Source organism: Sceloporus undulatus, chromosome 5 (genome assembly GCF_019175285.1).
Source record: "Sceloporus undulatus isolate JIND9_A2432 ecotype Alabama chromosome 5, SceUnd_v1.1, whole genome shotgun sequence".
NCBI classification, from domain to species: Eukaryota; Metazoa; Chordata; class Lepidosauria; order Squamata; family Phrynosomatidae; genus Sceloporus; species Sceloporus undulatus.
The window spans coordinates 163,366,876-163,438,964 of NC_056526.1; the positions used below are offsets into that span (position 1 = coordinate 163,366,876).

At 40.0% G+C, this 72,089-nt stretch overlaps 1 protein-coding gene across 1 annotated transcript; it reads left to right on the plus strand.

The window, feature by feature from the left end:
- Nucleotides 1-10,486: 10,486 nt before the first annotated feature.
- ARSJ (arylsulfatase family member J) lies at nt 10,487-51,404 on the plus strand. The gene is made up of 2 exons (XM_042466615.1): nt 10,487-10,876; nt 48,594-51,404. Exons 1-2 carry the CDS (start codon nt 10,569-10,571, stop codon nt 49,987-49,989), a joined length of 1,704 nt encoding a protein of 567 aa, XP_042322549.1. The 5' UTR covers nt 10,487-10,568; the 3' UTR covers nt 49,990-51,404.
- The last annotated feature ends 20,685 nt before the right edge of the window (nt 51,405-72,089 follow it).

A 72,089-nucleotide genomic window follows, 5' to 3' on the forward strand; every position in this document is an offset into this window, starting at 1 on the left:
ATCATATCCACTGGTCCATTAGGTCTTTGATAGGTCCAGTATATCTAAGCTCTATTTATAAAGTGTCAAACATGCCAGTTCCCCCATCTGTGCCTGTAATGGTAATTATACTTAATCTCATGAAAATACAGATCTCCTGAAGTAAAGTAAGAGAGAGAGAGAGAGAGAGAGAGAGAGAAAAGATTTCCTTCCCTGTTAATCAAGTTTATTATGTGTCATGCTGGGTTTATTTCATAAATTATTCTTTAGCTTGTATGATGGCTCTAATTTTTAAATTATTCCATCATAACTATGGCTATTTCCCCGGCTATCAAGAGTAGAGCATTGCCATATCAACACATCTGTGTAGTTTTCTGTTTTAAAATCTATTTGGGAGCATGATAATCAAACACAATGAGATATGATAGTCTACCTGTCCCTTAAGACCTTTGACAGTGACCTCCATGGAATGTATCCAAGGCTATGAAGTCAAAGAAACCACCAAAATAAGGTAGGGCAGGAAAAGTTCCAAGTATGATCTCTCATCACTGTTTCCATAATCACAACAGCAAATGATATATTGCTCCTTGTGAAAAGTAAGGATAAACCCATCATTTTAAACCCCATAAATCTCAAACTCTCCTTCATTTGGATTGCAGAAGTAATTCTATGGATTTTGGAAATTTTTTTTCACATGCAAATATGAATGCATACATCTTTCTAGTGCAGAATTACTAAGACATGAAATTAGATCCCCAGCCTGAAATGGGAATCAGCCACAAATGGGAATATTTATGTTTGGATACAGCTGGAAGCATATACAAACACACCATTGTTTTAAGTGTCACTTGTACATTTTAACAGAATACAAATGGTGTGTAAACTCTCATTGTACTCATTGAGTGCAATGGTCTGTAATGTAACACAATTTTCATGGATGAAGACTAAACATTCCAGTTCACGTGTGAACAACCCAAGGACTGTGAATGGCCCCCAGATTCCTAATGTGCAGGCTGTGTGCCCAGCTAAAACCACTGCTGAATGATGATAAAGATCAATGGGAGGAAGAGGAGACTAAAGCTGTTTCCACATTACTAACAGAAGTACTAAAGCAACAATATCAATAAAGAGTACTGGGGTGGAGAGGAAGTTTTCGTGTCTCCTTTTTTTAGTGACCCCAAAACAACCTCTCACTCCACCTCAGTAATCTTCCATAGGACCTATAGGGGTAAGATAAAGATAAAGCCCCTCAATCCTATTTATGAATGTACTGTTTTCATAGCTGGTTAGATATGTACTTGCAGATATGTGTATAATATGTGTATGTATCTTAGCTGTATAAGTCTAACACCAGATGCCACTTTCAGGGCCAAAAAAGATTATGCATCCTTGTTGTAGATGCTACAGTGGCTTGGATAACATGACTCTCTAGTCTCGTTGGCACATAATTGCCCATTTTTTTAAACAAATATTCTTTAAAAGAACAGCAAGGAAAACAATGTCTCTTCTTCTTCCACTTATTTCCTTAGCATATTCAGTATTATGTCCTATCTGGAGGAGGCCTCCTCAAATCATGGAGAAAATGGGAGCCCAGAAAACAAGAGCCAGAGGAAACTGGTAACCCTGCCTTGGAACGAGAGAAGTATGGTAACTCTGCTCTGAAAGCTGAGTCCACATGTTGACCTAGAAGAGTGGAAGTTGGAAACTGAGCTACTTCATTATTAGCAATATTGCAGATCAAAATAACAGCAACAAAAGTGCAGGCAAGGCATTTCCTGCCTTAAAAGGGAAACACTGATATAATGATGCCAACTGTGTTGAGGTACAGTTAGGTATACACATCCAAGGTCATTTCTATGCTGAAAAACAACTGCTCCGCTACCTGCATTTGGTGTTATGGCATTCCTTGGTCTCTAATTTTCTGACATTCAGCTTGTTCTTTGGATTCTTCTCATCAGTAATTCCCTGACTGGCATTTGACCCTATTTGGACTGCTATTCATGCTTAGACCTGGACTGCTGTGACTATGCTTCTGCTCCTATACACCCCTTCTGTATGACCCTGGAGTGTCTTTTTTCCCTCTTGAATCAGAGGTGCACTCCCCTGGGTACTTACCACCCTGATATAGGGCATTCATTTACACAGTTTTCTAGTCAAAATCCCTTAAGTGTTACATGGTTGTGTATATTCTTGGTAGTACTTGCTCCATATATTAATTTCTAAACATATTTTACTATTTGTTCTTGTTTTAAGGGTGCTTTAGAATACCAGGCCACAAGCAATGGAAAATGCTCATACATGTAAGCATAGTTTTTCCCCCTATTTATTATATTTACATTGCCCAGAGAGCTCCAATTATTGGGAAGTCTAAAAAATGCAATCAATCAGTCAATCAAGCCATAAAGCAGAAACACAAGCTACCATTTACTTGGCCTAAAAATATTTATTGACAATTTTGCACTCATGCAGTATGTAAAAGTCTTACAAAAATGAGTCACATTTTTGAGAAGCTGATTGAGAATTTTACAGATGGCATCACTTAATGGCTTTCACTTATGAATAGCCAAAGTGATAGTGAGTATGGTAATGCTTGTGTTTAGTTTGCAAATATTTGCCACAATATTTGTTAAAGTAATAAATTTTGCTTTATTTTTATGCTAAGGTTTGACATAAATTTTCCATCTTTCTTCCCCCTATGAGAAATATTCCAGCACATAAGCCAAATAGTTTTCATGTGTGTTTTGGAAACTTCCCAGCCCATTATCCATAATGGGGTTTTCTTGTATTTGCCCACAAAATAACTACAAGCAGCAACAATAGTCAAAATAAAGGTTTATGAGCACATTAAATTCTTGTTAGAGGGGTTGTTTCTTTGGGAGGGGGGTTGGCTGTCATGATACATTATTAGCACCTTCTATAAAGACTGTAGCGATTAACATCTATTATAACCATGAAAATCTTTGTAGTTAAAGCCAGATAATGGAAAGAGAGCCAATAATTTTTGGAATGTGTAATTTGTCAATTAATGGTTAATAAACATCACATCTTATCTAAATATGATAATAAATAAGAGGCAAATGCATAATTTATCCTAACAAAATAGTTGTAAAGCATAAGTAGCTGCCTTATATATTTGATCTCTATCAATTTATCTATTAGACCAAGTATTATCTATTCAGATCAGTAATGGCTCTCTATAGCTTTATACCCAAGGCCTTCACATCCCTTGTACATGATACTTTTAATCAGAGATGCTAGATATATGCACCTTCTGTATGTAAAGCCCAACGAAACACTAGCCCATGTTGTGTTGTATATCCCCTGAAAACAAATACAACAAGAAGATGAGGTAATAATGCTTTATAAGTGTAGTGATTATGGATATTTTAGCTTTGGCATCATCATAATCCATTTTCCAAAGCAGCCATCTTAGTCTGTTGTTAAAAAAAAGGGGGGGGGGAATGCAGATTAGTCATACTTAGAGTGAATCCATGGAAACCACAACTAAGTGCCATTGATTATAATGGGTCTCCTCTAATTATGGCAAAGTCTGGAACCAACCCAGATTCTTGTGGCACCTTGGACAAACAAATTTATTATGACATAAGCTTTTGAGTGGACTATAATCCACAAAAGTTTATGCTATAATAAATTTATTTGTCTTTTAAGGCACCATAGCATAGCACTTTCCTCTGAAATAATTCCTGTAAAATAGACACAGCAACTTCCAACTTTCGCCCCTCAAAAGACAGACCAGAATTATTATCATTATAATAGAGTATGAGTGACAGTCTGAAGCTGAAAGACAGTGGCTTGCCTAGGGCCAGTCAATGGAGTTCATGGCTGACCTCACATTTGAACCAGAGACTTTCATCTCATAATTCATGTTCTGAACCTTTATACTTTATGTTGGAACTTGTCCGCCTCAGTAAAGCAATTTGGATAAAAGTTGTATCAGTCATGTAGAATAAGTTCACTTAGTTTGTTCAAGCCCATTTTATTACATTAAGGAAGGGTGGTTCAATAAGAAAAAAAAATAAATCACTGTATATGTACATTCAAAGGAAACCTAAGAAACAAAATTGCTAATATTTTTAAGTTGCATTTTCCAGGCATATTCTTCAATGGCACCAGAATGGGTGGCAGCAAATCCAAGCCAGTTTGTGGTTGAAAAGAAATCATGTGCATTCAAATTTTCCAAGTTCTGTGGCAATATTAGAAATACTGAAAACAATCTTTTTGCAAAGTAAGAAACCTCTACAAAGGGATGCTAAAATGGTCTGTCAAGAGACATGGCACCATCACTATGTACTAGAGAAAAATGAAAATAAACTGCAAACTTAGGGCTTGGAATAGAAATATGGTGGACTAAATTAGGAAAAACAATTTTTAAAAAAAAATACAGACATATGTGCAGCACAAACCTATGCATGCTTACTTGAAAGTAACACATATGAGTGGATCCAAGATTTGTCCACTGGCTGCCTATTGGTTTCCGGGCCCAGTACAAGGTGTTGGTTATTACCTTTAAAGCCCTAAATGGCTTGGGTCCAAGCTATCTCAGAGACCGCCTCTTCCCATACAATCCTCCCCGCGCCCTCTGGTCCTCTGGGAGGAACTTGTTGCAGCCTCAAAAATCGAGGCTTGCAGCAACCTCCCAGAGGGCTTTTTCTGCTGTCGCCCCCAGGCTCTGGAACAACCTGCCGGACGAGATCCATCAATTAACATCTTTGGACAGCTTCAAAAACGCTGTCAAGGCGGATCTCTTCAGGCAGGCCTTCCCAGACTAAAATATCCTGGCCTCAGGATCTCCCCCCTCCTCAGGATTGTCTCCAAAGCCCCCTTTTCTTTTCTTTAGAACTGAAGTTGCAGTGGTTTATCAGTTGATATTATTTTGTTTAATTTATTGTTGTTCTAACTAGTTATTGTGGTTTTAATTTAGATATGCAGTTTAATAACTTTTTAAGGAGGGAGGGAAATATATTGTTTTTATGCTGTATGTTATTTTAATGTTGTAAACCGCCCGGATTTGGTTCGCCACAGGGCGGTATATAAATATATTATTATTATTATTATTATTATTATTATTATTATTATTATTATTATTATTCCATGGACAGAAAGATTCCATCCGCAGAAGGCACCTTTGCTGAATTTACAGGGAACACTCCTTCTCTTCTCTTCCCCTCCCCCATTCCCACAACCCACCCTAGTCACCATAGTCTCCCAAGAAAAAGTAATAGTGATTCAGTTGTTGATAATGTCAGCAAGATTTAACAGATCCAGAGTTATTCCAGTCCAAGAGGTGATATACTAGACCCCAATAAGCAGTCAAGAAGGAAATCGAAATGGAAAATCCAAATGGCTTTTACTTTCTCCTTCATTTGTAACTGTAATACCATTTTTTCTTTAGAACTCTCCACATGGGCCAAAAAGCCCATATTCTTCCTGGCCTCCAAAATCCCAGGAGCATGATTGCACTGGATACTGTCAGACCAGACACAAATCCGGTGGATCTGTCCTGATCCTGGGGTAAATGCCCATAATGCAGTTCAAGTTGCCCCCGATTTGCCACACAGTTTCTCAGAAACTCCATGGCAAACCCTTGCTGTTTAAATGGTCCCAGAAGGAAACATATAAGGGCATCTGGCCAACGCAAGTATGCCCTGTGTAGTTCAACATAAAATGTCATAGAGAAAATCAAATCCAACTTCTCTAGGCAGGGAAATATTGTGAGGAATAAGGCTAGAACCCTTAAAGAAGTTCCTAGGGAAGGGGATTATCATTTGTTGTTATTCACCATCAAGTGGGCTACTATTTATAGTGGCCCACCCTAGAAATAAAAGACCTCCATGAGCCCTGGTAATCAACAAATTGTTGGTTCTCCTCTGTGTCCTGCAGGTGTACAGCAAGCAAAACAAACAAAAACCAGGCCCAAACAGAAGTGCCAACATTCAGCACTGTCTGAGGTGCTTGACCTCAACAGCACCTCACAGCAGAGTGCAGAAGCACAACCCAGTATGCATTACTTGCCAATAAAGCACTGACCAACCTGAAATAAGGCACTTCTTCCAAAGTCCTTGGAGGCTTTTATCTTCCTGTTGCAAAATATATACAAAGTATTTACAAAAGAAGCACAAACTCTCCAACACACCAACTCCTCCCTTCAACCCACACCTGTCCTGCATTCCAAAGCCCTTATATATGGTGGTGATGCCATTAGGGTTGGCACCTGGTGTTTCTTAACATTTACATTCAGAAATTATTTTACCACTTCTTCAGGGACATTTTACCAACACAAATCTGGTCTGGTCTTTATTGCATCAATCCATTTGTAATGCTGTCTTCTCCCTTTCCTGGTACCATCCACTTAAATGAATAGACCCACTGACATATATAGAACTTGTTATTCATTACTTACATGAGTTTCAGACATTTTCATAGATTCTTTCATAGATTCTTCTTGTTGTGTGCCTTCAAGTTATTTCTGACTTACAGTGACTCTAAAGTTTGTTCAGAGAGGGTTTGCCTTTGAGGCTGAGGCTTTCATTTGAAGCTGAGGCTACATCTGCACTGCAGAACTAATGCAGTGCTTTAACTGCTATGACTAAATGCTATAATATTCTGGGATTTGCAGTTTTGTAAGATATTTAGCCTCTATCAGAGAGCTATGGGGCCACGATGAGCTACAAATCCCAGAATTCTATAGCATTGAGCCATGCCAATTAAAGTGGTGCCCAAATGCATTATTTCTGTAGTGCAAATGCATCCTGAAAGTGTGACTTGCCCAAGGTTACCCAGTGGGTTTCCATAGCTGAGTGGGAATTCAAACCTTTGTCTCACAGAGATTCTATTCAACTAGAACTAAAATTGGGTTTATTCCAGGAGAATCCATTGCTTCCTTCTAAACTGAAGAAGGGAAGAGGCACTAGGGACCACAGTGCAAACATACAATAGCTAATGAAGCAAGCAAATGAATTCCAGGGGGAGAATTGCCATATGCTTTATAAACGACAGCAAAACATTTGACTGTGTAGAGAACAAAAAGGAATGGGTGGCTCTAAAGGTTATGGGAGCGCCACTACGTGTGACTCAGGACAAGAAGCTACCATAAGGACAGAATCTGGAGAAACAGATTGATTCCCAGTTGGCAAAGAGGTCAGGCAAGGATGCATTCAATCACCATACTTGTTCAACATATATGCAGAAAACATCATAAGAAAAGTAAGTTTAGACTCAGAAGAAGCAGGAGTGAAAACAGAAACATCAACAGTTTTAGATATGCGGATGATACCATATTACTAGCAAAAAAATCACAGAAGATGAAAATGCAAAGGTAGGCTTCATGCTGAATATAAAGAAAACAAAAATAATTATCACGAAAGAAATATATAAATTTAACCTAGACAATAAAGAAATTGAAATAGTTAAAGAGTTCCTGTACCTATGATCAAACATTGATCAGAATAGTTTTTTGTGTTTGTTTTTTTTCAGGCTATGTGGCCATGTTCTAGAAGAGTTTATTCCTGACATTTCACCAGCATCTATGGCTGGTATCTGAATATGCCAACCACAGATACTGGTGAAACATCAGGAATAAACTCTTTTAGGACCCACAAAAAAAAATATGGATGCTGGCCATGAAAGCCTTTGACTTCACATTGATCAGAATGTTGACCGCAGCCAAGAAATAAGAAGACTGGGGATGGAAAGGGCAGCTATGAAAGAACTAGATAAGATCCTAAGGAGTAAAGATATACAACTGAGCACTAAAATCAGAATTGTCCAAGCCATAGTATTCCCCATCACCCTGTATGAATGTGAGAGCTAGACAGTGAAAAAAGCAGATAGGAAAAAAATAAACTCATTTGAGATCTAGTGCTGGGGAAGAGTGCTGAGGATACCATGGCTGGCCAAAAAGACAAACGGGTCCCTAAATAGATCAAAACAGAATTCCCCATGGAAGCCAAGATGACAAAAGTGAGACTATCATACTTTGGCCACATCATGAGATGGCATGATTCACTCAAAAAGACATTAATGCTAGGAAAGATGGGTGGCAACAGAAAGAGATGAAGGCTGCACACCAGATGGCTAGATTCAATGAGGGAGGTCATGGGCCTAAATCTACAGGACTGGAGCAGAGCAATGGAGGACAGGGGATGTCTTGGAGACGTCTCATCCACAGGGTCACCATGAATCAGGGCCAATTCCGAGGGCAGTTTACAACAACAAATTGTTATGTTCACGATGAGCAGAATTGGAATGTGATTGGCTAAAAATTATGTTTTTTAAATCATATATAATTTATTTTTATTTTGTATGTTTTGTTGTTGTTGTTGTTGCATGCCTTCAAGTAATTTCTTACTTATGGTGACTCCTAGGTGACCCAATCACAGGGTTTTCTTGGCAGGTTTCTTTAGAGGGGGTTTGCCATTGCTGAGCTGGGACTTGAACCCTGGTCTCCAGAGTCATAGTCCAATGTTCAAACAAACCACTATATCATTCTTTATTGTGTTTATTGTTTGCATATATCATTGTGTGTGAGAGTTTTAATGCCATTTCAAGACTCTTTTTTTCTTTCGTTCTGCATTCATCTGGCTCATTTGCCAGACCTGCCTCCCCCCAGCATTTCCCATAGCATGTTCCCATAATGAAGCAGAGAATGACTTTTTTTTTGTTTCACACAGTTTTAAATGTTCCTATACTATCCTGCTGTTTTGTGGTTCCATCACCGCTGGTTTAGATGGTGAACTACAAGCATTTATTCCATCACACATTGAGTTTCTGACATTCTCATGAAAGTGTGGCCACGTCTATGCTTCAGTTCTCAGAGCCTGATCAGAATGCAGATGCAGCTTCTCTCTCCCTTCTCCAGCAAGCTATACAGCACTTGCAAAGTTTTCCTCTTCCATGTGGTATCCTTTTAGAGAGGCTTTATTGAGTCTGGAACTGGCAGAATTCTAGTGCAGCAGAAGACAGTGCTGAGGGATTATTGCTCTGACTGTTGGCACTAAAGCTTGGAATAACAGAGGCTCTATTTTCTACTGTTTAGTATCTGGAGGAAACTGATAGATGAGGTTGCCTAGACATGTAAATGTATCAACAATAGAAAAATGACACCTATTTCAAATGTAGGTGAGGCAAGCAATTGTTGGAACCAGTGTTGGGATCAGTAATGGACTGGATGAGGGACAATAAAGTGAGATCCAATCTAGGTTAGATGGAAGTATTGCTGAGGCTTGTGTGGAATTTTGTTTTAGTCTGGTTTTTCAAACCAGAACTTGCTGATGTTGGGAGAAAGTGAAACTGACACATTCTTGATCCCCAATAGTATTATTCCCAGTATTCTTATGTTCAGTGTCTGATCATCTGCATGGTGTTCAAGCAGTTTCAGAAAGAGGTGGCATTCCCCCCACGCTGGCTCTAGTGAAAGTTTCTCTGACAAGCTTTCACAACAGCCTCCCTTTCCTGGACGTCTCTCAGAGCTGCCTATGAAGAAAGGAGGGGGGCAAGGTTTCAGTCTTCACATTCTCAGGAGCACTGGTCACTTGGCAAGTTGTGCCCAGAGGGGGCTTCCTTGGACACTGAGATACACCAAAGAGAAACACGACCCACTGGCCCATAGGCCTCCTAGAATCACAGTGTTGGAAAAGTCCTCAGGGGCCATCCAGTCTAAACCCATTGTGCCATGGAGGAAGACACTATCAAAGCACAGGACATACTAAAACAAAGGATAGTCCTTGCTCAGAGGGAAACCATACTTGCCCATAGGGGAACATGGGAAACATCTCCAAGGTTTCCCTATGGGCAAATATTATCCAATGCTTCTCTATGGGCAAGGACTGTCGTTTGTTTTAGGATGTCTTTCAAAGCACCTCAAGAGAGGACCCTCCAGCCTCTGTGTGAAAACCGAGGAGGGAGAGTGTTCCTTTGGCGAAGAGTCAGGGAAGTTCCTCCCAATGTTGAGGTGGACTCTCTTTCTCTGGAGCTTGCAGCCATTGCTTGCTCCATCCTCAATGGGTCCTCCCTCCCATCCAAGGTTCACCTTCTGAACCAGGGCTGTCCCTTGCCTTCCTGGTCCCTGCTCTTCCCGCCTGAAGGTCCCGAGGGCGCGGGGTTTTCTGTGGCTCCTTCTGGGCTGGCCAGGCAGGGCTGGGAGCAAAGAGGGAGGCGAGGGGAGAGGGAAGGAGGGCGTCCTCCTCCTCTTTCTCCTCTTTCCCCTCCTGGCTCCTGGCTTCCTTCCCGCCCTTCAGGAGCGACGGGACCTTTCTGTTTGGATAGAGAGGACTGAGGGGCCCCTGGCTCTCCTCCACCTTCAGCGCCTTCTTGCCTTGGAGGGGCTGAGGAGGATGGGGGGGAGAGGAGGGCGCCCTCGGTTTTCCCGGGGAGAGGCGGGATAGACATCCAAGTCTTCTTCTTCTTCTTCTTGCTATTCTTATGAAGGGCGCCCCTCAGCCTGGTCGTCATGGGCCCCGAGGGGAGGAACAGAAGCAGAGCCCGCCTAGTTCCCTAACCCTCCTCTCCCCCAGAAGGGAGGGACTTGGCCGCCTGGGGCTTGCCCTCGGACCCGGCTCTGCCGAGGGAAAATGCGAGCCGGGGCTTTGCTGGCCGGCTTCTTCTCCGTGCTCAGCCTCCTCAGCTCCGGCTCAGAGGCCCCTGGGCTCCCAGAAGGAGAAGGGCCTGAGCCCCCGCCGGACCCCTCGCAGCAGCAGCAGCAGCAGCCCCACCTGGTCTTCATCCTGGCGGACGACCAGGGCTTCCGGGACGTGGGCTACCATGGCTCCGAGATCCGGACGCCCACCTTGGACCGGCTGGCGGCCGAAGGCGTCAAGCTGGAGAACTACTACGTCCAGCCCATGTGCACCCCGTCCAGGAGCCAGTTCATCACCGGGAGGTAAGGGCTGGGGCTGGGGCTGGCTCGGGGCGAGCAGGCTGGTCCTCCTTCTCCAGGAAAGGCCACCCTTCCGCCTCCTTCTGTCCAGGAGGAAGGTCACGGTGGCCCTTTGGAGCCAGGGCGACCAGGGCAGGTCCTACATTTCAAGCTGCTCTCCAGGAGGAACTTCACACTGTCCTCCATTCTGAGCCAGAGTGACCAGGAGTCCTCCTTTTCCAGGACAGACCGTCCATTCTCACCTCCTTCTGTCCAGGAGGACTGTCATGATGGCCCTTTGGAGCCAGAGAGACCAGGACAGGTCCTACATTTCAAGCTTCTCTCCAGGAGGGATTCCACAATGTCTTCTATTTTGGGAGACCAGCTGCCCTTTTTTTCCAAGACAGGTCCTCCATTTCAGCCTTCTGTCCAGAAAGAATTCCAGACTGTCCTCCATTTTGAGCCAGGGTGACCAGACGTCCTCCTTTCCCCAGAACATGTCCTCCATTTCCACCTTCTGTCCAGGGGGGATTTCCAGAGGTCCTCCCCTTCTGAACCTGACTTTGAAGCTCAAGTAGACTAAGACCTACTTGTTTAGACAGGCTTTTAAAACAGAAAGGTTTTAAGGCGTGCGATGAAGTGCTGTGATATATTGTTTTCATGTATTTTTAAGCATTTTAATCTTTTTGAAGCACTTGATTTTTAGCACTGACTTTGTTTGAATTATTGAAGTAATCTGTTCTATTTTAAAATACTGTTTTTGTATGTTTTTAACTGTATGGTGTTTTGTAAAGTTGTCGTAAGCCGCCCTGAGTCCCAGCCCTGGGAGAAGGGCGGATAATAATAATAATAATAATGAATTTGCATTCATATGAGTATTTTTAACTTTTATTTTGTCAGGTCCCATATAAGGTGATCATTTTATGAGGTTTTTATTTGGCAAGATTTGTTCTGGGGAGCTTTGCCATTATGAAGTCGAAGGCTTTCATGGCCGACACCTATAGTCTTTTGCGGGTTTTTTGGGCTATGTGGCCATGTTCTAGATGACTTTATTCCTGATGTTTCACCTGCATCTGTGGCTGGCAAAACATCAGGAATAAACTTTTCTAGAACATGGCCACATAGCCTGAAAAACCCACAAAAGACTATATAGCTTTGCCACTGTCTTTTCCAGAGGCTGAGAGCATGTGACTTGCCCAATGGGTTTCATGGCTGAGCTGGGAATCGAACCTTGGTCTCCAGTGTTATAGTCCAATACTCAAACAACTATGATTCTCACACCACATAAAATTCAAATATACCACCAGTCTTTTAATCCTCTGCTCATAGGCATGGAAAGAGCCTTGTGGTCTCCAAAACCTCTAATGGGGTTCATGTACAATCATGTGAAAAAGTAAGGCCCATTGAGTTCAGTGGGACATGTCTTCTCCATAAACTGAGTATAAAATTGCCCCTTTATTATCAGAGAAGGTTTTGTAGCTGGAGATTCTGTGTTTTCTGGCCTTTGAAGTACTTTAGGGACAAACACACACAATAATGGTGTGCAAAGGGATCTTGTAGCACCTTTGAGACTGACTGAACAAAAGAAACTGGTAACATGAGATTTGGTAGACTTGAATCTATTTGAATCAGAGGAAGTAGAGTCAAGTCTACCAAACCTCATGCTTACCAATGTCTTTCTTTCATTTAGTCTCAAGGGTACTACAAGATCCCTTTGCATACTGATTTTCCAGACTAACAGGGCTATATCTTTGAATTCCACCACTTCTTTATTTGTGTGTATAAAACAGGCAGAACATATGTATAACTTCAGAGAGTGAACATCACTTGAAATGATTGCCCTTAACCAAAATTTAAAGATGTTAGTGACTTAATAATAATAAAATCAAAACTATTTTGCTAAATCCATTGTTTGTTAAGTGAAAATTTGGCACTAAATTGTTCACTTTGTAATATTAGTTTAGCAGCTGATTTACAGGGGTATCCTTAAAGGTTATTTGTCACTCCATTCACATAAAAGCTGCCAAAAAGTGGGCATCTTCCTAGGTCTGAGTTGTTAACATAACTTGAGAAGAAAGGGAAATCTGAATCTTTGCACCAGAAGGTTCTCATTTGCAAAGTCAAGCAGAAACAGCAAGTGAATGAATGAAAGTTCAAGTTGTTCCATTTGCTTGTCTTGCTTAGCTCCCATCTTTTCTTGTAAGTCATGAGAAAATCACTCTGCCTCCAGTTGGCCAATCCTTAACACCTCAGTTGGGGGAAAACCCTGCAACTGATGGGGGGGGGATCCTGCAGTCCAAAGGGAGTGCTGGTTGCAGTAGAATTTCATTTGGAATAGCTGTGTGATCTTATAATTCAGGTGCTACTCTTGTAATAACAGGTACCATGTTGTAAGGCTGGATCTATCCTTGGATAGATGTGGATTCTGTCAGGCAGCCAAAATTCTACTATTTCATATGGTCTTTAGTTTTTAAAACTTTTTTTTGTAATTGTTCGAAATCTGTTTTATAAAAAAACAACATTTTTTTGTTGTAAAAATCTTTTTTATTGTGCTTTACTCTGATGGACTGAAAAGCAATTAACAGATATTTAATTATAAAGAAATAAATACACAACACCTCATGTCATATTAAACACATTTACAAGTGTATTTTTAGATGGCTGTGTTCTGGGGTCAAAAATGAATGCATTCACTGAAAACACTTTCAAACTTTTTTATATTTTGTAACACAGTGCACTGGAGAACAGCCAGATATTATGTTCCACTTATGTATTCTGACTGTAACATAGCTTCTGAAAGTAACTGTCTAAAATTGTACTCCAGTTTATCCAAACTAATGATTTTCAAGTCAGATTAGCTTCATATCTCTTAGAAAAAAGTTGGTGGACTGAGTATGTCCTTTCCTTACACAGAGTCAGAAATGTATGTCACCAAAATAGCTAAAATTATACACTTTATAGCAGCTGTATCAAATATATAGAGTCTGGTTTGTAACTGTGATAATCCATTCTGAACATGATGTACAAAAGATCTTTATTTTTCCAATTTTCCAGTTTACAATTTTACTTTGCGTGGTTTTGACCTTTGAGCTTTCAGATTAAATCCAGTATAAGGGCCGCAGAACCACTGTGTCTTCTTCAGCCATTTACAGTGGCATTCAATGTTGGGGCAACTATCTACAGAAGACACACCTCTCAAAATTATTTGACTGTTTGGGTTTCCTAAAGAACAGGCATGAAGCCCTTTATTCCTCCTACTCATTTTCTAGGTATGTAGGCTCTTAGGGTTTCAAGACTTCTGTTTCTCCCTCACATGTTATTTTTCATGTAGCTCTCATTATTCTAAATACATTCCAGAAATGGGGTGAAAAACCATGGTCTTACATGTTTTGTTGTTGTGTGCCATCAACTCATTTCTGACTTCTGGCAACCGTAAGGAAACCTATCATAGGATTTTCTTGGCAAAATTTGTTCAGAGGAGGTTTGCCTTCCTCTGAGGCTGAAAAGGTGTGACTTGCCCAAGGTCACCCATTGTGTTTCCATGGCCAAGTGGGGATCTGAAACCTAGTCTCAGTGATGGTGAACCTATGGCATGTGTGCCAGAGGTGGCACTCAGAGCCCTCTCTGTGGGCACATGTGCCATCATCCCAGCACAGAGTTTGCCAGAGTTTGTTACTAGAAAGCCAGAGGGACATGGCACTTTGCAATAGATAAGTGGGTTTTGGGTTGCAATTTGGGCCCTCGGCCTCGAAAAGGTTCACCATCACTGCTCCAGAGCCCAATGTTCAAACCAATATATCATATTGGCTCTGCTATGTTTACAATATAATTAAAATGTGACATGTAAGGGATGTCCCTACCCCCACCTCATATTGTGGTCCATTTGCAAACAAGTTGTCTACAGTAATATGTTATGCACAAATGAAATTGCCCACCTTGTGGCTACTTCAGTAATTGTTATATGATTGAATCTTTACTTTTATATTTGCACACAGGCATGTACTGAGGCACTTGCTTCTGGTATTAAAATATTTGAAAAGGTATAGTGAAAGAGAATGACATCTCTGTATGTATGGTACAAATTACCAGGTATCTGATGAATTATGTAAATTAGCATGATGCATGAATGTGAAAACCCACTTTCACTTATATTAGTATCAGCAAGCTTGTTTTAATAAAATGAAAACTGATTTAACTTGGTTGGAAGAGCTGGAAACATAGTGAGAGACAGTTATGGAGTCACCAGAAAATGCTCTGCAGACCAGACCTATAGTTTACAGATGTCTGGTAGGCAGGGTCTTCAGGGCTATGTGACAATATTTCATTCAGCTGGCCATGAGAAATGTTTTTGTCTAGGTGATGATCTTTCCCTATTAATTGTGGAGAAACTGGAACTTCATCGTGGCTCAGGAGAGAACTGAAATCTGAAGAAATGTAGATTGCCAATCTTGATTGCTAGCTATAAAGCTCATATTGTTTAAATTAGGCAAGGAGAGAATTAAAACAAATCAATTGGGTGAGGAGGAGTGCATGTGCTTATTAAAGCAGGCTGTTCAGACAATGAGTCTAAAAATCCAGTTGCTGTGTTTTTGGAAACCATTATAGGAAAAATGAGATTTCCCTTCCTTTTGGTCTGATTTTCTTTAAAGTGTGCTAGACTGGCATGATTGAAACTTCATTTGCTTTGCCATTTTACTTTTAGAGCAAGACACAATCCACAACACATAGAGCACACTTTCATGCACAGGAGTGTGTTCCTGTTTTAGAGTTATGGAAAATAAAGTATGAATTGTGTTCAAGGTATTTTTTTTTATTATTATTATAAATACATATAACAAAACAAACTAAGACATACACATAAAACATATTACAACACAATAAAGGAACATATCAGCTTTCATCCATCCGTTAGTCATATCTTAGATCTTACATCAAAGTTTACATCATGTATTTTACACTTCCATAGTGATCTCCACCATTCTTGTTTATCTCGTATAAATTTGTTTCCTCTTCTCTAATTTTCAATTGTTGTACCAGTTCCTCTAATAACAAAGTGTATTTCAACATCAATATGATATATCGAAAAAGAAAAAAAGAAAGTCTGCGCTCTGCAGGTTCCTCCTATTCAGAATAGTTATTATACCAAACTTTCAGTCTATTTTACCCTTAAATTGTGTTCAAGGTATTTTTATAGTTATGAGTAGCATCTTTAATTTTGCTTTGAAGAGACATAGTTTAAAGTGCTGCAGTATTATAATATGTTTTCGGATGGGGAGGAGAGATGCTAATATTAACTCAAAGCCAATGAATGCCACAAAAGCTAGGGCAGTCCTGGACAGAACACGTTACAATTGACCTATGAAATTACGGAGATATGTAAGACATAAATAAGGTGTAAATTCTTTCCCCTCTTCTAAGAAGAGGACAGAAGTCTTTCTCATTGCCTTTATGTCCTGTTGAACTATTTGTATTCTTGGTGAACGAATGGATCTAAAAATATGTTAAAACTTCAAGAGAATCAGTGGCAGGAATTCTTTTTCCCTAAGCTTCAAATACAGGACTTCAGCACAAACAGATCTGCCCGCTTTCATTTTCCAGAGATTATTAGAAAAGCTGACTCCTGTGAGCCCAGGACAAAGAAATAGGAATGATAATGTTGAAGATGAAAGGCAGTCTTTCAGGTCTTCTTGGACATTGTCCTTTGAGGTTGTTAATTGCCATCAAGTCACTTCAGTGTATGGAGTAGAACTGTACAAGAGATCACCAAGCCGTTTGTTGTTAAATGTGATCAAGTCAATTTCAACTTATGGCAACCCTATGAATGAGAGACCACTAAGTCACCCTGCCATCAAAAGCCCTACTCAGGTCTTGCACACTCAAGACCATGGCTTCTTTGATTGAGTCTGTCAATTGTAATGCGGTCTTCTTTTCCTACTACTTTATAAAGCATTATTGTCTTTCCTAAAGAGTCATGTTTTCTCATGATATGCCCAAAATACAATATTCTCAGTTTAGTGTTTTTGGCTTCTAGGAATTATTCAGGGTTGATTTGCTCTTGAACCCATTTATTTATCTTTTTGGCAGTCCATAGTATCTATAGAACTCTTCCCTTGTACCATATTTCAAATTAGTTTAGTTCCTTCCTATCAGCTGTCTTCACTGTCCAGCTTTCACAACCACACCTAGATATAGAAATATATGGCATAGACGGTCCTGACTTTAGGTATTTAGTGATCTGCCTTTACACTTGAAGATCTTGTCTAGTTCTTTCATAGGCTGCCCTTCCAAGTCCTAGTCTTCTTCTGATTTTTTTAAAAATACAGACTTCATTTTGTCCATGGAAGATATCAGTTAGCCACCTATTCCTTATGATTTAGGTTCCCTCCTACCTACCCTTCACAAGGTGGAACTGTTGAGAAGTAGTGTGGTAAATGTCTGCCAGATCTCAAAAGTAATTTTCTGACACCTCGGGATCATTGATTTTTGTGCCCATTGCCTACAACTGTTTCTTTCTTTCCTGGAAACTTGCAGTGGACCAGCAACCAATGACTCTCAGACTGGTACCGGCCCATAGACCATCAGTGTGAGTAGCACCAGTTTAGAGAGTCCACATATTAATGATAGTGTTGAAGATCTGAATATGAATTTCTCCAGCTCATGATGCTGGCCCGCCTGCCTTATCAATTACCATTTGCCCAGCAACGTCTTTGGCTCTGAGTATAGACAAGAATTCTGAGCACCATTTTGTCTGGGATTTCAAGCCATCAATTTGCTTTATTGGTGTGCTTTTATGGTCACTCTCCATAAATTCACTGGAGCAAAACAAAACAGTAGTTTAAAAGAACCCATTTTTCACTCCCTAGCATCATGATCATATGAGTTTTAGTATGCATTTCGGTTTTATGCGAGAAGGAGAAAGAGTTTCTGCCTGTCAACTTCCTTCATAACATGCATAATTTTGGAGACATTTGCCCTGTCTTCCATGTCTCAGCTTGGGTTTTTAAAGGTAAACAGCCCCAAACAATAGAACCTTTCCTTGCAGGTGAGTTATTCCAATGTCTTGGTCATCTTGGCAGCCTGGATATTTTCCAGGTATATGATGCCCCTTTCAAAGTGACTGATCAATACTGTAAATAGTATTTCACATGTAGTCACACCATGAAGGCAAAACAGTATTGGCTAGACAAGTGTTTAATCTTTTGAATTAAAAAGAAAACATATACCACCTTGAAGTCAGGCATAAGTGATTCATCAGATGAATCTGGGTGCAAGATACTGCATTCTTGACTGTAAGGGACTTGCTTTATGGGGTATTTACCCAGAAGGCAACACAGGGATGTCTGTTCTCTGCTTGAACACATCTAATAAGGGAAAACTCACCCCATCCTCTGGGTAATTAGTTCCATACACATTATATCAAAATAATATTTTGTTATATCATTCTGCCAAATTCTGCTGTGCTATAATAGATCTAATGTTGCCCTCTGTAGTAGCAAGGCACAAATATTTCCCTTTTTCTATGAATCCTTGAGGAATTTGTGGCTCTCATATTGCTGGTATACACAGGCTATATAAATTTTCAGTGTTTAGTCAAAGGGAAAGAAGCATTTTTAGTAGAGCTTCAAAAAACTGAAATTTTGAGTTATATTGATATTGTTACCCAAAATGCCAGAGTCCCAGAGGGTACCCACAACCAATATTTAATAGAGGGGATTTTATTAGCTGAAGTGATGCTGCTGGGAGGACTTTGGGCAACTAAAAGCAGTGCTCAAGCCTGTGTATAATGGTTCCAAGAAACAGAATTTCAAATTGCAAGGTCCAAATATAGGTTTATTTATAACAGCAAAAGGGGAAATCAACTTTCATCCAAAAACACACACACACTCACACACATGTGTAAGAACTAGCAATATAAAAGGAAGCAGCAGATAGTGACTTTTAGGATTGCAATAAGTGTGTTACTGTACCTGATTCCATAAGCAGAGGATCCAATTGGGAGAGGAAGTTTTTCTGTGAAGTTAAATCGCTCTGCAGCTACTGGCAAATGCTGAGGAATCAGGCAAGATACGGACAGAGTGTCTGTCTGAGCTCAAAATAAGACCAAATTGGTAGCGCCCGAGAAGGTATACTTATAGGCCAAAATATATCCAAGACAGTTTTCGGATTAAAGTAAAGTTCCCAGGAGGGAAGAATAGAACTGGAAGTCTTTAAATGGCTGGACAATCACAGTGACTGTCTCTGGACAAAGGAGTCTCACCCCCAGAGGAAAGTAATCTTAGACGTCTGTGTAAGCTCAAAGCCTATCATCCACCATCACTCCTATCAGTGAAGGGATTATGTAGACTCTGATCGTAATTGATCTATCCTGACCAAGTGCCCTGGCATCCCTTATGCTGAACCAGTAGGTTCTCCAAATATGATCATGGAAGTCCTTACGACATGGAGAGCTTTCTACACTGAAGTAACCTCTCGGCTACCTTCATAAAACATTTCTGTAATATCAAACTGATATGAAAAAGAGGGGATGTGGAAGAAGGCTATGCTCTTCTAATTTGCTCGTCTTCTTAATTTTACATGGGATTTATTCCATTTTGTATTGAGCTCTTACTGAATAGATTATTTCATTATAATTGTTAAAATAGGAGAGTTAGACTTACTTAGCATTCTCAAGGAACTGATTGCTGATTTATTTGAAAAGTGCTTTTCTTTAATTTGAATGAAATTAAGCTCATATTTTTATTGGGTCATAGTTTTCCATTGTATTTTTAGTTTATTTATTTATTTATTTATTTATTTTGTTATTCATTCATAGTGGCTTGAGCATTGGACTACAATTCTGGAAACCAGCTGTAAAACTCACAGGGTGACCTTAGGCAAGCCACACTCTCAGCCTCATAGGAAGACAATAGCAAACTCCCTCTGAAGAAACTTGCCAGGAAAACCCCATGATAGGTTCTCCTTAGGGTCAACAGAATATGAAAATGACTTGAATTCACACAACACTATAAATTGAACCTCTTTATAGCATGATGTTCAGGTTTTCCTTATTTCTGCTAATCTTCTTTCAAACTACAAATGAAACAAACATTGTTTTACAGGTGGTCCTTTGTGCAGTTTTTGCCACAGCCCTTCATTTAAAATAGCAGATAATAGTTAGCAGTCTTGGAACAAATGGACAAGTAATCTTAAATACAAGATGGAAATATTCAAAGTGAATTTTAGACCTGAAAGAAAGTTAGTCAAATATAGCAAATGTGGAACAGAATGAAAGATGTAATTCACAGTAAACACAATGAGAGTAATTGGAGCATTCAGTTGTGGTGTTAGTGTTGCACTGCAAGAGAAGGTGTTAACAATTTTAACCATTTTAAAGAAAAGGAACAAAAGTTATCAGTTCTTATTTAAAGACGTTTGCAAATTAAACAGAAGAGGACAAAATATGCTTTGATCACTACTTAATGGATCAGATCCAGATTTAGCCATACTTGGGTAGATGTGTTGACATGCACAATGTACATTCAGAAAATTACTCATGATTGGCCTAAGCCTCTTTGATTTCAATGTACAGTATCTGCTCAAAGTATGACTAAATATGGATCCAACCCAGTGCATTTAATAATGTGTGCTAAAGTTGCAGTTGTTTGCACTACATTTACTGTGGAAGATATGACTGTGAATGTAATATGGGAATATGTTAAACAAGATTCCTTAATTGTGAAGAGAAAAAAGTAGGTGCTAGACAAATATATCATTTTTAAATGGTGCATAACATTAGATTTTATTGGGAAGATAATATTCAATATATTATTTGGCAGTACTGGCTTTCTTCTTCTTGATGAATCTTTATGTCATTTGGCAGGAGTTTGGGCCCCACTGGGCCTACATAAAATATATATCAACAGCCTGTGGTGCTTATTCCAAGTTTGCATTCATGTGACACTGTGTTTTAAAACATCACTACTATTCTACTTTAATTGAAACACTGGATCTGATTTCTTGTAAAACAGTTGTTCCAATAGTCTTTTTGGATCAATGGCCTATCAAGCTCAGTGATCCTGTGCTGAATAGTGAACAATGAAGATTTTCAGGGAAGCCAATAACAACATGATACTATTAGAGTTCTCACGACCTCTCCAGTTTGCCTCATAGTTTTCACTGATACATACTCAGAACAGTAAAATAGGTTCCTGCTGGTTTCTGAGTTGTCTGAAATATAGTATAAGCAGGAATATAGTGCTTCAATAGTACTATTTAAGTAGTCAAAATAACAGAATCACGTCAGGAAATTAATCATAAAATCATAGAGTTGGAAGAGACCGCAAGGGCCATCCAGTCCAACCCCCTGCCATGCAGGAAATCCAAATCAAAGCATCCCCCGCAGATGGCCATCTAGCCTCTACTTAAAGACCTCCAAGGAAGGAGACTCCACTACACTCCGAGGGAGTGTGCTCCACTGTCGAACAGCCCTTACTGTCAGGAAGTTCTTCCTAATGTTGAGGTGGAATCTCTTTTCCTGTAGCTTGCATCTATTTAAACAGGGCTATCATATCACCTCTTAACCTTCTCTTCTCCAGGCTAAACATCCCCAGCTCCCTGAGTCATTCTTCATAGGGCAAGGTTTCCAGACCTTTCACCATTTTAGTCGCCCTCCTCTGGACACGCTCCAGTTTTGGAGCGTATTACAAATTCCATATGTAACAGTGAAAGAACTCTTCGTTAGACATTATAATTTAAAACTCAATAAGCAATACAGTATACAGTATTAACGTACTGTAATGAATGTTGAAAAAAACATATTATGATCAAGCATGTTTCAAGTTCAATTCATGTGAACTTTGCAGAAACATAGCACTGGATTCTGGCCATATTATTTCCAAAGATTTTCTTGCTAAAAACACTGATGCAGCATTATTCTGATAAGTAATGGCTAAAACTTTCTACTCTCATTTTTAACAATGAGAAAAACACAGAATAGACTTGGCATCTCCTGAAATGATCACTTTGTCAATGATAGTGGGATACTGTAGATGATAGATGTTCTTTTCATTTGACCAATCTCCATCTTAATTTGCCAATTCATCTCCTTACCTATACTTAAAATAAATACACCTACCCAACATGGAGATCCAAGTCATATCCTTCTGCAGAGGAAAGAATATGCTAGCTATTAATATATACCAATGTGATAGATATGGAATTGCACATTTTCCCTCAATCCACCTTCTTTTTTAATTCCAGAACCATCTCATCCAATATTACTTATCTGCACTGCTATGGTTCCTAAGGGCTTACTTTTGCATGGATGAAAGAAACAGGGTAAAAAATGAATTCCTGACACTTAGTGATTCTGCATGCTTACTCTCCAGATCTAACCTATTATTCACTAACAGTTAGGCAGAGTTCATTCAAATGCATTTCCCCTCTGTACATACACAAATAACAAAAGAAAATAATTCCAAACAATTATCTTCTTTGTATTTCACTTACTTTGTATATTGAAAACATACATCTTCAGCAGTCACATGGCTGCATTTAACCTTTAAATTTATGTTTCAGCATAGTTATTGTAAACTTCCAAAGAACAAGTCCTTGAGACCAAACTCATAGTTCTTCCCATGGGATTGATGTCTTCTGTGGTCCTCTTGAACAGCTTCTGTAATCCTTAAAAACAGATCAGCTCTATTTTTCTCAGAAGGAGCCCCGACGTCCCTTCTGAGAAGCCTGGTGTATCTACACTGCAGAATTAAAGGAGTTTATATTTATAGTTTGGTGAGGTACTATAGCTCTCTGACAGACAAGACTGAATACCTCACTGGACTACTAAGCCCTGGAATCTGTAGGACAGAGTCATGACAGTTAAAATGGTGTCAAATTGCTTTAATTCTGTTGTGTGCTTACTCTCCTAGTACTGGATCCTTCTGAAGGGAAAAACTCAGCATGCCCTGTGTGTTTTAACTGAAGAGTGAAGGGGAAGACCAAGTGATACACCCTCTATTAGGAGCACAAAAATAATAATTTTTATAGTTTACAGTCAGTCCCCCATATCCACAGATTGTGTATCTACATATTCAACCAACTATGGTTTGAAAATATCCACACACAACCCCCCCCCCCCCCCGCAAAAGCCAAGCTTCATTTTATTATTTTAAATAAGGGACACCATTTTACTGCACTATTGTATGTAATGGGACTTGAGCATCCATGGTTTTTGATATCCCTGGGAAGGCCTGAAAAAACCTCAGCGGACACCTCAGCAAATACCAAGGGCCCACTACATTCCTTTTACCCAGCTCTTCATAATGCTTAAATAATGTCATGTGTTATACATGCACAGTTTGAGGTATCTGGAGATCATGAGCTAGAGATGGAGTCATGCACCCATGATATGGAACAATTTATGGAGCCTTTTTGCTGCACCAAAAAGAAGGATTTTCCCTCTTAGATTTAGAATTCCATGTCCAATGTTTTCTCCAAGTTTTTCTCATTTCATTTTCCTTTTTATCAGTTCCTGGCCATTGCATAACATTGAATGAAATAGCATTTTGGATGGCCTTCACTAACACTCCTCAGGATTTACTTACTTTATATTGGCTCACACAAGCACTGAAGAACAATCTACTTCCCTAGTTAATGTGGGAGTCATTTAGATCATTATAATTCCTAATTTTGCTAGGAATGTCTTGAGATCATGGTAGACTGTTCAAGATGCTTATGTAAAATTGGCTATATTTTTGTGCTGGGAGAGATGCAGGGGTGGAGAAAAAAAAAGGACTATAGAATCGAAGAATTTTTGGACATGGCTTCCCCTGTTCCTCATAGTTTTTCAGGGAGTATGAAAAGTGCCAGAACATGCAATGTTTTTTCCTGCTGTTATTCATGTGTACTCTCAACTGGCATACTTTGGGTCCCCCCCCCCCACACACACACACAGCTTTCCCAGTGCCAGTCGTTAATGTAGTTGTATTTTGAGAATTTACTGGGTTAAAAATATTTTCTTATTCAAAAAAATCTGCTTTCACCATCTTGTGAATAATTTTTGCTAACTGAAAAACAAAACAAAACAAATAAACCATTTTTATCCACCTGGACAACTTAAAAAAGCAAGAACAGTGAAATAAATTTCAATTATATTCAATTAAGACATTGTAAATGTAGAGGGAAAGTTTACTTCTGAACACAGCCATAGTACTTGGAGGACAGAGAAATTATATTGGATGACAGAGAAATTCCTGTGCTAATTATATAATGCATCACTGTTTTCTAAGTATCTGTATGTGGAAGTAAAGGAAAACACGTAACCAAATTGTTGGTAAATAAATAGAGAGGTGATATGCAAGCAGGTGTCAGGATTTTAATTTCTTAAAACATATTTTAAGACATAATTTTTGTGGAAGTCAATAGATTCTTCTGTAATAGAAAGGTACTCCTAAGGAGGTTAATTTGACTCATCATGTAGTCATTTCTACTGATTTGCAAAAGCCACATGATGTAGTAAGTTTTTTTAAAAAACAACCATATCTGGATCTGATCATTGCCCTACATATACTGCTATTATTTTCATGGAAGAAAAAAAGGAATATAAATGTAATGATTTGAATAAAACAGGAGGTGTGATCTTTGTGAAGCAGTCAGCACCATCCAATAACTTTATTTAGGAATGACAAACATCTTTCAGGAATATGCAACTTTCTTTATTAGAAATGAGTGTCTTATACATTTACTTGGTGTTTTTTCCTTTCATACTTTTCAGTTGTTTTTAAAAGTGATAGAAGGAAGTAAGATCTTCATGAAATCTTGAAAAAGGCAATTACTCTGAAACACCTGGAAAATGTTCAGCAGTATCTAATCAAATAAATATAGACAGCGGGGAATATAAAAATTAATCTGTTTTATGGGGCTGGAATGCCAGATGATGTTACACAATTGGGGTCACCTTTTCTTCAGATCAGTCCATGCTTGGCTGATTTACTACAAGTCCTGGAATTCAGTTCTTTGGTTACTGCAAGCTTGTCTTTGCCATAACCATATAACCCAGTACCCTTTGCTCTGCAACCTGATATAACATGAGAATGAGGTGTTTTTCGGAAAGCAGATGTTTGATTCGCATGTGAAGTATTCTAGATTCAAATCTATCTATAAACAATGAGTAGATTTGTTGGACTCGGCTTGTTAGACATGGCCAGAGTTCCATTAAGCAGGGTGGAACATGTCAGTTTTACAGCAAGGGAGCCATTTAAGCATACCATTGAACTCATTTGTGTTACAGTCTCTGCACTTGTGTGTTTTCCACTTTTTAAAAAATGTAGAGTATGGAAGAGAAACAAGTGTGTGTTGGGAAATGAGCCAATGATACTGTGCCTTTAGGGCAAAGTCTATTTGGACGGTAGTATTTATATTATTTCCATTAACATTTCACTTTCCCAAAGGCCCAGAGCAGGCAATAGAATGTGTAAAAAGGGGTAGGGGGGCTATTCTAATACTGTATATGAAAAGCGGGGGGAGGGTGTTTCTTTTTTAAAAAATAAGAAGAATTCCTTGCTTAGTAGTAATACTGGAGGAAATTGAGTCATTAAAAGAAATGTCGGAGAGGTGAGCAGTGTTTTCCATGTGTGATCTCTTGAAGTGTATGCAGCAAACTCTACTTGTTCATCCATGCTATTATTTTTACCTCCCAGTGGAATGTAAATATTAAGAGGTGATCATATCTCCTGAAATACTGTCACAGACACAGCACTATCTTCTTATTATTGAGGTTGTAAGAAGAGTTCTGATCTAACTTAAGGTCTATCTGGCCCAAAATCCTAACCCCCTGCCAACTAACCAATCAGAACACAGTAGAAGTCCACAGTAGAAGGACATGGGGACAAATTCATCTCCATCTGATCTTCCCCAGCAATTGGTACATTTCAGCCCCGGTATCTGTGGGAGCAGTAACTGCGGTTTTAACTTAGCAACAACTCTTTTTTTAAAAAAGGACTCCCTAGGTATCTGGAGGTCCTTCAATTTGACTATATGGTCAACTTCCACCAGAAAGATAGGGTTCATCATTATTCATGATTTTTTCTATCCATGGTAAATCTAGACATGGTATTCCCCTCAGATGCAGGGGGGCGTACTGTATTCTGATGTTTGCCGGCTCTGAACCTGAAGGCAACATAAAGTCATCCTACAGTCTTTTCAGAATTATAGCACTGTTATTTCACTTTCACTCCCACGGTTCTTTCCTATGGAGTCCTGGAATTTGCAGTTTAAAGATGGGTACTTAGAAGTCTCTGCTGGAGAGCTCTAGTGCCTCACCAAAGGATTCCTTATAATGCAGTGGAAACAATTAAAATAGAATCAAAGAGGTGAAGCAGATGGCTGGACAGAGCAGCCTCAGGCCACGATTGGGCTGCAACCATGACAACCGCATGGCTCACTCCCAAACCAGGCTGCCTCCACAGGTCCCAAGCCATGCCAGCCAGAAGTTGGTAGAAATCGACTTCTTTTTGCAGAGGCAGCAGGCTCCTTTTTGCAGCATCAGAGTGGTTTCTAGGCACTTTGGGGGCCTGTGTCATCTAAACACTATGCCCCCAAAGTGGCCAAAAGCTGCTTCTTTTGACCTGTGTGTTTTGGGCCATAGTGGTAAAACTTTGTAGTGTGAAGAGGCTCCTCGCTAATAATTAACAAACTATGGCTAACTATCATACCCAACTAGAGTAGGCCAGTGATTCAGTTATGAATAGGGAATTAACACTTATTTAAATCCCATTTATTCAATGATCTGGTTGAGACTAGCAATTGGATTTACGGTAGATTTGAGGCTGCAGATCTTTACCCATTTACCTGAATAAGACAAAGTGAACTCAATGAGGACTGCTTTTTTCAGTAGATATGTATGAGACTGCATTGTAATGTGATCCTGTTTTGCTTAGGAACCATTTGAATTAGTAGCATAATATTCATACCTGTGTATGGCTGTTTCAGAGGGGAAAATACAATTATTATCAAAATACAAAGCTGTCTATGACCCCTGATACAGCTTCAGCCAGGGAACAGTGGCCTTAAAATATTTTGCACATGCCTCGCGCTGTTTGCTTATCAACTGTTAATACTAGGCATAAAAGTATGTAGGTCGTGTTGAGCCAAACTAAAATAATTTCCTTATATAAACTGTTTTTACTACCAAATTAATCTTTTAGGCACTTCCTGCTTATGAAATCCAGCTTTTAACAGTCTCCTCACATTACTGAAAAGCCACAATGGGGCCTAATATGCTCACATTTACACCAAGCATATAGGTAGTATACAGTTCACAAACTGATTTCTGAAGAATAGTTCTAAGTTTCAGAATAGTCCTATACATTCCAGGGGCCTTATAATATTTCACAACTAGTGGAATATCTTATACCTTTAAAGAACCCATATATGGAAACAGTTTGAGCTGTAATTGGAGCAACAACAACAACAAAAAAATAACATGGGTGATGTTGAAAATATTTTCCAGTGGTGATTCAGTTTTATCCTGAGTTATCATACACAGTCCCAGCTGAATATGCCATATCCCAGCAGTCTATGTGCCTTGCTCACAGTCCAAACATTTATTTATTTTCTGCTTTTTTTAGCTTTGAGATGCAAAATGGCTAATAAAAAGTAAAACAGATTCAGATAAAAACTCACATTGTTTAAAAAATCTATAAAAGATAAATATAATTAAACCATAATTAAAAGCAATATAAAGGAAAATAAACATCAAATATTAGCATGTTGCTGAAATCCCTTTCCCCATGATGAGTGAGTTCCTCACAGACTGTAGAGGTTTCTTAGTCAAATCATTCTCTCAACTTTAGGCTGAAACACTTAAATTGCAAAGACCTTACTGTGACAGTCTGCTTCAGCATAAAAAGATATAAGGGAATAATGTATTCACTAGAGGGGTGCAGGGCATGTGGATCACACCAGGTCTCACTCCAGAAGAGGGGTGACACCCAGTTAGGCCCTCCTGACTTGTGGTGGCACAGGCCTGTTGATGAGGAGATATCCACTGCAGAAGCAAAGGATAGGGCCAAGCACACCTTTTTGGCTGCCACCACTCCCAGCAGCCCCTACACACTTGGTGACACCAGGGCTGGGAATGCCACTACATGTATTACCACTGTTTAATTGAGAAAAAGAAAATTCTGACATAAGCTTTTGTGGGTTCCATCTAAAGTAGGCATGGACATTTATCACACTGTAAATAATGCAAATTATCCCAAGTGGGATACAGTCCCTATTGTGGTTAAACACAGGTATTGCATGTGAAATTACTGCTGTTGCTGCCGGGCAACTATAACCTGGGTCCCAGCCATGCTCAGCCAGCTGCTTTGCAACAATGGGAGATGTTCGTTTTTGCAAAGCAGCCAGCGGAGTACAGCTGGGACTTGGGTTGCAGACACCCGGCAGTAGTGGCAGCAATTTCACCCAGCAGCAAACTCACACTTAACCCTAAAAGTGACTGTATCCTGTCATTATTTACAGGATTTAAATAAGTGTTAATTCCCTATTCTCCTGAGAATAAACTCCTGAGATTCAGAAAAGCCTTGGCTAGAAATTTCTTCTTATAGGGATGAAACAGATGGCTTGGAGCCACCCCATTTAGGCTGGATTGGGACTGTGGCAAACAGATGTGTAGCCCCAATCCAGCCAGCTTTCACCCCAAATAGTAGCAGAAGAAATCTACTCCTATTTACGATGGAAAAAAAGCCTTGCCCTTGCCTCTGGAGTTGGCTTTTCAAGGGCTCCAGGGCATGTGGCATCTGAAGACCACACCTCCAAGTCACCTGAAAACCGCCCGGCATGTAATTGTTGGCGCAACTTCTGGGTAACCTGGGGACATGGCAAGTGTAAATGCCACACACCCAAGCCAACTTGAAGCTGGCTGAAGGTGCTGGTCTGTTTCAGCCCATAGTTAAATTAACAGTGGCGTGTTACAGATGAGCCCATGAGGCGCCGTCATTACGCGTGAGGGGCGGCGCTTCCTGACGCACCTTGCCCCTCACACGTAACGAGTGTGTCAAAATGGCAGCGCCCTATACAGATGGGTGCCGCCATTTTGACATTGCGGATGCATAGCGTCCGGATGCATAGCATTGCGCCTTGTGGCACCACTTCCAGGGCACAGAAAGAAGCCCCATTTTGGCGCTTCTTTCTTGCTGCACCCGGGAACCGTGCGGTTTGGCTGCTGCGGTTCCCGGATGCAGCAACCAGCAGCGGCATGAGACTTCCCATTTTGGGTGGTCTGTAACACGCCAGTGTTTTGAATATTTTAAATTTTGTAAGGCTTACAGGGTTGTTGCATGAATTACATCAGAGTACTACATGTGAATCCCCTGTATACTAATGTTAATGGTCCTTTTTCTTCATACAATAAAAGTAAATATGAGGTGACTAAATTAACAGACACATGTTGTAGAACAGAGAAAGGTAGGTCCCCAGAATTGCCCAGTTTGTACATTTTTTAAAACGTGTCCATATTTATAGATGATCACATTTTAAATTTTATATTACATACTACTATTAATGTTTTACAATGAGTTTAAATTGTCTCACTTCAGAGCATAATTCAGCTACAGTGGTGCCTCGGGTTACGAAATTAATTCGTTCCGCCATTCCTTTCGTAACCCGAAAATTTCGTAACCCGAAACACTTTTTCGTTAGCACTGGAAAGCCTATAGCTGCACTTTGCAGCATTTGAATTTCGCGCCGAAATGAATTTCGTAACCCGAAAAATATTTCGTAACCCGAAACAGTTTTTGCCAATCCAACTTTTTCGTATCCCGGAAATTTCGTAACCCGATCATTTCGTATCCCGAGGCACCACTGTACTGGTATATGAACTGGAGAAGGGAAATTCATAAGAATGTCTGCTATTTTTATATATCATCATGATGCAGGGGAAGGCAGAAGTGGTGCTGGGCACTCCCGTACCCTTGCAATCTTATTCTGACTGACCCTATAAGTCATAGCAATAAACTGACACCGTGTGTGCCATTTTTGATGATTCAGAGCCAGTGTTGGAGTCCACGTACTCCATCAGAAGGCTTTTAAAGAATGGGCTAGGAGAGGGTGCTATATTGTTCTAAACAGAACTGTTTTTTATGTTTTTATGTATATTTGTAAATTATCTTAATATTGTGAATAGTTTAGGTCTGCTTTAATCTTCACCTATTAAAAAAAATCTGTATTTTACGGGTGCAGCTTCACACCACTTTAAGTGTTGTAGCTCCATCATATGGAATCCTGGGATTCATAGTTTTACAAAGTCTTTAGCTTTCTCTGGCAAAGAATGTCAGTGTCTCACAAAATTATAAACCCCAGGATTCTCTAAGGTGAAGCCATGTCAGTTAAAGTGGTATCAAATTGCATTATTTCAACCATGCAGATCCACCTGAAACTGTTGTTATTCGCTGTCAAGTCAATTTTTGACATATGGCAACACTATGAATGAAAGATTTCTATTAGCCCTCGTCATCAACTAACCCACTCACATCTTGCAAGCTCTAGGCCATGGCTTCCTTAATTGAATCATTCTACCTTTAATGTGGCCCATTGCCTTCCACTTTACCAAGCATTATAATCTTTTCCAGTGAGTCATGTCATCTCAAGAAAGTTCAACCGCCTTAGTAGTCATCTTTGCTTGTACTGAGTTCATGCTTAATTTTCTCTTAGGCTTATTTATTTGTCTTTTTGGAGGTCCACAGTATCTATAAAGCTTTTCTCCAGCACCACATTTTGAATGAACTTATTTCCTTCCTGTTGGCTTTCTTTACTATCCAGTTTTCACAATCATACATCAAAATTAGAAATATTATCAGAGAATCCTATGATGAGGTATGTTTTGTTTTGCTTTGAGTCAGAATTTTTGGGGAAAGGCTATAAATAAAAATCATCATCATGACCTGTGTCTTTCTCTGTCCTAAGGTATATTTGGCATGCCTTGATCTTGAATGATCACTTAGGACTAATAGCATCTGAGGATGTAGACTCAAGTCTACAAAAGCTTATGTTACCAACTTTTCTCTTTCAGTTAGGGCCTGAACAGACAGGCCAAAATAAAGCTGCTTCAGGTCCCTTTGGAAGTATGCTGTCCTTAGGATGGAGCATGGTTTTGGCATGGCTTCTGGCCTCTTAGGGTGCATGCATAATTTAAACAGCATACCTCCAAAGTGACCCAAAGCGGCTTTATTTTGGCTTGCATGTTCAGGCTCTTAGGCTCGTTACAAACCGCCCAAAAGGGGCGGTTTTGGGCCGCTGCCGGTTGCAGCGCGGAGGAGCCGCAGCAGCCAAACTGCACGACTCCTCTGCGCTGCAAAAAAGGAGTGCAGAAATCGCACTCCTTCCGGCAACCCGGAAGAGCCGCCGCAAGTGCCAAAGCACGCACTCGCGACGGCTCTTCCAGGTTTAGATGTCCGGACGCTGTGCGTCCGTTACATCAAGATGGCCGCGCCTGTCTGTATAAGGCGTCGCCATCTTGCCGTATGGAATACGCGCGAGGGGCAAGGCGCATCTGGAAGCGCCGCCCCTCGTGTGTATTCCTGGCGCAACGACGGCGCCGCTTAGGCCCATCTGTAAGGCGCCTTAGTCTCAAATGTGCTATAAGATCTCTTTGCAGACTAGGACGGGTTACAGACCACCCATTTGGGGCGGGCTGTACCTGCCCCTTTCCCCTGTGTATCGGGGCCTCAGCTGCCAGAACGGCAGCTGCTGAGGCCCCGATCCGCCGCTTTTCAGGACACCCCGCAGCGGCAGGGAGAAGGAGAAAGGGGCTGCTTGGCCTCTTTCTCCCTTGCTTCGCTGGGTGCAGCTGTCTGAAGGCTGCGCCCAGCGCTGCAAAGCAGCGCCGCAAACCAGAAAGCTCCTTCCTGGTTCGCGGAAAGGGCGCACTAAGCGCCCTGGCAGGACCAACGACATCACATCCACGCCGCCCCCGTATAGAGGCGGCGCAGTCGTGACGTCGTCATGGCGGCCCCCATGTGGAAGGGGAGCCGCCATTTTGTACGGACCGCACCTTCCTAACCCTAGTACGAACTGACTCCGTACTTTCATGGCGGTGTGTAACCCACCCAGGTTTACTTCAGGTAGGAATGAAAACTGCTAGACCTGGCTTATGGATATGAATCAACACAACTGGCTGCATTTTTCAACTCTCTTTGGAAGTCATGGCTGCAATAATGAGCACCTGCATTTGAACTGCTACCACTATACAGTTATATGTGAAGAATTATATTATACAATATTACACAATATTATATTGTTTTATGTTTGGTATATTTTATATTGTATACTGTTTGATGTATTCATGTTGTAACCTGCTTTGATCTTTGGAAAAGCAGGCTAGAAATAAACATTATTATTATTATTATTATTATTATTATTATTATTATTATTATTATTAATAATAATTAGTGGTCAAGGAGCCCTAAATAAGCCATAACTGGAGCACCACATTTCCTAACCAGCCATCCTAATTTTCATCAAAATTCCATAAGAATACAATGGTTTAATTATCCATAAGATGCTGGAGGTAGTATAGTGCCTTTGATGGCTAGATTGACTACCTAAATTCCCTTGTGCTGTGCACCTTCAGTCACACACACACACACACACACACACACACACACACACACACATATATATATATATACACACTCCGTGAGAGAGAGAGAGATTCTGGGAATTAGTTTCCCAATCTAGTCTCGTTTGTTACCACAACAGTGTGGAAATTATTTTTCTGTGGCTTTGTCCCATGCTTTCTTGACAGCATTTGGAAACTGGGAACTATGGGGAGGGGTTGACTGATTATCACCTAATTGGTCCTATATGATTCTGAGTTAGTTCCAGATGCTATCCAAGCAGCATGGAAGTTTACTATGGAGATGCAACTCCTGCAATGTCTCAAAGGAGCAACCAAAGCCAGAAGAAAAATTCCCTGTCTTGGAAACGGATACTCAGGTCATAAATTAGTACTTAGAGATGAAATGGGAGCCAAAAGGAAGGGCTTTTCACCTCAGCATTGTGTAAAAAGTCATACTGGCATTCACTTTATCTCTAGAGTATTTGCCCTACCTGCACCATTTTCTTCAGTGGAGGCTTCAGGAGCTAGGTTTTTAGAAAGTCACATCAGTTTATGAAGCAACTGGAAGAAATTTCCATAATTGGAAAGAGTTTGACTTTGAATTTCTGAGACATCTTGTAAGCACATTCCTCAAAAGCTAAATAAAAGGAAGCATTTTGTCTGACAACAAGGAAAGAGTATATATGTACGTATGCATGGTATTACTACTCTAAAGAACTGAGCTCTCTCAGGTGGCACCCTTATTCACCATGCTAAAACCATGCTAAAACCATCTTTTCTAGAGCTATAGTTCAAATAGGGTAGGCATCCTATCCTGCTCTGTGGTACCTACCTAATTAGATTGTAACAAAAGCAGTTTTTATCCAGTGTATGCTCTTTAAAGTCATGACATGCTTTTTAAAGTCTGTCCAGCATTTCTGTGACTGAATTTCATGAAGGTACATAATCTGAAATGTTCATTCTGTTGATCACTTTTGAGTACTCAGTAAGAGACTCCAAGTAAAACTTCAAAGAGGAAATTTGGGAAGCAGAGAAGAACATAAGAAGCTTTCCTGTAATAAGTTTATTAAAACATTGATTCTTTAAGAGTAAAGACTGTGAAATCTTTATGTTACAGATGCCTCTCATATACATGAACAATCCTTAGGAAACAGGTTAATGAAGGCCAAGGAGACTGATGTTTGTACTACGTGTTGTTCTGTTTTTTAAGTGGTTTGGTTTTTCATTATAGAATTGGCCAATTCCCAAACAAGCTTGTCCAAAATACAGTATAGCTAACATTTCCTCTTGCTGATCAAATTGGACTTTTCATCCTCTGCTTTGCAGAAGTGCTTTAGCCCTGCATGTTTGCCTGTTAACTATCTGCTCTCTAAATGACTGTTCTGGTTATGTGTCAAGGGGAAACCCACGCTGGAGTCTCATTAGAAGTTCCTGCTTCATGACAATAAGAGTGTTGGCATTGGTCTCCAACTTGGACTTTTTTCTGACTCCATCCTTGCCTTCACCATTGAAACCATGTTGTTGTTGTTGTTGTTGTTGTTTGTTATTTGCCCTTCTTTTACACTCAGACTGTCTTCAACAGAATATCTGGAGTTGTTTATTTTTGTTTGTTTTTTAAGGTTTAATCATTCACGTACAAAATATAAGTTCTTTCATATATAAACATAAATCCATCCAATATTCATAACATACATTCCCATACATAAAATTCTTCTCTTCTTTCCCAATCTTCTCCTCTCTTCTTTCTCCTCTTTTTTCTTCCTTTTCCCTTCTTCTTTCTTCTTCTTTCTTCCTCTCAGAATACCTGGAGTTTTAATCTTGGAATGTAAAGTTTATGGAAGATTATTATATAGGAACTGTTGGATGAGCCTAAGGACTAGTTTGATTTGCTTTGGGTATTTTTCTTGACACTGCCCCCGGATTTGGAGCTGTCCTGTCAAATACAGCCTAGACCCTGACAATCCTGAGGGATATCTCAGCTGGCTAATCTAAACTATAAGCCTTTGTCAGTGGACACAATGCAATTTCTGTTTTTAATGCAGCTGTATCTTAAGAATATGCAGTGTAGAACTTGATGCTCTACTGTGTGAGCCAATGGGCTAGATTTCTTATTGCTGATACTTGCTTTTTGTGGGATTATTCTTTGTTGACTCTAGAAGATCCAGTGAGTCTGCAATAACAGAAATGACACAACTCTGGAAAGAGGAAGCCTACATTCATTCTGTCAACCAGAGAAATGTAATTCACAAAATATTTATGTACTGCTGTATAAACAAAGGAGGAAAATGGAAGCTTATGTGACTTAGATGAAAACTGAAACATCAGCATGAAACAGCCTGTCTCTTAAATGCCACAACCAAATCCAGCCTGCATTTTTCAAAGACAGACACATCTGGGTCTTCTTTCTTTTGTGTTTTCTCGTTAAACTTGTTTCAGAATATACTGCCTTTCTACACTTATTAGCAGTTATACCCCCTTTCCTGATGAACTGCTCCCCATTCCCTACAATGAACAATGAACATAATTTGAACTAGCAGTTCCTGTCTTCTTTCATCCAATGTGGTACATAAATAGTAATTATCAGTTTTGTAGTGAAGAAAGGTCAGAGAGATAACTAAAGATAATCTACCGTATTGTTGTGTGCCTTCAAGTTGTTTCCAACCTATGGTGGCCCTGTCACAGGGTTTTGGGGCTGAGAGTGTGTGACTCTCCCAAGGTCACTCCATGAATTTTCATGGTCTAATGGGAAAACGAAGTCTGGTCTCCAGAGTCATAGTCCAATGCTCAACCACTACATCCTACTGGCTCTCAATCTCTGAACTTTTAGCAAAAACTGAAACAATAAAATTTTAAAGAGTCATGGAAAACAAAGAATGATGTTTAAGTTCATACCTGGTTTACAGTGAGCCCTAATCAGGTTCTTGTATTCTCACTTCTTAATTAATTTTATCACAATTTACACTCAGTCCCGATAAATCTATGGAGGGCTTAGAGTGTGTATAAAAATATTCTTTTCTCAACAGGTAGAGGCAAACTACAATGTGTTTCTGGGGCAGCAGGGGGGAGTACAACAAAAAAGTATGCTTTATCGAGAGATATCTGGAAAAATCCAGTCAGTGAAAAAAAGAAGGTTGATTGAAGGCCAAATCTAATATCAGTTGAATTCAATATGGTTGGGTTATCTGGGGGGTTTATTACACTGGTGTTTCCCTTGGATGTTTGTGGGATCCCCAGATGCTGGTTCCTGAAATTCTGTCTTTTTCCCTCCCTTTATGGAAAGCTTTAAAAAATCCAAAGGCAAAAACACTTGGAGATCATCTGCCAAAAGATAATGTTGACTAAGATGTTTTCTGTAAACTGCCAATATGATTTATATTTTCAGCTAGACTGAGTAGATAGTTGGAATGATAATCTGTACAAATTGTGACTGACCTGAGGTTGGTTAATGTGTCTGGATTTTTAGTCTTCAATGCCAGCTCATCTTTTTCCTCCTTTCTTTAAGTCTGAAGTTCAAAACTGGTAAAATATGAAACTAAATGTTTGGAATGCAAGGCAAAGAACCCTAAAGGACTTTCAAAATCCTTTTGGTCTTTTTCCTTAGAATCCATATTTGTACCTTTTCTTATTCTTTATAGCCTTTTTTTTTTGGGGGGGGGGGGGAACAGACAAAAGTACTAATTAACTGATACAGTTTGAAATATGTATCATTGAACCAATATGGAAGTGTAAAGGTAGGTAATTAATTTGTGTTTCTGTGTACCTTCAAGTTGTTTCCAATTTATGGCAACCCTAAGAAAAACCTGCCATGGCATACTCTTGGCAAAATTTGTTCAGAAAGGCTTGGTTTGACATTGCCTTCTTCTGAGGCTGAGAACTTGTCTACATGGGCCCCATCCTCACCACAACCCATCTGGACAACAGAGGGCCAAAGCCTAAGTTCAAGTGCAAACTGTTTTCACGATGTAAGGCCAATTCCACATCGAATCCTCCCTATCCCTTCCTTAATACAGTTTTTAAAAACCTGCCTTTTGCACCAGATTTTGTAGGGAAATCTGGAGCTCTCTATGTGACACCAGGTTGCTGTCTACACATGCATCCCACTGTGCTGCCAGGTGCCACCACCACAGATCTGAGTCACTCCCTCTAAGGTCACAAGGCACCCAGCTATGTTGATATACTGAGCCCTTGCAAAGACTGATTTGCTTCTAACTGCACAATGTGGTTGCATAATTTTGAATGAATCTGCTACTGAAATAGTATGCAAGTGGAATCAAGTCTTGTTTGAAACTGGACATCTCCTTTTGTTGCATTGAGGTGTTTGTTCTGGTTTTCTTCTTAAATCCTCATCTTCATGTAGGGACTGTTCCTGGAAGCAAACCTAAGTTCTGTTAAAAGATTATGAACTAATTTCTGACACACAGCCAATGATGGGCACCTGCTATTGCAATAGCACAACAGAAAGGCATGTTCCTTTATTGTCTTGCCAAGAATGTAGTTGACATTTAGAACTGGGGAAAAAAGAGGGCTGGGTGGACACTGTAATAACATGCCATTGTTATTTTGTGATAATTTTCTCAGCTTGGTTTGAAAGCACACAGAGAGGGTTCTGCATTTGCAGAATACTACAACATATCAAAAGAGGGCTAAGATTAAAAGACACATTGGAACCCTATCTCACTGCTTTTGGATGTTAACTATCTTCTACGGTAAGGCAGCTAGGAGCTTTGTCTGTGGTAGAAGGCAGTAGAAAAAGAAGAAGACCACATTACAGATGGATAGACTCAAAGAAATTATTGCCCTGAGTCTTCTTTGGGGGCAAAACAGATGGTCCCTTTATGCCGGCTTGGGGGCAGTGTCAGAGCGCGGTGTTTAGATGCCACATGCTCTGATGCCGCACTTAAGCTGGCTTCACAGAACCCTCCCAACCACATGATGTGCAGCTTTGCAGCACTCCAGCTGTGTGGCATTTATACACCACACTCCATAGGAGCAGCACAAATCCGCCGTGGCAGTGGAAAAGCCAGTTTTTTGCCAGTTCAAAAAGGAATGGCATTTTGCCACCTCTTTGTGGGCTGGCAAAAAGCTGAATTGAGGCCATGGCATACGGTGTCTGTTTCGGCCCCTGGAAGTCTCTCATTCATAGGGTTGCCATAAGTCGAAATTGACAGTGGCAGTTAACAAAAAACAAATGCCACATCACACCAGTGTTACCAGCCATTGGCTCTCGAGGGTCATGAACGGATGCCTTTCAGATCTCATTATCTGTTATTTTCTAACAATTAGAAGTGCCCAGAATTTAAGATAGTTAATGACTGGCTTCATGCAAGGCTTGTGCTCTACCACTATGCAGTAGTTACATAGTTGCATACAGAGAACTGTGTTCAAAGGCATAAACATAGACTATGTAAGCCTAACTATATGTAGAATGCACTATGTTGTCTTCAAAGTGTTTAAATATGTCTTAATTAAGCTACAGATTCCACCCTTGAGATACTTTAGCAAAACATTCACACACACGCATGTAATTACATTTATTTTGTCTGTATAAATTATGAGGCAATTGGCTTTTTTGTTATTTCAGCCAGAATGCCTCCAGAGAATTTCTGAATTAATTTAAATTACTAACTAGCCCAATTTCCTAGGCTTATGATAAAAACAACAACCCCCTAATAGCTAATGATATCAAATATGCTAAAAATACAGATTTAAAATGTACAACTTAATATTTTCCCATGCCAGCAATAGAAACCATGCTAAATGAAGACTTAAATAGCTTGTGGAAAATTCTTGTGCTCATACTTTACTGGATTAGAAAAAGTGATCTCCCAAGGGTAGGGAGAATCTTGCAAAGGCCTTGACAGATATATGGGGTGAAGAATAATATCTGGTCATGATTTGGCTTTAGTAATTACAATGCATCCGCATCATACGCTGAAAGCCGTGCCAGATAAAGCCTCAGCGCGTCCCAGAAGGGGTAATATATAATAAATATATTAGCAATAGATCAATAATAAAAATTGCTAGCTTCCTGCAGGAAGGGATTCATATTCAGTTTATTTATAATAAATAAATATTAATGATATTGTGTGTGTATATATATATATATATATATATATATATATATATTAATTATAATAATAAATATTTTATGGCTTAAGTGGTTAAGATGCTGACTCTGTTCATTGCAAGTTCTGCAGGTTGGCAGTTTGAGTCCTGTGTGCCACATGATGGGGTGAGCTCTCATCACTAATCCTAGCTTCTGCCAACCTAGCAATTTGAAAGCATGCGTTCTGTGCAGTCATGCTGACCACATGATCACAGAGTAGTCTCTGACAATGCTGGCTGTTTGACTTAGTAACGAAGATGAGCATCGCCCCCTAAAGTCAGACATGACTTGACAACCTTGTCAGTGGGCAACACCTTTACCTTACCTTTTAATATATTTATATATCCCAACAGTCCTTCATAAGCTTCTTTCCCTTTCTACATAGGAAAGAAATCCCAAAATGTCTAACTTTAATGAAAGTATTCTGTCACATTAATTTCCTCCTCTTTCTCTCTTTCTTTCACCTCACCCACGCCTGTCAAGTTTTGTCTTGAACAAACTTTGCAAAACTGAAATTCATACTTAACAGCACTGGTGGTCCAAATGGGGAGGAGGCCATCCTTTCATAATGGGAGCGTCAAGGGGCATTGAGTGGGGTTTTCTGCCCTCGTGCAACATCTTTAGCCATTACACCTCTCTGATTCTAATAAATAACTGGTGATTACAGAGCTGAAAAATTATTGGATATAAAGAACTATTCTGGTGTTTGTAGCAGTATCATAGGGCCTGAACAGACAGGCCAAAATAAAGCTGTTTCAGGTCACTTTGGAGGTATGCTGTTTAAATGCTGCATGTGTCCCAAGAGGCTGGAAGCTGCACCAAAGCCACTCTCCAGTCCTAAGGATTGGAGTGCAGCTTTGGCGCAGCTTCCAGCCTCAAGATGTGTGTGTCATTTAAACAGCATACCTTCAAAGTGACCCGAAGCAGCTTTATTTTGTCCTGCCTGTTCTGGCCCATAGTGTCACTTCCATACTGAGTGCACAAGAGAACTCCTTACACGGGTGTTCGTTGGAATAATAACATGGAAATATTTTGCTTAAAAACATATCTGTCCCAGTGGCATTTCTGGTGGTGCAGATGGTGATAATTAAGGAGACAGACATTCCCTTAAATTTCTGTAGACATGCCAGCCTTCTTTTATAAGGCTTTCTATTCATCCAATTACAGTAGAAGCACTTCATAATGAAGCACTTTCTTTCTCAGGTTGCAATTGTTCATGTTTGACTAAAAAGAAGTTTTTCTTTTATTCCCCATTCTCAGATTTCAAGGGAAATGTGTATCTGCGTGGCAAGAGTTAGGTTCCATCCAACTTTCTCTTTTTGTGTATGTATGTGTGTGTCCCATCTGTATGTATTTAAAATACGTTAAGAAACTGGATTATGCAATCAGATTTTTTTCTTCCAGGATGTGAATGAACAAAATTAATGGTAAAGCTGAGAACATTAGCTACAGTTTCACAACTATACTAAATATATAGCAAGTAAAACAATAGCCATACACACATGCTTTCCAGCTGTTGCACTGTGGTTGTTCTTCATGTAGTCACAATGACAGCAGAAGAAACATGCTCTGCATTGCCAATGTGTAGTTGATGCCTGCCTGTATACTGTCACATATTTATGAGTGTGATTCCTGATATTTCCCAGCAAAACATTAAAATGAATTGTGCAGCTCTTGCCTCAGCAAAGCTTCATGTTTACATTGGAAGATCCTTCATTTGTTGCAACTCCTGGATGGATAAAAATAGGGGGAGTTTCAAAACTATTTATGAGCAATGTACCGCCTGAAAGTGCTTTGAAAATCTGAAGGCATTTTTTGTTGGTGGTGATTGTTAGTTGATCATTACTGATTAAATACTTAATTCTCATCTGTCACTTTTCTTCATGGTTGATTGCTCATGTTGATTATTTATGACTGATGATACAAACTGAAGTCTTCTTTATCCCCCCTCCATGACAATGCACATCTACATAAATAATATTGGTCTGTTGGATCTACAGATCCCCTGAAATCTATCATGAATAAATAAAAATTATACTTGATTGTAATTTTTTCAGTTCAACAGGGGAAAAACAATTTATTGGGATTAGTTCCACACACGTGTGGAAAAAAATGGGATCTTTATTATTTTGGCCTAAGCCCACTTACTCCCAACAGAGTTAATACAGTGAGCCATGAACTTACTTTAGTGTCAATAATATGTGATAAACATGTGATCTTTAAGATGTGGACTAAAATTCCAACTTCCTCACCATTGGCCATGTTAGCTGAGGCTGCTGAGACTTGTACTCTAACACATCTGGATGGCCACATGATTTCATCCCTGATTTAATGTATTGGCTCTAGCTGGGAATAGTAGTCGGATATAAGTCCAATACTGAGCATAGCAATCAAATGGGCTGCTAGAAGCAGGAAGGCCACTGTTTCGAACCGCCTAAAGATGTAGCTTTCTGTCATCCTGTGCCAGTCTTAAGCCAGTTAATAAAACCTTATGCTGGGTATCTGGGGGGGGGGGGGAATACAGATATACACACACTTTCACTCTCTCTCTCTCAATCTCTCTCTCTCTCTCTCTCTCTCTCTCACACACACACACACACACACACCACCCCGAGAGAGAGAGAGGCTGGAACTAATGGTAGCTGTTATTTGTTGTTGTGGAAGGTTAAATTCCATTGGGACATGCTGCCCTTACACCCCGCTGCTCCTGCTCAGTTTCCCACATAGGGTTTTATCCGCGTAGGATCGGGCACACTGTACATGCACTGATAATCTCTCACTTAGATTTCTGTAATCCACTCTACATGGGGCACCCATGTACCAAGTTCGGAAGCTTCAGTTGGTTCAAAATTGCAGCAGCTAGATTGATCACTGGAACATCTAGGTCAGACCATATAACACCGGTGCTAAAACCCTTCACTGGTTGCCAATTAGCTCCGGGTGCAATACAAAAGTGTTGGTCATTACCTTTAAAGCCCTGGATGGCTTCAGCCCAAGTTAACTTGAGGGAACGCCTCTTCCTACATAATCTGCCCCACACTCCATAACATATGGGAAGAATTTTATTAGAATATTCAAAGACCAGGTTATCAACAACTTCCCACAGAGTGTACACAGACATAGCCCCAAGCTACAGAACAACTTGCCAGAAGAGATCCGTCTTATCACAACCTTAGATGTCTTCAAGAAGGCACTTAAGATGGATCGGCCACCCACCCGAACTTTTATAAAGAACAAGGAAAATCCCACTTCTGGTTGTAACCATGTATTTTAGATATGATTATTTTGCTTTGGGTTGTATTTTTTTTTAGCAATGTTAATGTTTTACTGTATGGATTTTAGATTTTGTTACTGTTTTATGGTTGAACCCACCTCAATCTGCAGGAGAGGCTGGAATATAAATAAAATTTATTATTATTATTATTATTATTATTATTATTTATTATTATTATTATTTATACCAGAAATTAATCATTTTAATGCAAGAAAGAGCAGGGGAGAGGCAGAAACCTTGTGAGGAAAAACCCTTTTATTGGTTACCCCCATTTTCCCTATCACCTAACATTTTTCTTGACACTAACTTGGGTTTTAATGTGTGGTTGTTTACCACCTGGCATAAGTATCTGCTGATACGTAGTTCGCCAACCTTATCTACTCGCAAGAGAAAATAGGAACCAACCTGAAAAATGTCCATTACACGATTTTTTTCCCCTTGACGATTTGGAATAATAATTGCAATTCAGGCAAAGATGCATGAGGATCAGTATTCTTACAAAGCTCTCCTCCCTCTTTTGTCCCACAACTCTGGTCTTTCTCATCAATTAAATGAAGGGGCATGAATACCATCCTTCTTGCAAACTTGAGATCCACAGTCTGGATATTCACAGATCTCCATACTGTCAATGGGGCATGCCCCCATGGCACATGCATGTGCACGCTCGCTTGAAAATAAAACAGTTAAGTCCACACTATAAACAAGTTCTAATAATGTTAAATAATTTCTCTTATGTTAGGTTAATCTAAATTTATATTGGATGGAGGTACTGGAATAAATATATGATCACCAACTGCCTATCCAAAAGACAAGTAGCCGGCAGATGAGTCACAGGAAATGAATCAACTAATAAATACTAAATAAACACTGAAAAGGTATGTTTACAGAAACAGCACAAATCATATTACTACCCTAATGAAAATTAAATCCTGCAACTGGCTCTTTGACTAGCAAGTGCTTCTGTTTAATAAATGGTATCTGCTTTATTGGATCTGTTAAGGAATTTGGTCGATTCAGCAGAAACTTCTGTTTTGGGTATCTGGGATTTTAAAAATTGAGCTAAAAATGGGAAATATGGCCATGTTGGAGCCTCCTCTGGTCTGTTTAGCCTCCAAGAACTTTTTAATGCAGGAATTGAAGTTCTAAGAAAAAGAAAGAAACCAATGAGTCTACAGTGAAGGCAAGAATTCTCCAGCTCCTCTCTCACATGTTGCATTAACTTAGTGTAAGCACTTTGCACTTTGAACTTAGGGGCGTGCAGGCCGGCCATTAAGGCCAGCCTGTGGGTGGAGTTGGGGTGTGGCATCCATATGACACACACCCCAAATCCACCACCATGGTGGCGTGATCTGGCATCCACTCCACACTCCACACTCCACAATGCTCCCGGGCACTGTGTTTACACAACACAGCACCAAAGGAGCGCCTTAAACCATGGCATCACGTCCTTTGCAGGGCGTAAAAAGGAGCCACTTTTTGCAGCTCCTTTTCGCACCCTGAAAGGAGAGATTGGGGCTGTGGCATGCGGTTGCCACGGTCCTGATACCAGCACAGCTTAGGGGCAGTCTGCACAGCCTCTTGGTTTCCAGCAACTGAAGTAAGCTTGGAAGGAAAGTAAAAGGAAGAGAAAGAAATTGGGACATTTTAAAAACAGCTGAAAATGGGAAAAAAAGGATTGAACAGAACTTTCCTTGCCAAATCAAGACAGCGGGACAATATATTTGTTGCTAGCACTGTTGATGTCATTTCTAGCACACTTACTGTTAAATCTGACTAGACTTTTTTTTATAGTTAATACTTAGCTAAGTAGGACTTTATCCATGTAAATATCTTTACATTGAGCTACATGCTGGCTTCACATTGCATGTGGTGCAGTTTACATGGTTAAAACAGATTCTGTGTGTGTGTAATATGGTTACAACACACATAGTGATTGGGCTGACATGTGTTGTTTGTTGTGTTTTGTGCCTTCAAGTGTTTTCCAACTTATGACTACCATAAAGCAAACCTATCATGGGGTTTCTGGCAAGCTTATTTGGATGCCATTGCCATCCTCTGAGTCTAAGAGTGTGTGACGGTCAATCATTACACAATGGGTTTACATGGTCGCCAAGGTTCAACCCCGGTTTCCAGAGTAACGATCCAAGCCAAGGCACAGTGGCTCTAATACATAATAATTTAATTCACATTAAAACATGTTCAGAAGTTGCAATCATTACAGGTAATATTGTGGAGTACCAGACCACTTATGTAACACCAGACAGGTTAGTGGATTCAAATACTACCTGTCATAATGGCATCATTTGATACACTAGTATTAAAATATTGAATGTACTATTGGTATAAAGGGCAGCTCTGAAGTAGATGAAGCATATCTTAATGTTCCTGATTTTTGCATTCATAAAATCCATGAGTAGTTTTAAAATTTCTCACCAGCAAATATATTTTAAAAGAAAAGAAAAGAAGTTTCAAGTACCATATATACTCAGCTATAGTCAACCTCATGTATAAGTCGAGGGCAGGTTTTGGAGCCAAAATATGGATTTTGATATGACCCATGGATAAGTCAAGGGAAAATTTAGGGACATGTAACAAAGGATGTAAAGGATGATACAAGGAAAATGATGCCAAAGAACTTAGAAAATTCTGCCAGGCATAACTGTTTGTGCTCATACTAAAGGCTGGATGATGAGAGATTAGAGGGAATCCATGTTTCTTTTTGGTGCTCCCAGGATGGAATAAGCTCTCGCCTTTTACCACTCTATTCAGAGAAAGGGGATGACTCCACAATATATATATATATTATATATATATATATATGAGTTAAAAACCCGCTTCGACCTTTGGGAGAGGTGGGAAACACAAATAAATTATATTATTATTATATTATTATTGATTATTATTATATACATGACCCCTGGAAAGTCAACCCAGGTTTTTTGGGTCAATTTTGACTAAAATCAGACTTATACTGAGTATATACAGGACATTGTGCAAAAATAATGTCAAAATTGAAAGAGACAAAAAAAATCATGGTATTTGTAGTTCTTAATATTTCCTATGTTTTCTCACCAATATTCTGAGCCAAATGGCTGTTAAGTGATGGCTTTCAAATACATTTGCTAATTACATATTGAATCCTATTAGCATTTGGGTACATATGTTTTCAAAACAGAATATTATTTGGAATTTAAATGTGATCATATTACAAGGCACTCTGTGTACTATTGATTTTGTAATGCATTATAAGGAATGCAGGGCTCAGTGGTTAAGATGCGACTCTGATGATTGCAAGATCGGCAGTTCAAGGCCCAAGCACCGATCATGAGATGAGCTCCCATCACTAGTCTCAGCTTCTACCAACCTAGCAGTTCAAAAGTATGTAAAAGTGCAAGTAGATAAATAAATACCACTTCAATGGGAAGTTAACAGCCTTGTTCAACCATGCTGTCAACATGATCACAGGGTCGTCTGTAACAACACTGGTTCTTAGCTTAGTAACGGAGATAAGCACTGCCCTCACATTTAGACACGACTAACAATCTTGTCAAGAGGAAACCTTTACCTAGTGTGTTTATAGGCAGGAAGACTGGTAAAAGTAGTTTGCACATAAGCGCAAAAATGTATTGATTAAAAACTAGGGCGGAATATAGACCACTGCTTTGCGGTGGTCTCCCGCCGGTGCCATTTGCTCCGCGAGGGGCCGCAGCAGCCAAACCGCGCGGCTCCCGCGTGGAGCAAAAAAGAAGCTCCATTTTGGAGCTTCTTTTTGCGGCGCCTTTAGACGTCGCGAGGCGCCGCTGCGCATTCGTGACGTCATAGGCGTCGTGACACGTCTGGACGCTATGCGCCAGTACGTAAACATGGCGGCCCCCATGTGGAAGGGGCGCCACCATGTTGTACGATTCTATACGTACTAGGGTTGGGGGGTGCGGAAGCACCCGCCCCTCCTACCTAGTACGTATAGATACGTACTATATGGTTCTATATCCCGCCTAGATGAACAAACTACAGCAAGAATCCCACTGTGATGGAAAAACTGGAATCCTGTTGCTACATACTGTGACTAGTGTTAAATGTTGTTCAGAGCTGTGCATGGTGGTGAGGGAAGGAAGACTAATCTATTGATGACCACTTTCTTGCATTCTTGCAGAATTAAAGAAAAGTGTGGTAAAATACTGTCGAAAAAAAGTTGTTCAAAAAGCAAACAGGCTTATTAAAGTATTCTGGGGATAAGATATCACATACAAGGTAGTCACCAAACACGAACTCGCATTGACACATATCATCTGCATCAAAGAAGTATAGTGTCTAGATCAAGGGAAGTAATAGTGCCAGTCTATTCTGCTTTGGTCAGGCCCCACCTGGAATACTGTATCCAGTTCGGGCCACCACAATTCAAAGAGGATGTTGAGAAACGGGAGTGTGTCCAAAGGAGAGCGACCAAAATAGTGAAGGGCCTGAAACCATGCCCTAGTGAGGAATGCCTTAGGGACTGGGGATGTTTAGTCTGTGTGGGCAGGGCCTGTATCCCTGGACTCCGGTCAGGCTCCTCACTTCCAGGTTGCTTTAAGAAGGCACCTGACACACGTGATGCGGTGCAACAAACTTTAATACACACAAAGCGTCTTCCCCCCCAAACTTTCACAAAGTCCCACAACCACTGAGAGTTACGTCACTCGTCGGTCCTAGTCGGTCTCCTAGACCCAGTGGTCTTTCACCCTTCTCACCCATTCCACCTGCCTTCTCCCGTGCCTTCAGAACTGGGACGTGCTCCCAGCGCTGGCCCTTCTCGTCCCAACAAGTTCTTTCTAGGTCTCCGGGTCCCCTCGAGCGGGGTAAATACCAGGGTGCTTTCTTGACCCCCCAAGTCTCTGTCCCGCGGGGTCTCTCATAAGCAAGGCTCCTCTGGATCCGGCTGCTACCTGCCACACAACCGTGCTGCAGGGGTGCTGGCCAGCCATCTCTCCCAGACCTGGTCACCTGAGCTGCCCCTCCACGTCCACGTCCACCTCCCGCGCTCCCTTCTCCACCATGCTTCCTCCCGGCCACCTCTCCTCGCTATAACCTCACTACCTCACCTCCCATGGGCCTCGCCCCTCTCTCCCTCCCAGCTGCTTCCCATCTTCGCCTTGTTCATCAGGCTCTCCAGGCTGTCCTCCTCCTCTGGATCTTCCCCTCCTTTCCAGCAACCCTCGCCACTCCTTCCCACCTGGATACAATCTGAAGAAGAGAAGGTTAAGAGTGATATGACAGCTTATTTAAATACTGTATTTGAAGGGATGTCAATTGAGGAGGGAGCAAGCTTGTTTTCTGCTGCTCCAGAGAACAGGACCCGAACAATGGATGCAAGCTACAGGAAAAGACATCTACCTAAACATAGGAGGAACTTCCTGACAGTAAGGTTGTTCGTTAGTGGAACACACTCCCTCCGAGTGTAGTGGAGTCCCCCCTTGGATGTCTTTAAACAGAGGCTGGATGGCCATCTGTCAGGGATGCTTTGATTGAGATTTCCTGCATGACAAGAGGTTGGACTGGATGGCCCTTGTGGTTTCTTCCAACTCTATGATTCTATGATCTGCACATTCTTTTCATCTCCTGGGCAATGATGAGTTCTCTTGGACCTTCTGCAGTTTCCATGTTATGGCACATTCTCCTGGATGCTCTTTTTATGCTCAGAGGGGCACATCAATGTGGCCTGTCATCATGTATTTTGTCTACAGGAGGGGGGAGGAATCATTTTGACTCAGTTGCCCAGCACCTTCACGATTGCATTTAGAGGAAGAGGGTGGGGCTATGGGCAGCCAAGCTGAGCTGGCCCCTCCTGTGGCAATTAACGAAAGAAGGACTGATATAAAGCAGATTGGGGGGGGAATCTTAGCAAGATAGCAGAGTTTATGGAAGGGGTGACCTGTAGTTTGGGAAGATGCAGGGCCCTACTACCACCTGCCTAAAAGGACTTAATCAAACATATTGGCTGGGGTACAACCCTTACCAAGGGATTTAACAGGCAGCAGTGGGGAACCTCCTGCTGAACAAATGGTTAAGTATGGAACCATCAGCCCCCATGTATGTTCTACTTGATTTTTTGTACATTCACAGCAATTGATTTATAGTGGCATTATGATTGATTTACGATGGCATTATGCTACATTTGCTATGGCAATACAGTTGTTTTATTACTGCATTGTGATTAATTTATAATGGAATTATAATTGATTTATGGCTGATTTATGACCTATTTGTGATTGATTTATGACCCTATATAATGCATTAAGGCTGTGGCCATCTTGAAACCCAAGTAACAGTGTCCAGCTCCTTTTGTCCTAGCACAACAACAACAACAAGCCCTCTAGTTGTTCAAAACAGCAAACAGACTTAATTTTAGAGATTTCTGGGGATTAGGATTATCACATGCAATTTGTTCTTACTGTACCAATTGTCATTAAAATTCTTCTATCCCATTATTCAGTATCCTTTTTTTGGCCAAGTAGTTTAGGGTCACCTGCTTAAACAGTTAGTCCTGTGATCTCTTATCTGTGAACAGGTCACATTGAAAATACTGGGAGTTATCCCTGAGTAAACATATATGGAAATGTGCTTTGTGGTATACTGTTCACTCAAGTCCTGGTAGTTTTACTTTTAATTTCTTTTCACTTTCTTTTTGTTTTAAAATGAGGTTCTTCTTTTTTTTCTCTTATGTTTATTGTGTGGTTCCTTGTCTCTAATCTATGGTTTCTTCTTTTTTTGTCCTTCTCTCTTCCAGATATCAAATTCACACAGGCCTTCAGCATTCTGTCATAAGGCCCACACAGCCTAACTGTTTACCTTTGGATAATGCTACACTACCTCAGAAGTTGAAGGAAGCTGGCTACTCAACTCACATGGTTGGCAAATGGCACTTGGGCTTTTACCGCAAAGAATGTATGCCCACGCAACGTGGATTTGATACTTTTTTTGGCTCTCTCCTGGGCAGCGGTGATTATTATACACATTACAAATGTGATAGCCCTCGAATGTGTGGCTATGACTTATATGAGAATGACAATGCTGCTTGGGATCATGATAATGGCATGTACTCCACACAGATGTACACACAAAAAGTGCAACAAATCCTAGCCTCCCATAACCCCAGAAAACCCATATTTTTATATATTGCATACCAAGCTGTCCACTCACCACTTCAGGCTCCAGGCAAATATTATGAACGTTACAGATCAATAAATAATATAAACCGGCGCAGGTACGCTGCTATGCTGGCATGCTTGGATGAAGCTATCAGCAATGTGACCCTTGCATTAAAGAGGTATGGTTATTATAATAACAGTGTTATCATTTACTCTTCAGACAATGGAGGACAACCAACAGCTGGTGGAAATAACTGGCCTCTCCGAGGAAGCAAGGGAACTTATTGGGAAGGAGGGATACGAGCAGTTGGGTTTGTCCATAGTCCTCTACTCAAAAATAAGGGGTGTGTGTGCAAGGAGCTTATACATATAACAGATTGGTTCCCTACTTTGATCACCTTAGCAGAAGGACAAATTGATGAGGACACCCAGTTGGATGGCTATGATGTATGGGAGACCATCAGTGAAGGCAGACGGTCTCCCAGAATGGATATTTTACACAACATTGATCCCATCTACACCAAAGCCAGAAATGGTTCATGGGCAGCTGGCTTTGGGATATGGAACACAGCAATTCAGTCTGCTATCCGTGTGAACCATTGGAAACTACTGACAGGAAATCCAGGGTACAGTGACTGGGTCCCTCCTCAATCATTTAGCAATGCAGGTCCTAGTCGCTGGCACAATGAGCGAGTTTCATGGACAGCTGGTAAAACAGTGTGGCTGTTCAACATCACTGCTGACCCCTATGAGCGAGTGGATCTTTCCCGTAAGTATCCTGATGTAGTAAAGCAGCTGCTACGTAGACTTTCTCAGTTCAATAAGACAGCTGTCCCTGTTCGATATCCACCTAAGGACCCAAGGAGTAACCCCAACTTTAATGGAGGAGTCTGGGGTCCATGGTTCGAGGAAGAGGAGAAAAAGAAGAAGAAACCAAACAAAAACAGAGCAGAGAATAAACAAAAGAAAAATAAAACCAAGAAGAAACCTAATAGGAGAAAAGGACATTCCTTGAGCTGCCTTATGGGTGGATAATTTCAGCTGATTACTTTTGCTGTAATTCTAAGCATATATACCAAAAAGATTCTGCCTCCCCCCACCCCCAACATACAATGGTAGTCAGATGTCCACATAAATGTGCCTAGTCACAGACTGTCATTGCTGAACTAAAGTAAAATATTGCCCCAAATTCATAACTTTCAGTGGTTCAATACAGTAGAATTGCCAATACATCATTATGCCATGTTCAGAAATAGGTCTAAGGTGCAGTACACATTGCTACCTGTCTGGGTAACTTTGTTGATGCTATCCACCTTTATTTGGCACCTTCTCTTTCATACAAAGGAGATTTACTCATACCATATTACCAGTGCTTAAAAGCTGGTTTGTACAAAATATGGTGGAAGGGTTATGTGCTGAAATATGTCTTTTTTATTATTATTATTTTAACAAAATTTTGAAAAATTATACTGCTAAATGTTCTCCATGGATCAGAGAAAATATAGACAAAAAGGGGGCAAAATGTTACCATGATTTTGAGCTGCCCCTCAGATTGTCTTGATGAAACATACTCAACCATTAGAATAGCTTGAATTAGTTGTGAAAAAGCTGCTTCTAATTAAATGTTGCCAGAATTTCAACTGGAAAGGATTTCCCCGCTTCCCAGAATGTGCCAAGCTACAATCTCTTCCAATAAAAACAAGTTACACACACACACACACACACACATGAAAATGCTAGTATACAGCTATAATTATAGAAAGATGTAAACTGGTTTATGTGTGCACAATCTCATTGAAATTAATATTATATCCACATGTAATTGCACAAAGTTGCAACCATCCAATGACATTCACCAAACACTGCTACTAAGCAGTCCCTATTCATTCTAGTGTGCAGAGCAGGAACTAAGCAACTGCAATATGAGATAGATTGCATAGCATCAGGGCCAGTCATATCTACATATAGAATGAGCCATATCATCAGCATGATCTTTCACAGATGGTGACAGAGTTCATCCCATTGCCAACGCTGAAGAAAAGTGCAATGGCCATCCTGTACAGGCAGTGTAGTGTCATACTGCTCTTCACCTTAAACGACAAAATGTCCTCTGCCATTCTAGTTTCCAGATTCAAAGGTCTATGTGTGTGTTCCAGAGAGCAAATGCATGTTCCTAGGTGTGTGTGTGAGAGAGAGAGTTATGTTCCTAGTTGTGTGGTCTTTTTCCATTCTCTACAGTGGGACTTTCATTTTCAATAGCATAAAGAAGAGCCCCATGTGAGTGTAATAGCCCTTGCAAAAGCTCTAATCACTAACAGGGGGTGGCCATGGTATATTCAGGAGCCAATTTTCTGCCTGTGGGCTTAAACACTGTCATGTTTTGTTTAAAACAGTGATTTTGTATGTTTAAAAAGTGAGTTCTAAGAGAAGCAATTCATCATTTTTATCCATTAAAAGGGAGAGTCTGGAGAAGACAAGGGCTGCAAAATGCCTGAGAAGGACTCATGCAGCTACAGGACCACTCTTTGTCCACCCTCCTCTAAAAGGTAGTTGCCAACCATGAAACCATACATGAAGGGGACTTGGAGCCTGTGTAGCTTGGTATATTGTGCTGGCCAGCAGGTGAACTAGAGCTCAGGTAGGGCTGAGCGTTCACATGCTCAAAGCCCTGCTTGCACAGTTCGGGCCCCATCTTGGTGCACACATTGTGTGCACCATGATGATGTCCCTTGTTCCTTAATGCTGCACTGGGGTGGTCATGGCACCCCTTCTGCACAAATAGGAGCTGTGTTTCGTGGCTCCTTTTTACACCGGGTTCGGGGCATGGTGTGCAGTTGCAGCATCTCCAACCCAGCACTTCCAGTGGCAACATAGAGCCGCCCCTATAGGGCTGGCTGTACAGCCCCTTATTGGATTAACAGGGCAGGGATTCTAACAGGCCAAGGGCAAAGATCCAATGAACCAGATGTACAGCCTTGTCCCACTTTTGCCTCTGGTCATGTTCCAGGAGCACAAAGCATTCTGCAATCAGCCCACTCCAGCAAATGCATCTGAGGAAGTAGACTGAAGTCTGTGAAAGCTCATGCTGCCAATTTCTTTCAGTTAGTCTCAAAGGTGCTACAAGATCTCTCCATTTACTGATTCTGCAGACTAACACGGCTATATCTTTGAATTTAATCAATTAAGTTCACTTCCCTATGTAGAATGGAGGGAGGCACTTTGTCCTCAACCTGAGACAGTAAATGGCAGCTTGCCAGTTTTGGCTGCTTTTGGGCCACTACATGGTTATGATGGGTATGGAAACAGCCTATTCACACTACTACTTAGCCCACATATAGCATCACCCTCTGTTGGATTCTGTTGTGTACTTTCTGCTTTTGGAGAAAGATGAGCACTAGAAGAATCCTGTGTGAAGGTAGAGAAGTAACTGCAGAGGAAAGAAAAACAAGAAGGAGTAATACATACCTGTCCTATGGCTTCTGTTGGTAGTACTAGTCCATTGTTACTGCAAAAAGAATGGTGCATTATGTAGCTATCTTGAAAGTACTGTACTGTAAAATCCAAACAACCTTGACTGTGTTTGTCTCCAAGGTGATTATTTGGTTGTATAGTCACTCTCAATTTTCTTTAAAGAAACAAATCCAACTGTGTTTAAGAAATGGTGTGGAAAGGCAAACTGAGAATACTTAAGCTAAACATTTTATTTATATATCTATTAAAATAGTTTATTTTTATGGCAATAATTAGACTGCCCTGTTGTGTCGTTTATATTCACAAGTCAACTAAGATTCTGAAATGGTCCTTAAAAATGTATATTCAAATGCAGATTGGACTTTTGGGTTTGATGGTCACATCACAAAGTAGGCAGAGTCAGAATAGAAAGTAGGTTAAAAGCCTATTACTTTAAGATCACATTTTGCACTAACATATCCTCCAGCTGTCCTGATTTGACTGAGACAATCCTGATTAATCTTCTGTTGTCCCAATTTTACAGCAGCTTTAAAAATGATGCAGTTTCCTTCTCTTCCTTCCACTTTCCCTTTTTGTCCTTAGCTTACTTCAGTTGCTGCAAACTGAATTCCTTCCATAGGTTGCTAAAATGAGTATGCAGCTTGTTGGGGTAGTTAGCTTATGCTTTGTAAACTGCTTAGTACATTGGTAAGTGGTATAAAAATGTACTTGCTACTGCTGAAGTGCAAAGTTTGCACTCAGCTGACTCAGCAGAGAGGAGAGGAATCTCACCCTTTCCAGTAGGCTTAAGTAAAAGAAAACTGTTATAGCCTTTCCTGCCTTATGTATTCTTCCTCACTGATAATTTGTGCCATCTTGCCTACACTCTGGTGTTATTTAGCCACATGTGCCCCATTTTTTTATCTGAAATATTGGAGCATTTTGCCCTAAGTTTCATAGTCAGATGGTCTTCCATGGCTGGGCACCTCATTCTGATCTCAGAAGTAAGCAAATTGTGGTGGACATAGCAGGAAGCTCAGCAGGAAGCCCTTACAGACTGTTGAAGAGATACACGAACCGAGGATTCTGGATTTTCCTAGAAGATCCGGAATAACAGGTATGTTTTTAAAAACTATTTTAAGGAGATTATGCCCCATTCCCATGTGAAATGTGTCAGATAACACCCAGACTCCTCATACCAGAACTGGGGTTTGGGATGTGCACCATTCAAACAGGACAGTACTATAATTAAGGGAGGGGGAATCTTTGATCCATTCAGAGAGGGGTTTAGTATATGTCCACTGATTCTATAGGTTCTCTCTAGTTAGGACTAGCAGCTAGATTTAAGACAGTTATAAAGATTTTGGAAAAATCCTTTCTGGACTGGAACTCCCAAAATTTCTTGGAGTATGATCCAAAGATTACTTTTCTGATCTCTGGATTGCAATTTTTATACTTTTATAATGAATATCTAAAATTATGCCCTGTCATGATTTAAATGGGAGGGAACCGTCAGGGTCTTAGATTTGAAGGAGATAAATAGCAAGTCAACAGCATAGAAGGGAGAACAACTCTCACAAGATTATTGCATCTCTTAAGGTTGTGCATGAGATGTGCAAAAGTTCAAGTCTTCAGATATTGTGATTGGATCTCTGGAAAATTCATACATGTGTTTTTGGTCCTCAGCTTAGTCTTCAAACCAGTTTTTAAGCATCAAAAGTGAACTGCAGACCATGTAAAATGAGGTGAATGAATATGTATAGAAGTATCCTTTTGATTACTACTTAACATCTTTTCTAAATACAGTGCGCACTTGGTATCCACTGAGATTTGGTTCCAGGACTCCCCATAGATATCAAAATCCAGGGATGCTCAAGCCCCATTATATATTATAGCAAGGTAAAATTGTGTCCCTCATATGACAAAATCAAGGTTTGTCTGTTTTTTTTTTTTAATTCAAGCTATGGATAGTTAAATCTGTGGATGCAGAATCTGTGAATACGGAGGAATGGCTGTACTGTTCAATAGGGATATACAGTTGGCCCTTCCCTTACACGGGGAATCTGTTCCAGACCCAATAGGGCTTGTTCTTGTGGCATGCACCCAGCGCAACACAGGGCATGTGCCACGGGCATGTGCCCCATTGCTTCTTCTGGGGCACAGGAGAAGTCTTTCCGGTGCAGCTTCCAGCGTATGCTGGAAGCCGCATATGGCATGCCCCCACGTATGACGCGGGCACACTATATATGTCCACAGTATATCCTATAAGTCATTTTGTATACATATCAAAAATTAAGGGACAAATGCAAACCTGGGCATGTTTGAGCTCTGGCATTTCTTTTTATCTCTCTCTTTTTAAAGTTAGCTCTGACATTTGCCTCTGGTTGTTTTTATTTTTAAGCTATATTTTAAAACTTAAACTTTTTTCTAAGCCTCAGTCTGGAACATTTAAAATTTTGTCCAGAGTTTATCCTTTTTTAAAGCTAAGCAAGTGTACATTCACATACAGATATGTAAAAACAAAGAAATATTTAATTTGTTTTGCATTGAATTGTATGCATATAAATATGTCTCAGATGCATCTGGATTTGATCAAATAACCAAACTCTGAAAGAAGTTTGTAGAATATAGCCTAGCCTATTTTCCTCTTTAAACTGCAAATCAGTCTGATTTCATGTGCACTATTACAGAAGGAAGTCTCAAAACCCAACAAGGAAACAATCATTTTTAGTTTCCACTAAATCCAACAGGAAGCAGCAAAATCTCTGTACAGATTACAGGGGGAAAAGTAGTATACTTGTTGATTGTGGGTCCACATGGTTCTCTCATTGTTAATAATAATAATAATAATAATAATAATAATAATAATAATAATAATAATTTTTATTTATATCCCGCCCTTCCAAACGATCAGGGCGGCTTACAAAAAATATAAAAACATGATACCATCATAAATACAAGATTAAAAACATACAAGTACAACAACTTACAAAAATAATAAAATAAAAAGCCCCCATAGCCCAACCTCTTGGCCACGGAAGAGGAGGGAGGCCCACAGGAACTTTAATCGGGGAATGCCTGCTGGAATAGGAAGGTTTTGAGGTCCTTCCTAAATTGGGCCAGGGTGGTAGATGAGCGGAGCTCTATGGGCAGCGTGTTCCAAAGGACTGGGGCAGCTATGGAGAATGTCCTCCGCGAGGTGGAAGCTAACCTAGCCCCAGGCACCTTCAGTAATTGCTGCCCAGATGTTCTGAGGGTGCGAGGCGGAATGTACGGGGAGAGGCGGTCCTTTAGGTATCCTGGGCCCAAGCCATTTAGGACTTTATAGGTAATAACCAACGCCTTATATTGAGCTCGGAAGCGAATGGGCAGCCAATGGAGATCTTTTAACACCGGTGTTATATGGCTGGCCCTGGGAGCGCCAGTGACCAGCTGGGCTGCCATGTTCTGCACCATTTGCAGCTTCCGAGTTTGGTATAAGGGTTGCCCCATGTAGAGTACGTTGCAGAAATCCAATCTCGAAGTTACCAGAGCATGTACTACAGTTTCAAGGTCCCTCTGGGCCAGGTATGGGCGCAGCTGGCGAATCAGCCGAAGCTGATAACAGGTGCTCTTGACCGTCGCATTCACCTGAGCAGTCAGGTGAAGCGACGAGTCAAGAAACACCCCCAGACTGCGCACGGAGTCCTTCACAGGGAGCGTGACCCCATTCAGGACAGGTGGAACCACCGCCATTCCTGGACCAGAAGAACCTATCACTAGTACCTCCGTTTTCTCTGGATTCAATTTGAGTCGGTTTTCCCTCATCCAGCCCATTACTGACTCTAGACAGGCCACGAGCGGAGAGACGCCATCCCCAGTCACTGCATCAGTCGGAGACATAGAGAAGATGATTTGGGTGTCATCAGCGTACTGATAACCCTGCGCCCCATGTCTCCGGATGATCTCTCCCAGCGGTTTCATGTAAATGTTAAATAGCATGGGAGACAGAATGGTTCCCTGAGGGACCCCGGTTTTAAGGGCCCGCTCACTGGAGCACACGTCTCCCAGCTGCACCATCTGGGACCTCCCGGAGAGGTAGGACCGGAACCACTGGAGCGCAGTGCCCCCGATTCCCACCTCTGCCAGGTGTCCCAGAAGGATACCATGGTCAATGGTATCGAAAGCCGCTGAGATGTCCAAGAGCACCAACAGGGACACGCTTCCCCTGTCTTTTGTTCTTTTATTTTAATTTTCTTTCCTTCAATCCCAAATAACATTTTCTTGTCCATCACACAGGAAGGGTTGAGGGGTATTATATAGTCCACATCTGGAAGCCAACATTTATGTATGTATGTATGTATTTATTTATTTATTTATTTTCCCACCTCTCCCATGGATCAAGATGGGGAACCACAACAGCCCAACAAATTGTTCTTGTTGTTAGCTGCCTTTGAGTTAACCTCGCCTCATGGTGACCCTGTGAATGATATGTCTTATCACATACAGATTTCATAGGTTCAGGACTGTGGTCTCCCTAACTGAGTCTATCCATCTGGCATGTGGACTTCCTCTCTTTATACTGCCCTCTTACCTTCCCTAGCATCATTGTCTTAAGTACACAACATCAATTGAAAACGCACATCAATTTAAAAGAACAAGACCCATACATATTAAAACAATCCACATTTTAAAAAATCATCATTTAAATTACAATTTAATTTAAACATGATCGACCCTTCCCAAAAATCTCCTATGGAAGTAATTGTATTTATTTTTCTGGTTTCACAGTTCTCTGAATATTTTACCCCACTACAGCCTGACAACAATAAAGTGGGCACATTTCTGAATGGGCACATATGAAAGTGACATGTACTGAAAGCAGTCTGACTGTCCAACTCTATTCAATGAATATGGTAAAAGCTGTGATGGGGTGCCACCACTGGCACTGTAGGACTTATTTCTCTCAAGAAAAAGATGCTCTTGTGTACCTTAACACCAAGGATGAGAAAAGTTTGATTTTTGAGATGTTTTGCACTACAGCTCTCATCCATCTTACTCAGTGTGGCTATTGATAAGGAATGAGGGAGTTGTAGTCCAAAATGTCTGGATAAACTAATATCCCTTATTTATAAATATATAGTTCTGATCACTATACCTGAAAAAGGATCTTGTAAAGCTGAAAAAAGTACAGGAAAGGGAAACCAAAATGATCAAGGGAATGGAGCAAGTCCCCTATAAGGAAAAGTGACAATATTTGCAGCTTGATTGTGTTAAAAGTGTGGGGTAGTGGTTTCAGTGCTGGACTATGCCTCTGGAGATCAGGGTTCAAATCCCTGCTCAGCCATGGAAACCAAGTGACCTTAAGCAAGTCACATTCTCAGTCTCAGAGGGAAGCACTGGCGAAAACTCCTCTGAACAAATCTTCCCAAGAAAACCTTGTGATTGGAGTTGGAAGGTACACCGTGAGTATCTTGTCTAACTTCCTACCAATGTGGAAAATCCATAGCTAAAGCACTCATGACATGTAGTCATGTGGTCTCTGTTTAAAAACCTCCAATGTAGGAGAAAGAACTATCCTCCAAGGTAGATCTCCCTCTACAAGCATCTCTTACTGTTATTATATTCTTCCTGATGATTAGTCAGCTGTTTCTTTCATATCATTTGAATCATTTGGTTCAGATTCTGTCCCCAGGAGCAGTGAATACGAACTCGCTTTCAGATATTTGAAGATGGCTATTATATCAGCTATCTTCTGTAGGGAAAAATACCAGCCCATTTTTCTGTTTTTCATTGGGCTTGCTTTCCAAATGCTTTACCTTCTTGGTCACTCTCTTCTGGACACAGTCCCACTCATCAAGTACTGGGGACTAGCTGTGCATACCTGAGATTCCAATCATTCTCATCTTTTGAGAGACAAAGCTAAGTGTGCTACACCACACAGCTTTTGCTGCACCATCTAAACTAGCCTGCAGTTCTTGAGTGTGGTGAAGGATGCTGTCCCAATGGCACTGTTGAGGTAAGATTCACTTGTCAGATAGCAAAATACCTGTGATTGATGGTAGTAGGGCACCAGGAGGCAAAGCCAAAGAGAGATGTTTCCCTGTAGTTTTTGTTCCTCATTCACTGTTGCTACTGCCACCCCTTTTTCTACTGGTTATTCCACCCCTTGTTCAAAACAATCCTCTCTCCTTTTAAGCTCCTTTTGTCCTGCACAGTTCCTGATATTTCCTTACCCTTGTGAACCTCTGAGTGTGAGGAAAGCCAGCAAGGAAAAGGAAAACACATCCACTACTTCTCTGAAGATGCCAGCCACATATGCTGGCAAAACATCAGGAATATACTCTTCTAGAATATGGCCACATATTCCCCCAAACCCCACAAAAACATCCACTATTTCTTTCCTCTATCCAACTTTCTGCTCCTTTGAAAAAAATTATAATATCAAAAGAGATTTCATATTTGGAGAACAAAAAAAAATCTACTGGAGCTTGGCATCATTTGTATGTAAGATGCAGTATTGGTCCATAAACAGGTAAGCATTAAGGGGAGAAAAAACTCTATGCTGCTTTTTATGTTGTAGTGGAATTCAATGACAAATATCAAGGCAGCTAAAACTCCAGAATTGGAACACTTTCTAATAAATATGTAGTTTCCATATTCTGGAAGAACCATCTGGCTGTCATCTTGCGAATATTCTATTACAAGTAAATTTCATAGAACAAATGTTCATTACTTGAATTCCTCATTTCCATAATCATGTATGGCTGATATGTCACACTAGAGTAATTTTGAAGGATGCATTTAAATTACATTGAGAAAACATTCATTTCAGTAAATGTCATGTCTGCAATCAATTTAAAATTACCAAGGAAATGACACAACAGAAGACTGGTACGTGTTTTCTAAACTTTGTTTAAAAGGTCAGTTTTATTCATTATAGAAAACTAGAGCCTCCTGTGCTTTCAAAAGACAACTTGGATCTTGTAGTTGAGCTAGGACTTGCAAAGTTGAAGCACGATTGGCTTTACAAATGTCCTTCTTCCAGTGGACATAAAAACTGGTTTTCTGTTATGAATCAACACAGCTACCTGCATTTTTTCACTCTTCTTGGGGTCATGGCTATGCAGCTATCATGATAACTGTCTAAAAATTGAAATGTACCACTGATTTGTTAGGAAAAAATAGTTAACAGATATTAATATGAAGGCCAGCAAAAAAATCTTTTTTTTTTACAAGGTACAATCAAAGCTTGGAAAAATTACTACAATTCCCAGGCAGGGCCTATGTTGGCTAGATTGTTTTGAATGCTGGGGTTGAAAAAATAACATTCCCAAGCTCTTGGCATAAATAGTGACAAGAATCAAAACTGATTTGGAATCTGTTTTAATTTTCAACTGCATGTCCTGAAACATGTGCCTTGGGCATATGCAAAGTGCTGTTCTCTGAACACTGAACAGTGATTTCTTATCTCCACACACTTAGGACTGTTAGAATTTAAGCACAAGTTTTAAAATTAAACATTTCATAAATCTGGAAACATATAAAGGTTTTTTTTAGTGCAATAGTTTTGGAAACCACACAATCAGCCATGTTTGCCAAAATCCAGCTCAGGGTAATTAATCTTTAATCCAACCACCATGAGTCAGAATGTTCTTACTGGATTTGAAAATCACTTAAATGAAGTTTAATATTTTTTTAAAAAAAATAAACGTATTGATTTAGGAGCAAGAACTACTGTTTTGTTTTGTTTTCAATATTCCATTTGGTCCTTATGGTAAAGAAGAATTCATGACATTAAAAAAAATTCATGAGTTTTAAGGATTAAAACATTATTTTTAGGACCAGAATTTTTTTTCTGCAATGAAGCTAGTTCCCCCTGCCAAGCTCAAAAAGTCTACAAGTTTATTCAACTACCAGGGCAAAGCAGCAGCAGCAAGGGGAAATCTCTACATTCCTATTTACATAACATACTTTGTATCTTCATTGCACAATTATAACAGCTTGCTACTGCTTTAGCTGTCATGGTTCCATCCTATGGAGCCCTGGGATTTGTTTGGTGAAGTACTCAGAATTTTCTAGTGGACATCCTTGAGCTACACCATTGGAACTTTCTGGCACAGTGTTCCAAATACCTTATGAAATTTCAAACCCCATGATTCCTTAAGCTGAAGCCATGTGGGTGCATGCAGAAGGTCTTGGGTTCAGTCTCCTTTTAAATGTTCTACCATGCCTAAGCCCAGAAGCAGATGAAAGGCCCTTCCTCCTTCCCAACTGCCATTGCCCACTGGAAAGAGAAAAGAAGAAGATATTATGAGTCTATCATGCCTAGGCCCAGAAGCAGATGAAAGGTCCTCCGTCCATTCCAACTGCCATTGCTCTGGGCTCAGAGAGAAGCTGAGGTTGTATCTGCTTGACTTAATCCCCCTCCCCACTGTCACTCCCTTTTCCTTGTGTGTCATGCCATGTACAGTGATGGCATGACATAAAAATGAAACAGCAATAATAACAATGATAATACAGTGGGCCCTTGGTATCCCCTGAGTTTTGGTTCCAGGACTCCCTGCAGGTACCAAAATCCGTGGATGCTGAAGTCCCATGAAATACAATGGCATAGTAAAATGGTGTCCTTTCTATAAAATGGCAAAATCAAGGCTTGCTTTTGGGAATTTATATTTTTAAAAATATTTTCATGCCACAGATGTTTGAATCCGTGTATGATGAATCTGTGGATAAGGAGATCCGACTGTAATACATAACAGCATATTTCTACCATTGCAGAGAGAAACAGTGAAAAAAATTCACACCCAGAACTCATTTTTGGTGTGTTTGCATTCCCTTGGTCTGTTTGCCTCTCCCTTTTCTTGGATGCTTATGCTGTAATTGTAGATACTAAACTGAAGTTTTAAGTTAGTACAATGCTAGACATTTGGAATGCACATAGCACTACTTAGCCACTGCCCTGATGTGTGTAGGGTCTGTGGAGTTTCAATCCCATTGGGCATTCTTAACAGGTTATCCCATCGATACTCAGTGAACCATATTCAGCCATAATGAGAACTTTCTTGGAACTTCTTAAACACAGAGAAAACATACAGCCTGGACAAAGCAATCTTAGATAAAGTGCTTTATGTAATCCTGTTATGAATTCACACTGGTTTTCTGGCTATTTTTGAGTTGGCAGAGAGAGCATCTTGAGTTCCAATTTTCTCCCTCTTTCTTTGATTCTTTTCTTATTATAGGTGTTTTGCCACCCTACTAGATATGCATACAGGTTCCTTGACTCCAAAACAGGAAAGATACAGAACAGATTATGTTTGTCAGTAAAAGAACAGCTGTGTGTTTGGTGTTATTATTGGCATTTATTACAATAAATAAGAAGGAATGGCTGAACAAGGAACACATACAAGTAGAAAATACCTACAAAACCTTCTATTTAAGGTCAAAGGTTAAAGTAGGAGTAAAGTTTCAGTTCTGCTAAGGAATGAGACTACAGTACTGAGAAATGGTTTAATGGTGTGATGTACAATATAATAATATGAGGGGACAATTCGTTCATAAAGAACTGGATAATGTATTTTCACTGAAGGGGCCCAAACATTTCTGCCTTTCTTCTTCGTAGCAGTCCTAGGAACAGCTACAGTGGAAATCTGAAAACACCACCTCACCTGTTAGAGCAATAGTGGGCATCAATGCACCTCAAAGTTAAGACATATTACTTTTGGTTGGCATTTTCAGCTGAAAATCAACTGAAGAAGGGCTCCTGGACAGGAGACAGCAAACAATGCTGTATCTACACATGGTTTGGGGAGGTTTTCAGGCAGAAAATTGCTCCAAAATGCACCAAAATTCTGGGAGATTGAGGAGCTTTGGAGGATGGCAAGGGGAGCCTGGTGTCTACAAAAGTGGGTTCACAGGCTGCATAGAGCCTGTGAGATACACTTTTCATGCCACTATGCTTGAGCCATTTCACTACTGCATAGCTATGCTTAAAAGATGAAAAAACTGAAACATATAGTATTCCCTAGCTGTGATGCAGTCATAAAAGGCAAAAAGCGTCCTTCAGGAAGAAAAGGCAGCAACTTGATTCTTCCCAGAAAATAAATGTCTAGGGCCTCTTGTAATACTGAAAAATCTTTATTTGAACTACATGATCTGGCAATGCCTCCTGGGTTTCAATTTCTTTGATATTTTATATATTTCTCATTTATCAGCTGCTGTTTTCTCACCCTTCAAATTAATTTACTGGTGTGTGTTTAAAATGCAGTTATCCCTATAGCTATGTAATCTGTGATACCGTGACCTGGTTTTGATAATTAAATTTTGACTTAAGAAGTCAAAAACATGCAAGATACATGCGCTTACATGGAGCATTTTCATTACCACCCCCCTCTCTCTTTTTAACATAGAAGAGTACAGAAATCAGAAAGATGTAATGTGAACTATAGCTTTCTTCTATGTATGAGCCAGAAAATATTGTGGCTGGTCTCTGAATAAGCCAAGATTATGAAATTAATTTAATAGGCTTCTGAACATGTGGCATTTTCCCTGCATGGGGGGGAGCATGTATAAAATATGCACACAGTCATTTGTGCACAGCATATAGACATCCCTATATTGCAGGTTGTTTACACAGTGAGAAGCCATTATTTGTTATGCTTCTCAACATTCTGCTTTAAAATGTCTAATAAAGCCATATTTGATAGGCTTTTTTTAAACTAATGATTGCACAAGAATTTGTCAAACCGCCCTAATATATTTCTTCTTCTACTAGCAGTTTTTTCAGTTCAGATTGTCATAGAATGTGCATTTTCATACACAAACACATATATCTGCTGTCTATGCACATTATTCAGGCATTGTTGTTGTTGTTGTGTGCCCTCAAGTCATTTTTGACTTATGACAACATTAAAGGGGACTTATCACAGGGTGGTCTTGGCAAGATTTGGTCGGTGGAGATTGCCAGTACCTTTTCTGAAGCTGAGAGAATGAGACTTGCCCAAGTTGCTTGTAGATTTGATGGTGCTTTATATGTAAATGACACCTGTATTTTTGTATGAAAATGTCTCAATTGAAGTACCCTGACTTATTGTCCATTAACAGAGACATTATCTCTATGTAGTCACCCACAACTCAGATTTGAAATACAAATGAAAATAAAACATTTAAAAATTGATTTTTAAACTATAATACATAGAATATGAGTGTGAGCTGGGAATACCCAGTACATTCATATATGCTGGCTATATGTCTAAAACTACATTGTATTGAAGTTGATGCCTACGAAATACATGCCAAGCCATAGCCAAAACAGAGAGGTCTAAATGAGTGGTGAATGCTTATCTTCTCAATCACAGAGTATCAGAATTATAGCAATAGTTAATGAACCCAAGATTCATCCATGTTGGCCATTGTTTGAATAAAAACTAAATGTAAAGAAGGGCCATAAAACAGTTTGCTAACTACCTTAGAGGTTTCTGTATTAAGTCAACCGAGTTTGGGACGCATGTTGAGAGAGGCGCTGCTTGCCCAATGCTCATAGGAAAATGACACCACTTAACTTAGAGCCCCCTCTGCTGCTTGAGCATAGGAAGTTCACTAATTTTTAAAATTTTATTTGTGGGTGCATACACACAAGTTCATACACACACACACACACACATACACACATAAATATAGAGAAAAGAAATATCAGTTGTTTCTTCTTAGGTGGTGCCAATGATGAAGATTATCCAGTGATTATTATAGAATTATTATAAAATTCTGTAACTCAGTGCAAGCTCTCAATCAGTTTTATTTCAACTGACATCACCAAAGAAGGTGGAAGCTGCAACAGCACATTCTTTTACTCATATAGACATTTGCTAGCAATCATTTCATTAATTTTACAGCCAATTTAATACTTGATTGCATCATTCTGAGTTCCAGATTCTACTTATTTACCATGCTGTTCAGCTGCTCTCTCTCTCTCTCTCTCTCTCTCTCTCTCTCTCTCACACACACACACACACACACACACACACACACACACACAGAGGGGGATCTTGCATTCTTTTCTTTCTAACAGCAGTGTTTTCTTCCTATGTCCCAACCACTCTGGACACATCCAATCTAATATGAACCAAGATTCTTGATCAGGAGATATAGCTATGAAGATGTAGTACATCTCTGCAGCTATGTCTCCTGATGCTCCCCCTCACAGCATACCTTTTAAAACAGCATAGTCTCTTCTCTCCCCACTGCCCCTAAACATTTCTGTGTTGTTGGAGAGTGGGTCCAGCTCTTTTCCTGTAGCTGGAAGTGCTGTAACAGGCACCTGCAGGTCCCCACTCAACTCCCTTTCTCCAAACCTGCTGAGGTGGAGGAAACTGAACAGCTTGAAAAGTAAATTCAGAAGATACCTTTGTCACCTTGTGGTTGGAAGTCAGATTCCATGTCAACATTAGGAATTTATGACAATAAGAGCTGTTTAACAGTGGAACACAGTCCCTCAAAATGTGGTGGAGTCTCCTCCTTTGGAGGTCTTTAAACAGAGGCTGGATGGCCATCTGCCAGGATTGCAAGTTCCTGCATGGCAGGAGGTTGGACTGGATGGCCCTTGTAGTCTTTTCCATGATTCTAAGTCATCTATGCTCTTATGTCAACCACATCAATTTCATAGGATTTTCCTAGACAAGGTGCACTCACTGGTGGGATGTAGCCACAAAGCAGAATTAAAGCGCTTTGACACCACTTTAACGGTCATAATGTATCCTACAGAATCCTGGTATTTATAGTTTGATGGGGCTTTCAACCTGGCTGCCAGAGAGCTCTGGTGCCTCACCAAACCACAAATCCCAGGATTCTGTAGAATAGCACTATAACTGTTCAGGTGATGTCAAATAACTTTAATTCCATAGTGCAGTTACACTCTTGGTTTTGCCAGTTCCTTTTTCTGAAATATAGCCAACAGCCCCTGGTATTCATTGATAGTCTCCCATCCATATAGTAACCAACTACTGACCCTGCTTAGGTTCCAAGATCAGCCTAGATCTGGTACCTTTATGGTATTTAGGTAACCCAAGGCAGACGTATATCACTATAATTCATGAGTTGGCTATATTTCAGTGAAAGGAACTGACAAAACTAGGAGTGTAACTACACTATGGAATTAAAGTAGTTTATTTTAATTATCAGCTGTTTCTGATGTTTATGGGCTCTGCCACTAAACAATTATTCTGTCTCCATAACATACAAGCAGACCCATTTATTTATTTATTTATTTAGTCGGTATATATACCCTGTCTTTCTCCCCAAAATCAGATTCAAGCCAGGTCACAATAAATACAATTAAGAAACAAAACAAAAATGTTGTTTATTCCTTTAATGTACTTTTTAACTGTCATTGATCAAAGTTTTCTTGGTTACAATGTGCTATCTATTAAAAATAATTTTAGGACTTCTAAAATGCAACAATGATGAGGTTTTTGTTTTGTTTTTAAGCAATGACTGAAAAGGCAGAATATAATATCAAGATAAAATTGGCCTCTGGAAAGAAAAGCCCATTAAATGACGAGTCCACAAGTAGGTAAATTCCACAGATTCAAAGAGTCTACCCTAATTGGAACAACCAATAGGTTCCAGGTAACAGTATTAAAATGCAATTAAATTATAAACATAAATTAAAACATACCAATAAAAATAAAAAAAGAAAATACAGATTTGTTTAGTATGGTCTGAATCCAATTATAAACTCCATTGGTCTCCTTATGATTCCCTTGATACAATAGGTACATCCAAATATTTCCCAAGGAGAGAAGTGAGGAGGGTTTATCCAGTTAAATTACTGAACTGGAAAATTTGTGGAGAAAATGCTGTTTGGTTCATAATATAGCTGAATAGAACTTTGGACAAGTCACATACTCTCAGCTTCAGTGGAAGGCAAAGGAAAACCTCCTCTGAACCATTCTTGCCAAGAAAACCTCATGATAGGGTCTCTTTGCAGGTTCCCATAAGTTAGAAATGACTTGAATGTACACAACAACAACACAAGGGTGTATGTGTGGTGTAGTGGTTTGAGCATTGGACTAGGACACTGGGAGACCAGGGTTTGAATCTCTGCTCAGCCATTTAAACCCACTGGGCGACTTTGGGCAAGTCACACTCTCTCAGCCTCAGAGGATGACAATGGCAAACCCTCTCTGAAGAAACCCTCCCAAGAAAACCCGGTGATAGGTTCACTTTAGGGTCATCATACATCAGAAACAACTTGAAGGCACACAACACAGAGACATGGATTTCTACTCCTAGATAAATATGGATGTTGATAATTTCATGAAGCCAACTAGAACATGGAGCCCTGGTGGCGCAGTGGTTAAATGCCTGTACTGCAGCCATTCACTCGAAACCACAAGGTTCCGAGTTCAAGACCAGCAAAAAGGCCCATGCTCGACTCAGGCTTGCATCCTTCCGAGGTCGCTAAAATGAATACCCAGACTGTTGGGGGCAAATTAGCTTACTTGCTGTTCACCGCTATGATCTTTGGAATAGCGGTATATAAATAAAACAAATTATTATTATTGTCTTACCACTGAAGGGTGGGGTATAAATACCGTAAATAAATAAATAAATTTGAGGTTTGTGCAAGTGTAGCAGAACCCTAAGTATAAAGTGTAGTTGGGACCTATAATTTTAAAACAAATGGCAAGAGTTCATCTAATGTCCCTCTTCAAATTTGGCTAAACTTCCTATAAAGAGTTTCATTCTGTAAAAAAAAATATGGTTTTAAAAAAGCTTTGAAAGCTAAAAGAAGCTCAGGTTCTTTATTATTCTGGGCAGATGTAAAGGAAAGTATTTTATATTTTGTTAAGGGAAATTGCTTGAGCATGTATTTGGAAGTGAACACCATAATAGAGCAAAGGCCCTAAATTAAAAATGTAGTAGTTACTTGCAAGTTCAAATAAGTTGTGGTTGCTGGCAGAATACATGAGTCTTTTTATTTAAAAATAATAAGAAGAAAGAGTAATTCCAAAAAGGCTGCTTTTCATCTTTAAAAAGTATTAATAATGCCATTTCACATTTCTTAGTCACAGTTATGAAAATGTAAAAAAGTTTGTCCAACAAAATAAATGTAGACGTAATTAGCAATTCTTGGCTTATGTTATCTGTGTACTCGATGGCCATAAACATTAACACATTTACTGTGTCAGCTCTAAGTTTATGCAAACTGTCAGTGATCAGAATTCAAAAACACAGGTGTGTTAGTCTGGAAAATCAGTATGCAAAGGTATCTTGTAGTAACTTTGAGACTAACTGAAAGAGTAAAGTTGGTATCACGGGCTTTTGTAGACTTGAGCCTAGTTCCTGAGATGCATTTGGTGGAGTGGAAAATCCAGGGACAGGCCTATATAGCAGTCTCTGTGTGAGAGTGCCCATAGGAATGCAAAACTTTGTGGGTGTGGAGATCCGGTGACAATTTCAGTTTTAATGATGGCCATTGGGGGACAAGGCAGGCAGAAGGATGTTGCCTAAAGCCAAAGTTAGTAGATAACCATATCAACAAGTATTTGGATGTTGTGTGGGAACCAAAAAGAGGGCCAGGAAAGCCCCCTGAGGCTGGGGTTAGTGTTAGAGATTGTGTAATGTCCCAGGAAACCATTGTCTCTATTCAACCCACTGTTCATGGACTGCAATTTATGTATATATTCCAATTCTACTGATTCTCTTTACAGTCTTCCTTTGCAGTTTGTTTGTGTTTTGTTTTTGTTCAAGGACTGCTGGGCAAGCAGGCCAGTCCCTGTGCCAGAGGATAAATGGACATAAATCAGACATTAGGAATGGGAATACACAAAAAATACTTGCAGAACACGTCAATTTTCCTAGGCATTCCATCTCGGACCTAAGAACAGCAGTCCTAACTCCCAAAATAGGTTCAGCACTTTAAATGACTCCTTTAACTTATGGGCAGAATGCTCAAGTGGATTCACTACCTCACAGACATGGAAGCCAACCATTGTCATTGGTCTGAAATGCTTTAGCTGTGGATTCCTGACTTAGCCACAATATAGACTAGATGAATCTCAGTTTTATTTACTTGAAATGATTTCAAATGAAAAATTGGAAAATAAACATGGGAAACTTTTATTTTATGTGATAACCACAGCACATATGAATGGAAGCATAAAGAAAGTCCCAGTTGTAAGCAGTTGTTATTGGAATTACTAGATTATATGGAAAGAGATAAATGCACCTGCCTATTGAAAGGGAAATGTAGAAGACATTGGGAGCTGCTTGTTGACTTTTCACCAGAAGAATGGGGATAAAAATTAATTGTTGGACTATCATGATTTGTCATACAACCAGACAAGTGCACATGTATATCGTGTGTGTGTGTGTGTGTGTGTGTGTGTGTAAATTATTTAGTTGGGCTATATAGTCAGCCCTCCTTATCCACTGATTTTTTAGCCATAGATTCAAGCATTCATGGCTTGAAAATGTTTTTAAAGAAAGTATAAATTCCAAAAAGCAAAGTTAATTTTGCCATTTTATAGAAGGGGCAGTGTGTCATTGTATTTAATGGGACTTGAGCATCCACAGATTTTGTTATCCACAGAGGGTCCTGGAATCAAACCCAAGCTGATACCAAGCACCCACTATATATATAATAGAGATTACTATGGAGAGTAATAGAGAAAGTGAGAAGGAGAGTTTATCATTATATAAATGGAATAAGTAAATTACATGGAATGAAATAGAATAGGGTTTAAAAGGAATTCCAGGAAATCTTTTTCTGTTTTTCCTTGTTTGTTTTTTGTTCTATTTACTTTTTCATGTAAGTGTTGGCATCTCTGAAGATACCAGCCACAGATGCCTGCGAAACATCAGGAATAAACTCTTCTGGAACAGGGCCACATAGCCTTAAAAACCCACAAAAAACTATGGATGCCAACCGTGAAAGCCTTTAATAAATAATAATAAACTGTTTATTTATAGCCCGCTTTTCCTGGGAGATCAAAGCGGGTTACAACAAAGTACTACACAGTGTACAAATTTACAAACAGTATCCACATAAAAATCCATATCAATACAACAAATTATTAAAAACAAGATAAAAATACAAGATTAAAAACCACAACAATAACTAGCTAAAAATGCTCGTGTAACAGGAGAGAGTTGGAATCACAGCGTCTGGGGGAAAGCCTGTTGAAAGAGGAAGGTCTTCAGCTTCTTCCTAAACAGGTCAAAGGAGGTAACCGAGCGGAGCTCATCGGGAAGGGAGTTCCAAAGCTGCAGGGCCGAGATGGAAAATGCCCTCTGTGTAGTCACGGTGTATATTGTGTCAGGAACCATCAACAGTTGCTTCCCGGCCAATCTGAGAGCGCAGGGCGGATTATATGGGGAGAGGTAATCCTCCAAGTACCCTGGGACCAAGCCATTTAAGGCTCTATAGGTAATAACCAACACCTTGTATTAGGCTCGGAAGCGAATAGGCAGCCAATGAAGATCTTGCAAAATAGGTGTTATGTGGCTAGTCCTGGAAGAACCAGTGACTAACCTAGCTGCCATATTCTGCACTAATTGAAGCTTCCGAGTATGGTACAAGGGTTGCCCCATGTAGAGCGCGTTACAGAAATCCAACCGAGAGGTCACCAGACCATGTACCACCGTTTCAAGGTACCCCTGGCCCAGGAAGGGTCGCAGCTGGCATATCAGCTGAAGCTGATAACAAGTGCTCCTGACTGTCGCATCCACCTGATTTCTCTTTGTTTGTTGTGTTGGTTTGCTTACTTATTGTTGATGATGTAACTGTATAAATGTGTTTTTAATAAATAAACACAATTTTTAAAAATAGGCTAAGTAAAGGAATGAAGGAGCTTAAAGCAGCAAACTTGTAAGGGGAAAACCTATAAGAAATATATAGGCACCATGGCTCCTGCCACACTGAATAATTAATTAAGTTTGTCATAGCTGCATCCTATGGAACCATGGAATTTGTAGTTTGTTGTGACAACAGAGTTCTCTGACACAGAAAGCTAAATCTATCACAAAACTACAAATTCCACAGTTAAAGCAATGTCAAACTGCATTAATTCTGCAGTGTAGATGCAGCCCAATAGTAGAAACTTACCAAATGAAGGCCAGTATGACACAGTGGTTATTGCTGATATTTGGATGGGGCTGAGGGATGTGCAGCTCCTCTGGTTAATGAATAACTCTCCAACTTCAGTTGGACCAACGAATCTACTATAATTGAGACTCACAACTAAATTTAGGTTGATTTTCAAAGCACAAAGTCCCACCACAGAATCCTCCCAGCTACTGTCAATCCAATTAGTTGGCTGCAATTTTTTCCTTTTTGAATAAGACATACTTAAGGTTGCTGAAGTGAATTTGATCGTTGGTTTGGAGAAACGGAACTCTCCAAGCATGAAGGGAAACTGAGAGGCATGCTGATTCCTCCTTGCTGTCTAGCATTTTTGGTTTCTGCTTTAAAACTTCTTGCTGGTTATTCCTTTCATTTGGGATCAATGATCTTTTAAAACAAAGCAGCAAAAATGGAGCAAGTCCCAGAAATAACATCATTTCGGCATTAGACTGTCAAAAGGGACTTGGGATTTACAAATTATTTTACAATCAGTAGCCTATTTCCAACCTCTTCCTCCCAAAAAAAGTTCCATAAAAAGGAATTGATTCAGATTCAAGCAATTCCTTAGTTAATACCGCCAATAAAATTTGATACTGTAGAAATTCACAAAACATTTCCTCACTATTATATTATTTTAACCATTTAATTGCCTCTAACTTTATGATAACTCAAAACAAAAACAAAGAGAAAAACTGTGTTACTACTGGGTTCTTCTCAATCATAAAAAGATAACAGGATGGTTCTCCAGTATTTTGAAGAGTGAGAGCAAATGCAACACCCCCCCCCAAAAAAAAAGCTTTAATATAAAGCAATCATATGACCCAGAATACTATTCAAAATTAATTAAAAATTCTAATAAAAATCACTGCAGGGAAAATATTTTCAAGACAGTGTTTTAAAATGGAACATCATATGTTCTAAAAATTTATGTAAAATTTATGTGTTTCTTGGTGTTTCTATATTAGAAATGAAAACACTAATGCTGTAGCTAATGTTGCAGGGGTAGGCAAAAGGCAGATAAATAGACCTTCGTATTTTCTTTTCTAAATCTTTGTTAGCTTGTTACACTTGGCATTTACTTCCTTCTTTTCCCAGATAGAGAATGAAGTATATGGAGTCTCCATAACCTCGGCATACTTGGACACATGGACGCCTGCTTTAGGGCTTTCTATAACCAAGTCTAGGATATATATCCTCTGCACTCTTTTTTTGAATTAATACTCTACAATAATAATAATAATAAATTTTATTTGTATTTCCCGCCTTTCCCTGCAGATCGAGGTGGGATTACAACAGAAAATAAAATCAACAACAAAATACAAGATACAGTATTATCTAAAAATAAGGTGGTTGTGTTTTCCTTTTCTACCTGGCTAGGACTATCAAGAGCATTTAATCCTATTTACTGTAACTACCTTAAACTCACAGTATTATAAAGAATCAAATATATTTCAAACATAATTTCTTGACCAGAAACCCAAGTGCATAGTGTTTTGCATACATTTTTAAGCTTCTATTTTTCAAAACCAAGTCAACCCTACTCCAACCCCCCAAAGTTTAGGGCCCACCATAGTTGTTTTCC

What these genes read in the sequence shown, in the direction of transcription:
- ARSJ (XM_042466615.1), top strand. Translation starts at nt 10,569, where the DNA reads ATGCGAGCCGGGGCTTTGCTGGCCGGCTTCTTCTCCGTGCTCAGCCTC. An exon ending in AGCCAGTTCATCACCGGGAG is followed by an intron (nt 10,877 to 48,593) that starts GTAAGGGCTGGG and finishes TCTCTCTTCCAG; the next exon opens with ATATCAAATTCACACAGGCC.